This window comes from Primulina tabacum, chromosome 8 (assembly GCF_025594145.1).
Source record: "Primulina tabacum isolate GXHZ01 chromosome 8, ASM2559414v2, whole genome shotgun sequence".
NCBI classification, from domain to species: Eukaryota; Viridiplantae; Streptophyta; class Magnoliopsida; order Lamiales; family Gesneriaceae; genus Primulina; species Primulina tabacum.
Genome location: NC_134557.1, coordinates 35602896 through 35674310, shown reverse-complemented (window position 1 = coordinate 35674310; position 71415 = coordinate 35602896). Strand labels below are relative to the sequence as shown.

The 71415-nt window shown below is 33.7% G+C and overlaps 5 protein-coding genes and 2 long non-coding RNA genes across 19 annotated transcripts; 2 read left to right on the top strand and 5 right to left on the bottom strand.

Annotated features, from left to right (window-relative positions):
* Nucleotides 1-13165: 13165 nt before the first annotated feature.
* Nucleotides 13166-18477, bottom strand: LOC142553976 (uncharacterized). Of its 4 annotated transcripts, XM_075664564.1 has the most exons (10): nt 18328-18477; nt 17223-17277; nt 16707-16768; nt 16166-16295; nt 15911-15981; nt 15353-15751; nt 14550-15062; nt 14229-14441; nt 13938-14114; nt 13166-13499 (listed from the first exon to the last, which is right to left on the bottom strand). In XM_075664564.1, exons 2-10 carry the CDS (start codon nt 17248-17250, stop codon nt 13371-13373), a joined length of 1722 nt encoding a protein of 573 aa, XP_075520679.1. In that variant the 5' UTR covers nt 17251-17277; nt 18328-18477; the 3' UTR covers nt 13166-13370. The 4 variants fall into 4 exon arrangements, with proteins under 4 accessions (XP_075520679.1, XP_075520678.1, XP_075520680.1 ...); XM_075664563.1 differs by lacking the exon at nt 18328-18477 and having other exon boundaries at nt 17223-17738; XM_075664565.1 differs by lacking the exon at nt 18328-18477 and having other exon boundaries at nt 15911-15978; nt 17223-17738.
* Nucleotides 18478-21314: 2837 nt separating this feature from the next.
* Nucleotides 21315-25491, top strand: LOC142553975 (large ribosomal subunit protein uL3y-like). Of its 2 annotated transcripts, none has more exons than XM_075664562.1 (6): nt 21315-21392; nt 22762-22867; nt 23484-23594; nt 23921-24225; nt 24346-24755; nt 24948-25477. In XM_075664562.1, the coding sequence occupies exons 2-6, from the start codon at nt 22783-22785 to the stop codon at nt 25204-25206; spliced, it is 1170 nt and encodes a 389-aa protein (XP_075520677.1). In that variant the 5' UTR covers nt 21315-21392; nt 22762-22782; the 3' UTR covers nt 25207-25477. The 2 variants fall into 2 exon arrangements, with proteins under 2 accessions (XP_075520677.1, XP_075520676.1); XM_075664561.1 differs by lacking the exon at nt 21315-21392 and adding an exon at nt 21409-22646 and having other exon boundaries at nt 24948-25491.
* A 9021-nt stretch (nt 25492-34512) lies between these two features.
* On the bottom strand, nt 34513-42915 carry LOC142553974 (uncharacterized). The gene is made up of 5 exons (XR_012822063.1): nt 42879-42915; nt 42706-42785; nt 41887-42085; nt 41498-41552; nt 34513-34965 (listed from the first exon to the last, which is right to left on the bottom strand). It is a non-coding gene; the product is annotated as an uncharacterized LOC142553974 (long non-coding RNA).
* LOC142552507 (uncharacterized) lies at nt 38083-38519 on the bottom strand. Its single transcript, XR_012821818.1, has 2 exons — nt 38257-38519; nt 38083-38169 (listed from the first exon to the last, which is right to left on the bottom strand). It is a non-coding gene; the product is annotated as an uncharacterized LOC142552507 (long non-coding RNA).
* On the top strand, nt 39905-42921 carry LOC142553973 (uncharacterized). Of its 2 annotated transcripts, XM_075664559.1 has the most exons (5): nt 39905-39942; nt 41514-41613; nt 42028-42435; nt 42647-42773; nt 42870-42921. In XM_075664559.1, exons 3-5 carry the CDS (start codon nt 42160-42162, stop codon nt 42914-42916), a joined length of 450 nt encoding a protein of 149 aa, XP_075520674.1. In that variant the 5' UTR covers nt 39905-39942; nt 41514-41613; nt 42028-42159; the 3' UTR covers nt 42917-42921. The 2 variants fall into 2 exon arrangements, with proteins under 2 accessions (XP_075520674.1, XP_075520675.1); XM_075664560.1 differs by lacking the exon at nt 39905-39942 and having other exon boundaries at nt 42035-42435.
* A 66-nt stretch (nt 42922-42987) lies between these two features.
* On the bottom strand, nt 42988-52043 carry LOC142553971 (MACPF domain-containing protein At4g24290-like). 2 transcript variants are annotated; one of them, XM_075664557.1, is made up of 8 exons: nt 51714-52043; nt 51267-51680; nt 50827-51065; nt 48292-48493; nt 45504-45572; nt 45220-45406; nt 44788-44954; nt 42988-44067 (listed from the first exon to the last, which is right to left on the bottom strand). In XM_075664557.1, the coding sequence occupies exons 2-8, from the start codon at nt 51516-51518 to the stop codon at nt 43390-43392; spliced, it is 1794 nt and encodes a 597-aa protein (XP_075520672.1). In that variant the 5' UTR covers nt 51519-51680; nt 51714-52043; the 3' UTR covers nt 42988-43389. The 2 variants fall into 2 exon arrangements, with proteins under 2 accessions (XP_075520672.1, XP_075520673.1); XM_075664558.1 differs by having other exon boundaries at nt 51267-51606; nt 51910-52022.
* A 9679-nt stretch (nt 52044-61722) lies between these two features.
* Nucleotides 61723-70926, bottom strand: LOC142553970 (shaggy-related protein kinase kappa). Of its 7 annotated transcripts, XM_075664553.1 has the most exons (15): nt 70705-70926; nt 70349-70425; nt 70108-70246; nt 68805-69036; nt 68638-68730; nt 68493-68552; nt 68113-68385; nt 65759-65833; nt 64975-65031; nt 64768-64908; nt 64632-64682; nt 64315-64410; nt 62377-62460; nt 62183-62285; nt 61723-62064 (listed from the first exon to the last, which is right to left on the bottom strand). In XM_075664553.1, the coding sequence occupies exons 4-15, from the start codon at nt 68949-68951 to the stop codon at nt 61976-61978; spliced, it is 1269 nt and encodes a 422-aa protein (XP_075520668.1). In that variant the 5' UTR covers nt 68952-69036; nt 70108-70246; nt 70349-70425; nt 70705-70926; the 3' UTR covers nt 61723-61975. The 7 variants fall into 7 exon arrangements, with proteins under 7 accessions (XP_075520668.1, XP_075520666.1, XP_075520667.1 ...); XM_075664551.1 differs by lacking the exon at nt 70349-70425 and having other exon boundaries at nt 70487-70926; XM_075664552.1 differs by lacking the exon at nt 70705-70926 and having other exon boundaries at nt 70349-70474.
* Between the last annotated feature and the right edge of the window lie 489 nt (nt 70927-71415).

The following is a 71415-nucleotide window of genomic DNA, read 5'->3' as shown; positions in this document are numbered from 1 at the left end:
CACGTGGACCTTCAGATTTTAGGTACGTTACAATTTTAAATCTCTCTGGTAGTATCACCACTCCTGTGGCGCAATCCACAATGATGTAAAACTCTCCAACGCAAAAATTGATTGTCTTTCCTCTTTGATCATCCTCCTCACTTAACATATCATCATCATTGTCAACTAACTTATCGTCATTAGCCAATCTTCCAAACTTGGACTTACTCCCCACCTGATCATTGGTGACTGGAATATCAATTGTGGGTTCCTTTCCCTTTAGCTGACTCTACGGATTCTCCTTTCTTTTCGGTGAATCTGGATAAATCGGCAATACACACTTCTGGCTCTTTTATTTAGAATTGGATGTGAAATTTCCATTTCATCTCTTGCCAACTCATCACTGAATTTCTGTGGAGTGAGGCATACCACGCAAATGCAGTCCATGTGAGAGAATTTGGGAATAGCCGCAACTTTAAATTGTTGAAGTTTTCCAGGTTGGCTAATTCTCCGCGTTGGATGGTAAACCTGGTTATGTGTTCCATGTTGACTGACCATCCTCCTCGGAGAATAAACTGAAATCATGAGTTCTATAACCCTTGGGTACGGGTTATTCACGTCTATGTACTGTGGATATGGTTTGTGGAACTCTGGACGGCCTATCTATCTCAAATTCGGTCCATACAGTTCTTGAACAGTTTCCCTCACCACATCAGGATCGATCATTGCTGCATTTCTGTTGGGGGTGGATGGTGATAATAGTTTGCCCCTCGAGCTTGAAACCCTGCATTTAAACCAATATTACCTCCTGGGAAGCCCCCGTCTACTCCTGGATAATCCATGTGTGATATGTCATCATACGCTCCTGGTTGGTATAGAGGATTTGTCACGTTGTACACTTGAGTAACTGGTTGTTTGGAGCTCCTCACTCCATGAGCACGTGAATATGGCTGGGCTCTCCCCCCTAAGGTCTCCTCTCTCTTGTGAGGTAGTGTATACCTTCTTTCTGGCTGACTTGGGAGAGTGAACTCTGGACGGCGGGGATTACCAGCCCTCGAGTTCCCTACTCCCTGGTCAAATTCGGGGATTTGGTTGCTTCCCTGATCAGCCTCTTTGACAGTAGTATTTTGCTCTCCTCGAATAGACTGATTCGGTTTACTCAAAAGGGTCTTCAAACAGTCAGACATTGCTTTAGATAATGCCTGTGAAATCTCCTCAATCTTTACAGCAGTCAATTCTTCCATCACCCTGTTTGAAACTTGATTGTATGGAGTAGGAACATGCAGATCCACTTTTTCGGCCTGTGGTTCAACATCAAGTGGTTCTGGCTGTTGAATCTGAGTTCCCTCTTTATTAACCAGAGACTCCCCACTTTCCTGATTGACGTTTTCTTTCCTTTTTGGCGGCATAGTTCACGTCCCACTGGGCGCGCCAAAAATTGTTTGCACAATATTGATATTTACGGGCGTGCCAGGTGCGAAGTTACACCAACTTGTATGAAAAACAATAAAATCTAGCTTCTAACTATTCAACCGACGTGAATTCTAAATTCGACCGTCGGTTATAGTCTCCTAAAACAAATATAACGTCAAAACAAAGAAAACTAATGAAATTTGAGGAATAAACCCCTGACATTGTTTATATTTTCAGGTAAATGATAGGAATTTACAAGACGTAAAAATATAACACATAAAGTTGCTGAAATCTAAAACAACAAGACTTAAAATGCTAAAAATATGCTGGAACGCTTAAAAACTAGTGCTTGAAGATTGAATTTTTAGCAGAGAGTATTTGCAAAATGCTGTGTGTAGAGTTGTGTCTATAGAATTCTCTTTTTTTCCCCTGCCGATCTCCTTTTCTTCTCCACCACTATGTAGTTCTCCTCCACTCTCCCATGATCCATGTTCTTCCGCCTTCCATTCCACGATCTATCTCTCTCTCTCTTCCCACGATCTCCTCTCTTTGCAGCGCCTGCGATCGGTTTGAATCGATAAAATTAATCTATTATGGGCTTATATAATTTAATTGTGCTTCATATTTAAATTGGGCTTTATAATTTAAATGGCCTTTATAATTTAATTATTTTAGCCCAAACAGAATTATAAATAACTTTTACCATTGACTCCGAGACATGTCACATATTATCAGTGTCTTGTACTATGTAAAGTTAATATGATAACAATTTAATTCCGAATGATTAGAATTTTAGAATCATCAATCTCTACGAGTTATAATGTTTTATTGTCAAAACAAATGTCTTAGTTTTCATCATAATATTAAAATATTTGAGTAGGACGTTAAAATTGATTATGATTAATGTTTTTGATTTGAGATCATGTATTAAATTACAGTTTGACCTTGAATTATATAGATAAAATTTAGTATTATTATTATTAGTAAGTTTCTTGTCGTGAGACGATCTGTGAGACAAGTCAACCTGCAGTATATATTTATAATAATAAGTAATATTTTTTTGCATAAAAAAATAGTAACCCAAAAATATTATTTATCTCACAAAATTAACTTGTGTGAGCGTCTCACAAAATTTGTGTATTATTATAAGATAATAACATATTGGTCATTTTAATCATTAAAGGGGAAAAATGATTACAAATAGTGATAAAATATCTCCATTATAACTAATAGTCAATGCAACAAAACATTTGATTAAAAATGTTAATTAATAATCCTATCAAAGCGTATGTAGCCAACTAAACAAAATCGATCGGGTATTCGAAATAGCAAAAATCATCAAGTATTAGTCGAATTAATTGATTTAAGGGACGACTGTGCAACTGCTAGGATAAACTTTTGGAAAATTAAAAATAATAAATGGCCTATAAATACCAGTAAAACCCCTCTTGACTATTTTTTAAAAAAAAAATGATTTTCAAAGAATAATTTGTCAAACAAGAAAAAGAATAATGTGGATATCATCGCTTAAGTTTAACAAATTTGAGACGTGATATCAGATTAAATAATCAATTATAACAAGCTCTTTTCCGCTAAAACAAGAACGAGGAGAGGGAAGGTGGTCTAAGTAAATAAATTATAAATATTCATCTTAAATCATCCAAAATCAGTTTATATCAGCAGTTATTCCTCTCAGCTTGTTTGCAAAATAATCAAACCCAAAACAAAAAAAGGTTAATCAAACGTATATTTTGTTTTACATCGAACTCACAATAATTCATCAATTTATTTCAAGAAAAAATCTATATAATCCAATATTCTAATAGATAAAATATTGTAGATGATTTTTGAGATAAGATATGTATCTTCTATACACAAATGAAGACTAGATAATCGTTAGATAAAATAGTTTATTATTTATGTTCATTGATGTAAGTTTAACTAATAGAATAACAAAATTTCAAAATTGTATAATAAAAGTGGTAACATGTGTTATCCTTACATAATTTGTTATACTATATATTTTCAATTATAGTAATACAATTTTACTCTATAAATGTTACCGTTCTAATATGTTTTTATTATAATTCTAATTATATAAAAAAAATTAAGTTACAATGACGAATATCACCAAACTTGAATTTGAAGCACTTGACTTGACTGGAAAAAAATATTTATCATGGATTTTGGATGCCGAAGTCCACCTTGTCTCTATGAATTTAGGAGATACAAAGAAAGAAATGAAATGTCTCAGCAGGACCATACAAAGGCACTCATTTTTTTCGTCTTTACCTCAATGATGAGTTGAAAGTCAAATATCTCACTGTGAAAGAGCCACGAGAGCTTTGGAAAAATCTATATAAAATTTTTTTTGAGCATCAGAGAACTGTAGTTCTCCCAAAAGCCCGATATGATTGGAAGCATCTATGGTTACAAGATTTTAAGTCAATGAGTGATTATAACTTTGCACTATTCAAAACTAGTTCCACACTGATACTTCGTGGAGAGAAAGTCAATGATCAAGACATGTTATAAAAAAGACATTCTCCACTTTTCATGTATCAAAAGTGTTTCTGCAGCAACAATATCGTGAACGTTGATTTCAAAGGTACTCTGAACTCATCTCGTGCTTACTAGTTGCTGAACAAAAGAATGAGCTGCTCATGAAAAATCATCAAATGTGCCCAACTAGATCCACGTGGAACTACATTTCCTGAAGCAAATGGAATTGCAGTTCCTGAAACAAATGTTAATTCCACACAAAATCATAATAATGAAAGTCAATGTTGGCGTGGGCGTGGGCGTGGGCGTTGCCAAAGAAGATAATGTCAGCAACAAAATGGAAAAAAAACACATAAAACAAGCCACCAGCAGTGGAATTCCAATCATGAAGAAGCAAAAGAGAAAATTTCTAAAGTATATGAAGAAAAAAGTTATAGATGTGGAATGTAAGGACGTTGGTCTCGTACATGTCGTACGGCAAAATATCTTGTGGATTTCTACCAAAACTCAATCAAGGAAAATGGAAAAATGGAGATAATTTTTTGGACAATGATGATCCAATTGATATAACTTACTTGGACGTCTCTGATTTCTTCGTTCATCCATATGGAAATATAGATGATTTGATTGGTGGTGGTGTGTTATAAAACAATAAATAATTATTTTTATTGTTCTTACTTCTACTTTGAATTTTTATTGTTTCTTAGGTTATCGTTGTCTCATTTTATTTTGAAGTTCAGTTCATGTTTAGGATTTGTAGTGGAAGTTTATTTTGTTATTCAATAAATGTTTTTATTACTATTCAATAAAATATTTCCTTTGAAAGTCTTACATATTATTTATTATATTTAGCTTATTGAGTTATGTTTTATTTTAAACTAATAATGAAATTTCATGATGAATGCTTGGCATATAGTTGTACAACACATACCATTCTTCAAAATAAAAGGTATTTTTTTGAGTTAACATTAGTTGAAAATAATATTACAACAATATCATGTAAATAAAAAATTATTGAAAGCTAAAGGCAAAAATCATTTTACCAAATGATACAAGTCTATATATTGAAAATCATCTATATGTTAGCAAATCCAGTAGGAATTTACTTAGCTTTAAAGATATCCGTCGAAATGGATACCATTATGAAACATTTAATGAAAATAATTTTGAATAGCTTTGCATAACATCTATTATATCTGGCCAGAAGCAGATAAAATGATGGATCGGTTCAGGCACCTGCGAGGGTGCTTCAAACACAATATTCTCGATGAGCCGCAATAGCTCGTGTTCTAAAAATATATACACCGATGAATTAGATCGAGTTTGGTTTCAAACCAAGCAGAAAACACTCGAAGTAATCATTTGTTAAAAAAACTGAAAGATTTTAAAATATAATGATTTGTGTAAATTGCTCGACTGAAATACGGGGAATCAGTTCAGGCTTCTATTATTTCAGCTATGGACATAACTGAACTGATATCAGCTGAAATGATCAAGTCAGTTTAAAACACAATTAAGCAGTTAATACACAAGATATGTTTATGGATGTTCGGAGACTTCAACTACTCTTATGTCACCCCTTCTACCACCTCGGTTAAGATTCACTAGAAGACTTTGATTTATACAACATCTTATACAAACCCACCCAGCTTAGGACTTACCCACTGCCTAACTGAACTCCTAGTCTAGACTGAAGACATCACCTTCCAGCCAACATTTGTTTAACGTCTTTATGTCAAAGACTACATACACAAGTTTTACGTCTTTGTGCAAGACGGTATTTGAGTGGTGGTGTGTGTTGTGAGAACTGATCTCTGAAAACAACCCGAAAGGTGTTCTCACACACTGAGGGAGATAAGCTTCTACACTAAGCTCATATAACTTGAAGTGTTCCCTCGATTGGGCTGATTGCTTCTTTGTAAGGTTATATGCAATAAGCATGCCCTTTCTTTTCTCTCTTGTTTTTCCACCTCTCGTTTACATATATGTCTGCACTGATCTTCATCTTCTATTTATAGGCGCTAAGCTTGATCGTACAATGAAACTCAATTATTGTATCTGTTACATTTTTAATATGTTCCTCGAAATGTGTTTGTACTTTCCGACAGCCATTCTGGAACGTTTAGGCTTTAAACATTGATGCAACTTATATTACTGTCCTTTGACTGGACAATTGCTTTTGTACCTTTGTGCACAGCTGGATTCCATAGAATAAGTTGGTTGTATTCTGCAAACTGGTTGGTTCTAACTGATGCTCTGAACTGGTCAATTGAACTGATCTTCAGTTGGTCTGGTGAAATCAGTTCAACTGATTTCACTCTTTCAATTGAACTGGTCAGTTGGGCTCTTCATCAGCTGGCCGGGCTTCTGAAGGTCTTCTGCTGCAACTCATATCAACTGGACAATCAGTTGAACTGCTCTTGATATTTCAGTTGTACTAGTTCAGTTCGAACAATCAGTTGGTAATTTCAGTTTGCATTCTTCGATAGCTTCAATTTAAGCTTGGTAACTGATCAGTTCGAGTCCTGATCAGTTTCAATTTCAGTTTCTGCGCACTTAGGTAGAATCATTAGAAACAAAATAACAAGTTTTGTTAACATCAAAAACAAGATTGCGAACATGAAATGTTCCAACAATCTCCCCCTTTTTTTATGATCACAAAACTTAAGCAATTAAAGCGATTTAAAAATTTTTAAATTTTAAAATTTAACTGATTCTCCCCCTTTGTGAGATTCAAAAACATTTAAAACTAATAAAAGAAAAATTTTCAGTTCAATGGATAACAAAGCTCCCCCTCAATAATTGAATTAAAAACGAGTTTTAAAAAACATTTTTCAGTTCGAGGGAAAGAAAACTCCCCCTCACTAACTGAATTAAAAACTCCTCTTTAAAAGTAATTATTTACGCCAAATTTTAGTAGTTTTAATCATTCAAGCTATTTAGACAAGAAATCTGGAGCTATCAGTTCAATCACATAGAAACATAATTGGATAAACATGAGGTTTATTTAATCAAATATATCTCCCTTTTATTATACATTTAAGTACACCATCGGTTATAAGGGAAAATTGCTACTACAATAGCATATTTTAAACATTAAATATCAATCAGTTTATGCATGACAGAACTGAATATACCAACAACCGGTTGCCTTGAACTTTTGAAGTGCTGCAACGATCTTGAGTCTCCTTGCCAGACAAATAGCTAGATGCCTTGGACATGATCTCTGTGTTGCCAAACTGGTCGGACTAACTCAAACTGGACTCAGCTAATGTTGAACCGCATTGTTCATCTACTTGATCTGATATGGCAGTTAAGCGGCGGTATACTGCAGATGATTAAGCTCCACTTTAATCATCCAACATCTCAACATAGCTGGGTTTCGTCTACTGATCATCTTCAACTGGTAGGTTGGCATCTGAAACCTTGTCTTCCGATCAGTTTTGCTGAATAGCCAACAAGTAGGACCCATACCCCTGCAGGCTGATTAAAGCTCCAAAGCTCATAGTCGAGTGAAATGGCCACAATGTTAGTTGCAGAACCAATCCTCTCTACTCTTCGCAATAAGCGTTAGATAAACATTTTGAAATAGTTTTGAAAATAATATAAAATACTTTTAAATAGAATTTAAAACTATTTTAAAGCAAAATAATTTAAGTCACTTTTTCAAATATCATTCTTAGAACAGCTAGCTCTGATACCAATTGATGGATCGGGCATCTGCGAGGGTGCTTCAAACACAATATTCTCCACGAGCTACAATAGCTCGTGTTCTAAGAATGTATACATCGATGAATTAGATCGAGTTTGGTTTCAAACCAAGCGGAAAACACTCGAATTAATCATTTGTTAAGAAAAACTGAAAGATTTTAAAATCTAATGACTTGTGTAAACTGATCGACTGAAATAAGGGAAATCAGTTCTGATTTCTATCAGTTCAGCTATGGACAAAACTGAACTGATATCAGCTGAACTGATCAAGTCAGTTTAAAGCACATTTAAGCAGTTAATACACAAGATATGTTTATGGATGTTCGGAGACTTAAACTGCTCCTACGTCACCCCTTCTATCACCTCGGGTATGATTCACTAGAAGATTTTGATTTATACAACACTTTGTAGGGATGTCAAAATCAGACACGACCCACCAACCCAACACGGTTTAACCCGAAAAAAAACAGATTTTGGTTTGGGGTTTTCGGGTTTGAGTCATATCGGGTTGGACCCGATAGCTGACCCGAAAATAATGATCGGGTTGGGTTGGGTCGGGTCGGGTTAGGTTTGGGTCAACCCGAATTGACCCGAAATTTTTAAAAAAAATTAATTAATAAATATGGCCTACATTTTTATATATTGTATGTCTGAAAAAATATTTATTGTATATTTATATCATAAATTTTCATAATTTAATATTTATTTTGAACATTTTTTTATTTTTTAAACAATTTTTTGTTTGATTTAGTAAATATACTTTATTTTTCTACAATTACACTTTCAATTTTAAATCATATATACGAGGGAGATTTTTTATTATGTATATAAATTAAAATATTAGTATTATTTTATTTTTTTTGAATTTTATTTAATATTTCATTAAAAATTATAAAAAAATCAAAATCGGGTTAATCAGGCTGATTCGGGTTCAGGTTCGGGTAGAGAGTTTTCTGGTTGGCTCAAGTTCGGGTTGTGTTTGGGTTAAGCAATTTTGAATAGTATTATTGCTCAACCCAACCCAACCCTCCCAACACACCCGAATTGACACCCCTAACATCTTGTACAAACCCACTCAGCTTAGGACTTACCCACTGCCTAACTGAACTCCTAGTCTAGACTAAAGGCATCACCTTCCAGCAAACACTTGTTTAACGACTGTGCGTCAAAGACTACACACACAAGTTCTACGTCTTTGTGCAAGACGGTATTTGAGTTGTTGGTGTGTGTGAGAGAGAACTGATATTTGAAAACAACCGGAAAGGTGTTCTCACACACTGAGGGAGATAAGCTTCTACACTAAGCTGATATAACTTGAAGTTTTCCCTAGACTGGACTGAACATTTCTTTGTAAGCTTATATGCAATAAGAGTGCCCTTTTTTTTCTCTCTTGTTTTTCCACCTCTTGTTCATATATATGTCTGCACTGATCTTCATCTTCTATTTATAGGCGCAGAGTTTGATCGTACAGTGAGACTCAATTATTGTATCTACTGCATTTTGAATCTGTTCCTCGAAATGTTTTTGTACTTTCCGACAGCCATTATGGAACGTTTAGGCTTTAAATATTGATGCAACGTCTATTATTGTCTTTTTACTGGACAACTGCTTTTGGACCCTTGTGCACAGCTGGATTCCATAGAATAAGTTTGTCGTGTTCTGCAAACTGATTGGTTCTAACTGATGCTCTGAAATGATCAGTTGAACTAGTTTTCAGTTGATCTGGTGAAATCAGTTGACTCGTCAGTTGAACTGATTTCACTCTTTCAGTTGAACTGGTCAGCTGAGCTCTTCATCAGTTGAGCTATTCATCAGCTGGTCGGGCTTCTGAAGATCTTCTGCTGAACCTCCTATCAACTGGACAATCAGTTAAACTGATCTTGATACTTCAGTTGTACTGGTTCACTTCGATCAATCATTTGGTACTTTCAGTTTGCATTTTTTGATAGCTTCGGTTTAAGCTTGGTAACTGATCAGTTCGAGTCCTGATCAGTTTCAGTTTCTGCGCACTTAGGTAGAATCATTAGAAACAAAATAACAAGTTTTGTCAACATCAAAATCAAGATTGCGAACATGAAATGTTCCAACATAAAAGATAAATTATGTTCACTCTCTTCTGGTGTATTTTACGGCAATAAAAACAGTTGAAGCAAACATTGTCACAAACCAAAAGTTTGTTGACCAACAAAGCTTCAAATAATGGCATGATCGACTTTGTTACTCCGGAGCAACAATGACGCGCAAAATAATAATTAACTCATATGGACATTCTCTTAAGAACCAGAAGATTCTTTTACACAATGATTATCCATGTGTAGCTTGTTTATAAGGCAAACTAATTATCAGGCCTTCCCTAGAAAGGTTGATGTTGAAATCCCAACCTTCTTGGAGAGAATTCATGGGGATATTTGTGGGTCTATACACCCACCATGTGGACCATTTCGATATTTCATGATATTGATTGATGCGTCTACCAGTTGGTCACATGTTAGTTTGCTTTCAACTCGAAATATAGCTTTTGTTAGATTACTTGCGCAAATTATTAAATTACGAGCTCAATTTCCAGATCATTCAATCAAGACAATTCGTCTTGATAATGCTGTTGAATTTTAATCGCATATATTTAATGAATATTGTATGTCAATAGGGATTTCAGTTGAGCATTGGGTTTCCCATGTTCATACACTAAATGGCTTAGCAGAGTCATTTATTAAGAGTTTGCAATTAATTGCAAGATCATTACTGATGAGAACAAAACTTCTATCTTCTGGGTGGGGCCATCATAATACATGTTGCATCATTGATTCATATAAAGCCAACTAATTATCCTCGATACTCACCCTTAAAACTTGCTTATGGTCGAGAACCTGATGTTTCTCACCTTCGAGTATTTGGTTGTGCAGTAAAGTCCCTCTCCCACCTACACAACGGACCAAAATGGGTCCACAAAATAAACTTGGAATTTATGGGGGATATGATTCATCATCTATTATTAGATATTTAGAACCTTTAACATAACACTTGTTTACTACGAGATTTGCAAATTGCCACTTTGATGAGTTGGAATTTCCAAATCTAGGGGGAATAAAATTTTGTCCCGAAGAACAACAAAAGGTTTGTTGGAATGAGAAAACATTATCTCATTATGATCCTCGAAATAAATCAATGTGAGCAAGTAGTTGAAAGAATCATTCACTTGCAAAGAATTATAAATCAATTGCCCAATGCTTTTGTTAACTCAAAGAATGTGACAAAATCACATATACATGCAGAGAATGTCCCTGTAAAAATTGATGTCCCCGTAGGACCAGCTACTATTCAACCTGCAAATGAATCTAAAATACGCTAGAAACGTGGTCGACCAATTGGTTCTAAGGATAATGTAACCCGGAAAAGAAAGGTACAAGATAAAGAAAACTCAAAAGCTCCATAAGAAGCAATCTTGGATGACATAATAAGACAAATCAATGAACCAAACTCAGATAATGTTATTCCTGAAGAATTAAATTCTCATGAAAATAATGATATTTCAACTAATTATATATCATCTCGAAAATTTTGGGATCGAAATAACATGATTGTTGACAATGTATTTGTCCTAAATGTCGCCCATGATATCATACACAATGAAGACTCAGAACCACAATCCGTTGAGGATTGTCAACAAAGAGATGATTGACCAAAATGAAAGGAGGTCATACAGATTGAATTAGACTCACTAGAAAAACATAAAGTGTTTGGACATGTAGTTCGAACACCTGAAAATGCAATCCCGGTAGGATACGGATGGGTTTTTGTACGAAAGATGAATGAAAATGGTGAAGCGTCCAAGGTTATGTTATCAATAAAACTGCACAAGTCATTATATGGATTAAAGTAATATGAGCGCATATGGTCCAAATGTCTTAGATAATATTTGTTGAAAGAAGGAAAAACAAATAATGTTATTTGTCCATGTGTTTTTATTAAAAGAACATATGGGGATTTTGCCAATTGTTGATGATCTAAATATTATTGGCACTCCATATGATCTTATTAAGACTGACAATTACTTGAAAATGAGTTTGAGATGACAGACTTAGGAAAGAAAAAAAAATTTGTCTCGGATTGCAAATTGAACATTTACAAGAAAGAATATTTGTTTATCAATCATCATATATAGAAAAAATATTAAAGCGCTTTTACATGGACAAGGCACGCCCATTAGCATCACCAACGTTTGTTCGATCACTCGATGCTAACAAAGATCTTTTTCGACCACTTGAAAATCGATAAAAAATCGTTGGTCCAAAAACACCATATCTAAATGCAATTGAAGCATTATCAGATCTCGTAAATTGTACTCACCCAAATATAGCATTTTCTGTTAATGTTTTAGCCATGTCCAACCCGAAGACATTGAAATTGTGTAAAACACATATTTCGTTACTTTCGTGCAACAAATGATATGATATTATTTTATTCGACAAAATCAAAGTCTTCTTTAGTTGGATATACATATGCAGGATATCTTTCTGATCCACATAAAGCTAAATCACAGACAGATTATTTGTTTACACAAGAAGACACTACTTTATCATGGAAGTCGGTGAAGCAATTCTTAACAGCGACGTCTTCAAATCACTCAGAGATCATTGCAATGCAAGAAGCAAGTCGAGAGCATGTGTGGTTGAGATCCATGACACAACATATTCAAAAATCGTGTGGGTTGCCAACAACCAAAGACAGCTAAACAGTAATATTCGAAGATAATGCAGCTTGCATTGCACAATTAAAAAGAGGCTATATCAAAAGTAATAGAACAAAACATATTTCACCAAAGTTCGTCTATACACATATGCTTTAAGAAAATGGTGATATTGACGTCCGTCAAATCCGCTCAAGTGACAATGTAGCCAAATTATTCACAAACGCATTGTCAATTTCAAGATTGAAGAAATTGGTAAAAAAATTATAGAGATGATTCAATTGAAAGATATTAGATGAAGGAGATCACGAGAAATATCTATTGTTGTACTCTTTTTACTTTGTTCAAGTTTTTCCCATTAGATTTTACTGATAAAATTTTAACGTGACGACATTTTAACCCTCGCATCTCTTTAAAATAATTTATTGAGTCGATAATCATCTAAGAAAAAGTGTTATAGATAAAATATTTTAGCTTATTATTGAGAAAAAATTTATATTTTATCATATTATCAACTAGTAAACTCTATAAATTTGTTCTATAAATAGAGATCTCAAATTAAGAATAAAATATTCCAATTCATTCTTTCATCTTTATATTTTTTACTATTCATAACAAATATTATTTTATAAAACTTAACTTAATTTTTAAAAAATATATTTTCAAAAATAAGATATTATTTAACAATAATTCATCCACTTATTTGATAAACACATCTATGTAATCTGATATTATTTTATACAACTTAACTTAATGTTTAAAGTTTTTTTAAAAAAAAAATTAAGATATAGAGAAGAAACTACCATTCAATTTTTGACATTAACCATTTCTAAATCATGTAAATTTGAAAAAAAAAAAATTATGGAGAGAACATTGAGAATGGCAATAAAATGAAAGGGCAAAAAAAGACTCTTTTCCTCATGTGAGGTAAAATAATAGCCAGCAACTACCATAGACACCAACCAAACTAAGCCAAAAAAACGAAGAATAGCCAAACAGATTGGATTCAATATATGAACTAACGAACTCCGATGACGCGACAGCCGACAGCTTTCTACTAAACAGGCAGTACCCTTCATTATGCACTACTCTTCGCTGTTTGGGAATTGATCGAGAGATTTTTCGTTAAAGAAACAAGAGATGAATGATCTGGCAGGTTCGTATTTACAGACTTTTCGCCAGTCGCCCCTGCTGCCTCCAAATGCATCTGAACACCAGAATATCACACATGGCATTGGCCATTAAGACAAGATTATAAAAAAAATAAGAAAATGAATAGTTACTTTTCCTAAAGCAATGTTACAATTCACAACCGAAATATATGTCGAACGGCATGAATAATGGGGCAATCTTGATATCATAGTATCATCATGCGTCCTCACATATTGTTGATTTTAGTCAAAGATCATCATCTTAAGCAGAAAGGGAAGAACCGAAGGACACTCTTCTGATGTAAACCCATAATGGGATATAGGGCACACCCAAGAAAATCTTTGAGTTGTCAAAGATTTCAATGACAATAAAAAGAGATACTTCCCATTTCAAATCTTAAAACAAACCAAGGCAAAAACCAATTTGTAATAAAAATGGCACAAAGTTGGATCTTATACAAGCACGAGGACGATACGTAGAAAGAGAAACCTACCTCAAAATCTTTATTGTTAAAACCATTTGTTTGAGATTGAGAAACTTGTTTGGCATTCCTCTTAGCTTTCAGAGACTTCTCCCGATTCTCATAGAAATTGAAGTCGTCTAGCACAGATGTCTTTTCAGAGTAATTCTTGAATATGCCTAGAATTTCTAGCCCTTCTTTCAATCCAACCTGACAACGGCATGTAACACATTGTAAAAGCATACACAGGCGCATATAAAGAAATTCAAGGTTAATCAGAGTGTTACGCTGCAATAATGATCATGGTTTTGGAAACAAGCGCACCTCTTGAGTATCCCTACTATAAGTTACAGCTCTGTTTTCATTGTTCTCAAGGATAATGTGTCGCAGCAGCGTGTTAGGGATGTCTTTAATTATGTGCCACTTTATTGGAAAGAAACCATTCCACTTATCGAGCTGCCAAAAGTCCATATTTTTGCTGAAATCTACCTTCCCAATCATCTCAGCAACACCCACAAATTGTCCACTCCCATTAACCTGAAAGTAATAGAGGGTAAAACCTAAATTACCTGAGTGATTGGAGTCTAAAACAAGATGCTGATAAAGGAGGAAAAATGAAGGAAAAGAAAAAAGATAAGAGCTTACCGAAAAAAATAGGAAGATGGGACATTTCACACCTGTTTCCTTTGCTTTACCGTCTGCTTCATGGAAAGCAGCATCCAGTTTCTTGTTCCCATTTGGAGTACTTGACCACACACCATATTTGACGCATTTGTGAATGTCATCCTCACTGTAAGATTTGATGACGTAAAACTTGGCATTAACATATTCAATCTGAAAATCTTTCGAGTTATATACACTCCTTTCAATAGCCGGGGCTGGCATTTCAACCTCCGTGGGTAACTTCATTGGATCGTTCCTATTGTCACCCCGAGGGCCTCGAGTAAGCTCTGTTGAGCTTTCAAATTCTCCACTTCGGCTGAAATTTTCTCTATGTTTCTGCCTGAAGTTGTTATTCCATTCTCTACCATGAGATTGGTAACTAGCGGGACCTTGTTGCGAGTAATATCGTCGGTTTTGGTCAGTAATCATTGAGAATTTTCCAGTAGGATGAAATTCCCTCCTCATCAGACCAGTAGATTGGTAACCAGAACCAAACTGCAATATATGAAAAATGAAATTTAGATTTTAAAAAAAAAAGTAAATCAAGAGATAGCTTCAACTTAGAGGGTTGTGCTTTAAAAAAAAAACTTAGGGGTGCTAAAAACGAAAGAGGTTTATCTGTGAGACGAAATCACTCTTTTGCCATACGAAAATTAAGATTGGGTGGGTTGGGGGGACCCCACTAGCTACCCCTCCCTCGACCCCAAAGTGTCACTGAGTTGAATAACATGATACATAAGGCTTAACCAATAAAATGATAGAGCATTGATGGGGTTATATCATACCTTGTTTAGCGGATTTATAGGATTGTTCTGATACATGGACTTTGAAAAATTTGAAGCAGACTGCTGTTGGAATTTTGAATTAAAATGCAGAGGTGAAGTTTTTCCGGAATAATTGTTCGTTTTCATGGCGCTAAATCCATTTGACTTGCCAGAGCCACTCGGAGTCATCAAAGACTTCATATTTGCTGATCTAGCAGCTGTCCCACTCAAGCCATTTCCGGTGTAGGTTGAATCATATGTGTAGCTTGAGAAGGCTTCTGACCCATATGGGATCGGTTGTCGAAGGTATTCGGATGAAGTAAATGCTTGCTTTCCATCAGCGCCAACATATCCAGTCGGATATGGACTATAGCCAGGAACATAATACAGGAGTGAAGTATTATTATCTGATTGAATACCCTGGTGAATCATACAGTTGTTAATTTAGAAAGGAGACCAAGAAAATTATTGTTTTCCAAAACCCCGTAATGGGGAAAACGATGATTCAAATTTGAGAAATGGTTTTATAGAAATAATACGAGGAGCAACAGGAAATAAGGCTCGTATTAAAGGACGTACCGTGTAAGGACTACCTGCCGCGTTAAAATAACCTTTGTCTGCTGACTGCGTAAAGGTACCGTTGTATCCTACTACAAAATTAAAAATAAAAAAGGCAACAAAAGCATCCATTACACATGGGAAAATCAAACATTTAGCAAATTTTGTGATGCCAATATGGCATTGAATAACATAAAAATCTGAGTGCATGAAAATAGGGAGTAAGATTGAGAAATAACATTTTTCATGACAAATGCATTTTGATATCTCACCTACCTGGATAATAGTAATCGTAACAGCTGGTAGGTGGATAATAGGCACCCTGCTCTGACACTGGCGAGTGATCAATCGCTCCTTTGACTCCAGATTCAGATGTAACCGAGTCCGACTGTCCTCCATCTTTCACCTGTAAGAGAACTTGATGGTAATATGTTTCCAAATTTCTAAAAAAAAATTCATTTCAAAATTATGCCAACGTACAAATGTTCTCTGTTATATTTTACTTCACTCCTGATTTGCTTTTTCACATTTTTAACATACAAAATCAAAGGAAATTCCAAAGGTTTAACAATCACTTCCATCCAAACGAAAAACTCGACATTGAATCAAGAAAGAACCACCATGAGGTAGATCGTAGAACAATAAAAACATGCCATTTGAAGGATAATGAAGTAATACACATAAGAAAATTACTCATTGTAAGACAAACCAGTGAACCGCCACCCCCAAAACAAATGAAAAATATTTTACAAGAAAAGAAATGAGAAATAAGAAACAAAACAGAGACTAAAGTCGAGCAATGTCGAAAAATGCATACCATATCCTTTTCTGGAAGTTTGATGGAGGAATCAGAAATCTGACCAAGAGCAGTCTGCTCAGCTGCAAAATGTGCAAACAATGCTATAAGATATTCATGATTTCAATCACATAACAATACATAAGCCAAAAGTAAACAATATATATTTGATTGGCAAGATTATAAGATAAATCATACGGTAATGACATGAATCGAGAGAACGAAGTATTTTTATCTAAATAATAACAAGCTATCAATACCAAATAACTTATGAATATCAAATCATATGTTCACAACATAATTTACCAAAACAGACAACTGATTCGAATGATAAATAATCTCCACAGGACAGCAACAACTATACAACACAATTCCATTTTCAGCGACAGTATGATTTCAATTGAAGAATCCTCAGAAACAAGAAAAAGAAGGAAAACCCAAGAACAGTAACAACCAATAGTCGCTACCATAACAGATACGTCCATGATATAATACAAAATATAAACGGCGCCAGCTACCAGAACCGTAGGAACATACACTTTTTAATATCCTTCTCTCCAGCCATTTTATATCCCCAATATTAACTTTCAACCTAAAGAAAACAAAGGCCACAAAAGAAAAGGTGAGAAACAAGCAAAGATACCTTTCAAATGCACATAACTCAGATCCTAACTCTAATAATTTCAAGTAAACATTTGCATAGCCACAATTTCTACTTTAGCATCCAGTCATAATATTTATTTAACAAAATAAAATAACACAACATTAACAATTTCAAGGAGAAAGGCCCATACCCCCTCCTCTTCCGAAAGGGGATTCTATTCTTCACTCATAAAAAAAAGACGAAAGAAAGAAAGGTCAAGATTCTTTATCCCTTTATAAATATCAAGAGGCGTGTGTATAAGAATGACTGCTCAACTATCGTAAACCATGAAACCACAAAAACAAGGAAGGATTTATACGTGGCTGAGGATATTAACAAAAAGATATTTTTTTCTTGAAAGTTCCGGAAAAATGAAATCCCATGAAAAACGGGATTTTTGTCAAATAACTCCCACAAAAATCTGAAGTCGTTGAAAAGACAACATAACGTTGAATAGAATAACTCGACTTCTCGTTGGCCCCCGATTATTGTTAACGAAGAGAGTCGCAATCACAAAAGCAAAATGGACAAATAGGAAAACACGGCCCTCCATTAACAAATCATTTGAGTTGAATAACGCCCGTACACCAATATTCAATAATGCAGGCAGGAAAATACAAAGTTAAAATCTTGAACAACACAAACAAGGGTAGACATCAATTGTAGGGGGGGAAATAGACTTTTAACCAAATTATTAACCACAAAAAAGTAACCTTTTTCGCTAAATTTCTTAAAAACCAAAGTCCCCACTGATATTATGCGATTTATTGGCCTTGACACATGTCAAGGTATGTGAAAATGAACCCAAAAAAACACCCAATATTTTGTCTCTATCGAGAAAAATCAAGATTTCGAAAACAAAAGTAATCAAAGATGATAAAAATCCCACTTTCTGGGAGAAATCTTGAAAACAAACACATACCCAAAAATCAAATACTGGGAGTAAACCCCAAAACAAAAAGAAAAACAACAGCTCGTGGAGCAAAACGAGGAACCCACCTCTCAAAACTGATTCCTCCTATTCGTGCGGCGGAAAGCGGCTTAAAAATCAATCAGGGAAAGGGGTTTTGGAGCCAGTATAAAGAATAAGAGGAGGAGAACAAAAACCACACGAAGGAGGCGTGTACTGGAGGTACTACCACTAAAACCCTCGAGAAGATCTGATGGCTGATTTTGTTTTTCTTGATAAGGAGTGTATTAATACTGACCGTTGGATTGGAATCCTAACAGCCATTGAGCTTCTGAAGTGGAGTCAACTATGATAGTCAATGATAAATTTCAACTTCTTTGGATTTTGAATAATCAAATCAAATTCATCCAAAAATTGTGCATAAATTTTATATATTGTTTAAATTTTAAATTTTATTTATTTAATCTAAAATATATAATATTAATATTTTTTAATCAACATAGTTCATCGAATTACTCGAAACGACAACAACTAATATATTTATTTTTTATTTTCATTTTTTTTAAAAAAAAAGTTGAATGCACGTCGCAATAAAAAATTAGAAAAGAAAACTTAATTCGAAAGCAATACTAAAAGTTTTTAATCTCTCTAGTCATTCGTTTATGATCATCACCGATATTCATTTGAAAATCTTTAAATTATGAAACTAAGTAAAATTATACAATTAATTATTTAATCACTCAAAATATATCATTCATGTATCTAAAATCATTTAATTAAAATATTTTAGCAATATAATAAATGCACAATGATTTTCATGCATTCCTAATTTCTAGAATGCACAACATTTGGATTCAAAATTGTGAATTAATAATATAATTTTGTTTTCAAGAAAATGTTTCAATTTTTAAATTTTATTTTTAAAAACGAAGCAGATTATGTTTTTTTAATTATTGGATGAATTTGTTATAACAGAATCTCGAGCTTTAGATTTTCGTGTTAGATGAGCTATATCAATAAATTCGTTTTTTTTTTTTAAACGGAAAAACCGATAAATTGATCTTAAGTTTGACATAAATTACAATTCATTCCTCAGGGTTTCTAAAGTTTGAAAGGCTTCATATTCACACACACATATATATTGAGGATCACATTCATATTTGAATTGTTGATTTAATATTTGGTGAGATGATTATAAGCTTGGTGATGTTATTATTATCTATTATTTGTTTTATTGTTTATTAATTCAATTATAATTATTATAATTTTTTGAATAATAATTATTATACTTTAAATCCAGTTTTTGTGTCTATCTAACTTATTTGAATTTTTTTGTCATTTTTTTAAATAGTGGAAAAGGCGACGCATTTTGATGGATTTTATTATTATTTTTGAATTGTAGCAGCTCAAACAACCGTATACATTGATTCCAAACCGAACTGAATCAAACTAAAATGGGTCGGATTTCGGATTAGATATTTATAAAATAAAAAACCAAAAATCTAAATTGAATTTAGATTTTCAAAAAAGTTGAAATTTTTTAAAAGGTGCAACTCTGTGGTATTTTTTTGTTTAAAATTATAGCTCTCATGTATATATTTCACTCCATTTTAAATGATTATTATTTTTAAAAACAAAAATACAAAGTTATGGGGGTGTATATAATATAAGAGATTTATTGACTTTTAATGACTTTTGTAGATTTTAAAAGTCTAAATGTATTCAATTAAGACTTTTACATACTCTATAGAAGTCTAGTGTTATTCAAAATAGGACTTTTATAGAGTTTCAAAAAGTCAAGTGGTATTCAACATTGACTTTTAAAAGTTTTATAAAAGTCTATAGGTATTCAAATTTTCAATAGACTTTTAATAACTTCATGATATTCATTAACATACAAACATTAAAGCGTAAGGTACAAGTATAAATTGTCAAAAATTGTATTTGCTTCAACACAAAGATTTGAATGGATTTTTAAAACTTTTAACTCATACACAAGCTATTTATTTCTCTCTCTGTCGTTTCACATCACCTCTCTTCTCTCAACTATCTCTATCACTCTCTCAAATTTTCGAAGTGTATCTCTAAATATATTTTCATATTTCTTTTTCAAAATTTTCATTTTTTGACTGATTGTTCATTTAATAATTTTTTATTTTAATATCATATGAAATTTTGAATTCTAGAATTGATTTTGTGATTTTTAATTTATAATTTATACAAATTAATGTAATATTTAATAATAATAAAAGATGATCCAACAAAATATCGCTTAATTATTAATAATTGAATAGACTCGTAACAACCATTAATTTTTAACTTTTTTTTAGCATTTTCAATTAATATGTAAACTATGATATTTTTATACAAAATTATATCCACAAAATGCTAAATAATATTCTTTCCACGTACATTTATATTATCAATTCAAAAATAAGGTTACATATTAATTAATTGATCTATTTTAAAAAAATTACAAACATGCATACAAACCGACATATGTATACACATGTAAAGATTAAATGATTTAACTTTTAAATAAGTAAATTTATTTATTAAAATAAATATCGAAAAACTATGTTATATATGTCAATTAATTACTGATTCAAAGAAATTAATAAAAAATAATATGTTATAACAAAATTTATAAAATTCTATAAATTCTTTTTTCAAAAGTCTATAAAAATTTTGCAAAAAAGTCTACATAAATCCACATAAATCTGTTTGTAAATCTGTGAGATTCTGTAAAAGTCAATAAAAATCTGTCAAATCAATAAAAGTCAATAAAAATCTATCAAATCAATAAAAGTCTATCATTTGAAAAAGTCATTAAAACTCTGAATTGAATCCACCCCATTAAACTTCACGGATTTGAGCCTATTTCACCCATAATTTAAGGAAATTGTGGGCTAGTGATAAGGGCCCATGCTAAATAAAGAAAAGCCCAACTAAAGATCCAGCTTAATAGAATGAGAAGGGCCCAACGGAAGCGGAAACCCTAGATATTAAACAAAGTTTCGATCCAACGGACTCGAGCAAAATTAGGCCGCATCTGGACCGTTCATTAACCAGCGAAGCCCTATATAGGCACATTCAAGCGGCGGACGCTCTCATTGCTAGGTTTTCCGAGCTACTGTCATTTACCTCGTCGCTGGTAATATGCTACTATGTTTGATTGATTTCTCAGCATGATGAAATGAGATTTAATATGTGTTTCGATTATGTTATTCAAAATTTGTTGTCAGTCATTATCCGCGGAAAAGCTGGAATTTGCTGAAATGCTTGCATTTGCTTAGATCTGCTGTTTATTTGTCAAACAAATGTTCAAGTTAATCATGCTGTATGAATTAGTTTAAAATATTTTGTCAATATCTTTATCTGATGTTTGTTGAATGTGATTTCTTAATTAAATATCGGTTTATTTATTTATTTTTTGCTGTGGAGATATGCCTTGTTTAACTAAAAGCTAATATTTCTTTCGGAATTTAAATTGTTCCCATTTCAGGAATTTGTTTAGAAAGATTTTAGTGACGCGAGTAAAGTCTTTTTAATCATATGATGTCATGATTCTGGGGTTATACTGATTGCCTGATTTCACTCCGTTAAATGAAATCTTTCTCCTTAATTATAAGAATTGTGTAATCAAGGCTGGAGTCTCAAAAGGGCTCTTTTTGGCCAACATCCTGATTTGAGGGTGCTTGGAAAGAGACACTGACGAGCCCGAGAATTGGCAATACATTTGTCATAGGCCTTTGGTTTGGGAGAATTTCATTTCATTTGCAGTGATATGGTGGTTTTCTGGTATTTCCTAGTAATGACATTTAAAAGCATTTTATGCTTTCCAAACAGTTCGAAAAAAACCAGCTGTTAGATTACTCAGGGAAATTTGATGGTTGGCTCGCCTTAAAATGTTTTTAAAAACCTGGTCTCCTTAAGCTGATTTATATATTCATTTTTTACCGGTCTTCTAATTAGTTTAGTAGACAGGCTTTCCTCTACATCTATCGCAATAGCAGGCCTGTCTTCTTCACTTTCTGTATTTTGTTTTTTAAAAAAATGTTAACAGATGGTACCCTAGGCTTTTTGGTCGCACGATAAATTCTTTAAATATTTTTGATGGGAAGCCCATTAAATTTATTTTATTTGTTTGGTGATGGGGGCCATCAATTCAAATAATAATTGTTTTCAGATTAGATGTCAAACTGTTACTTGGTTGTAGGTGTTATTTAAAGTTGCCTTGTTAGATGTTAGAGAAGAACTCGGTCTGTTTTGGGTTTCAGTGGAGTTTTTTTTGTGTGTTTTGCACTGTTTATTTCTAATCTTAGTTTTACTTGCTATCAATGAAATTTCTCTTCTAACTTATTAATGTTCAAAACTTTTTTTGATGAAGGTATTTGTGTTTGTCCATGTAAGTATCCTTAATTTGTTCCAATATTTTCGGACCATAGATTCCTCAAGCACCGAAACAATTTTCTGTATTAGTAGTTCGAGGAAAAATGAATTAAAATCGATGAGTTTTGCAGAGTAACTACTTTTCATACACAATGTCTCACCGAAAGTTTGAGCATCCAAGACATGGATCTTTGGGATTTCTTCCAAGGAAAAGGGCATCTCGTCACAGAGGAAAAGGTCTTTAAAATTCTGCGTGTTTAGTATTTGTCTCAGTATTATTTTTAATAGATTGTTGATTTCGACTGCCGGAATCTTCCATTAAATTTATAAATGCTCCATTGCATTATTTAAACGGTTAACCTTTTTGTGGCCGAGGATAACAATAACGGAAGTTGTCTAATGAGAGATGACTTAAAAATTTCATTTTTACAATTTGGCCATTAGTCTCTGCCGATGCTTTAGTGTTTATTTGATGAAGAAACTAGTATGCTATGTTTTGTTGGGCTTTCTCTCTTTAATTCTCATTTTGTAGATTTGTCCTCTTCCCTCAGTAGGAGAGCCGGTCACATTAAGGTCGATGTATCTTAGAGCCAAGATAAGGCTGGGGCATATACTTTGTTGAAGTGGCTAAGATGCTAGAATGTAAAATAATATAAGAAAAATCTATGATATGTAATAAATCCAACGTGTACTTTACAAATTATTAAACCATTGTAAAACATAATAATTAGTTTATGAGGGTAAATAGAGGACTAAAAAATCATCGCCTTAGCCTAGATGTGTAGTTTGTTGCAGAAATATTATTGCTTCAACTTATATAAATGGGTTCCTGATTGTCTTTTGTACTGTGCAGTCAAGGCATTCCCAAAAGATGATCCCACTAAAGCTTGCAGATTGACTGCTTTCCTTGGATATAAAGCTGGAATGACACATGTTGTGCGTGAGGTTGAAAAACCGGGATCAAGTGAGTTTTCTTCTCTTCTCTTCTCTCCGCAACATAGTATTCTCTCCGCAACACATAGTATTGTGCCGTCCTTCCAATTATTTATTGGAACCTGGAGTAATGATCATAACATGGACTTCCTCTTGTTGGATAAACGTTCACTTGTTATTATTTTCTGTGAAACGGGCATTAAATTTGGACAAGGTTTATTAACTGTTTCAAAAATTCCTCTCGTTTTAATTATAGATCATATGTGTGAAACTTCAACATGAGTTGTTATCCGAAAGATGTAATGTTTTGTTTGCGGGATATAACTATTTTATACTCTTATCATATTTCTTCATCAGAACTTCACAAGAAAGAAACATGTGAAGCTGTAACTATCATAGAAGCTCCACCAATGATAGTTGTTGGACTTGTCGGGTATGTTAAAACACCTCGTGGCCTTCGTTGTCTGAATACTGTCTGGGCACAGCATCTTAGTGAGGAGGTCAAGAGGAGATTCTACAAGAACTGGTGCAAGTCGAAAAAGAAGGCTTTCACCAAGTATTCAAAGAAGTTAGATACTGAAGAAGGGAAGAAGGATATTGAAGCTCAGTTAGAGAAAATGAAGAAGTACTGCTCTGTCATTCGGGTGTTGGCTCATACACAGGTTTTTATTACCACTTTTTTTGAATCTTAATAAGTAGTTGCTTTCTTAAAAAAAAACCTTAGTAGCCTTTGCTAGAGTTCTATTCAACATTTTTATAATCTGGGATAATTTGTTCTTCAGATTCGGAAGATGAAGGGACTAAAGCAGAAGAAAGCCCACTTGATGGAGATTCAAGTCAATGGTGGAGATGTTGTGAAGAAAGTTGATTTTGCTTATAACTTTTTTGAAAAGCAGGTTCCTGTTGATGCGGTGTTCCAGAAAGATGAAATGATTGACATTATTGGAGTTACGAAGGGTAAGGGATATGAGGGTGTGGTGACCCGTTGGGGTGTCACCCGCCTACCTCGCAAGACTCACCGTGGGCTTCGCAAGGTTGCTTGTATCGGTGCCTGGCACCCTGCCAGGGTTTCCTTCACAGTTGCCCGGGCTGGGCAAAATGGGTACCATCACCGGACAGAGATGAACAAGAAAATTTACAAACTGGGAAAGTCTGGTCAGGAATCTCACGCTGGTATGACGGAGTTTGATAGGTTGGTAAACTCTCTTCATTTGTTATTGCACCATTAGGTTTCTCTTGTTCGACCGAGTTTAATAAAAAATAATGCATTTTCTAACCGTTAATAGGCAAATGCTTGATCATTTGAGTTTGTGTAGAACCAAGGAAAAACTGGATACACGAAACTCAGGTTAATGTTGACTTTCAACTTTTGCAAACTTTTTAGGACTGAGAAGGATATCACACCAATGGGAGGATTTCCTCACTTTGGTGTAGTCAAGGACGACTATCTCATGATAAAGGGCTGCTGCGTGGGGCCAAAGAAGCGTGTCGTCACATTGAGACAATCATTGTTGAACCAGACTTCTAGAGTTGCATTGGAGGAGATCAAACTGAAATTCATCGATACATCCTCCAAATTTGGTCATGGTCGCTTCCAGACCACACAGGAGAAGGCCAAATTCTTTGGCCAAATCAAGGCTTAGAGGACATCCAAATTTTTTTATTCTCGTTTTATTTGTCTCTTCCATATAGGCTTTGCAATAGCGCTCGCTATCCTCGGTATTGGCACTATAGCTGACAACCGCGATAGCTGAAATAGCGACGCTTAGCGAAGCTAAATGATTATTTTTTTCTGAATTTTTTTTCTAATTTGGCTTTTTTAGGATGTATTTGGGTGTTTGCTGAAAACTATGGACGTGAGTATTTCCTTGCCTGAATGTTCTTCACATTTCTTCCTACGGATATTAATTAATGTAATATTTGAATGGAGCCCGAGTGCTCGTTGAAAGCTGAAACACACTGAAGTTTTAAGTTGTAAACTTTATTGTGAAGCCATGACACCACACCGCACTCTTGGTGGATTTTGGTTTGTGGTGGTTTGGTTAAATGTTTGAATTCTTGAAAAGTTGACTTACGTATGCATATTCGTAGGTGTTTATCTGCATGATCGAGAGAAGGTTCTTATACGAGTAATATTTCATATATTATAGTATTTATTTCTTGATAATCATTTTTGTCAATCTTTACTGATACTAATCTATCATACTTCAACAGTGCACTTGAGTTGTATCTAGTAAAGTCTTGTAACAAAAACTTGTGTGAGATGGTCTCACAGGTCGTATTTTGTGAGACAGATTTTTTATTTGAGTCATCAATGAAAAAATATTACTTTTTATGTTAAGATTATTATTTTTTATCGTGAGTATCGGTAAGATTGATCCATCTCACAAATAAATATTCGTGAGATTGTCTCACAATAGACCTACTTAAGTCTTAGTTCAACCATAATATGCAGTCATATTACTTTAGAATTTTTTTTTATTTTTTCTATAACAATATCCTCCGGAATTTTATGAACAATGTGTCTTTTAAGCCAATGATTCATTGTGCATTGGTCAAATTGAACAATACGATCTAGAGTGAGTAAATCTAAATCGAAACTACAGGTACAATGTACTGAAAAAGGGTTAAAGAAGATGTATATTTTAATGAAAATATTTTATATTGATACGACATAAAATCATGTGCCTAAATAGGCACAACGATGCTGGCCCTTTTATGCTGTCGCCACAAGTATACAATTCTTATTATATAATATTTTTCTTAAAAAAAATAAAACACAATTCCCCAATCGAAGAAGCTGAGAACCACCAAGGCATATTTTACAAGTATTGATATAAAATATGTTAAACAAGTTCTTGCCTGCTGCATCATGCACTTAACATTCACCAGAATTGCAAGATTATAAAGTCTAGAAAATTCGAACTACGTAACTTGACTGCATGCAATTTATGGTTTTACCAAAATATGTGTTTAATTATTTTATTGTATGATTATTGTATGTATATGTAGTTTATTTCATTGTTTATTAAAGTTTTATGCATAAGGGCTTTTAGTAGTTTTTCGCGCTCGAACGAAGAATGAAGACCGGGGATAATTAAGGAAAAATATTTTTTTAAATAATTATTTTTAATTATTTAATATATGGTGTAATTGAGCGAGATTTTCGAAAATGGACATTGGTGGGTATTTTACCCATCGGGTCATATTTTAAACCGGTACGCAAATTTTAACGAGTCGTGGGACTTTTTGAGAGTTCGAGCAATATTTTCAAAAACGTACCTAAATGAAATATTTTTCGGGAGTGTTTTTGGGTTTGATAAGATTATTTTATTACTTAATGGGTCTAAAATCTTTTTTACCCCTTTATTTTAAATTAAGAGCCCATTCGCACCTTATATTGTAACATAAACTCTACCCTAAAAACCCTAAACCTAATGTAAGCTATTCGGCCTCCCCTCCTTCATCCTCCAGCAGGTATTTTCGAGAGTTTTACAGCAGCCTTTCGAGTTTCTCCCCAAGTTTTTCATAAAGCTTCTTTCCCGTGTCTCCGGTGAAAGTTCTACGCGTTGGGTATCAAGGTTTTCGAGCTTATAACGCGAAGGCACGCCTATTTCTCGTTTCTTTTACATCGTTCACATTAATATACATTGTATGTTTTTGCATGAGAAGCATTCAATCTATCATGTGGCGTAAGTTTAATGCGATTTTTGTCATGAAATATGCACGTTCTTTGCATGTAACTCATGTTTTTTGTTGTTTTTGTGTAAGGGGCTACCGATTTGAGGTGCCAAGGGGCTGTACATGTTGAGATTTAAGGTTTCAAGGTGTTGGAGTCTCGGGTTGGCCACGTTTTGGTGGGGGCCGATCGCGTTCTTGGTTGAGTGTCTCGGATGGGGCTAGATCGTGAGTTAGGAGAGAGCTGGAGTGCAAGGGTTGTTCCAAGCCTTGGACCAGACCCTAATGGGTTTGAGTCGTGGCCTGGGATAGCTCAAACCCTGTTGGTCGTGTTCGAAGGGCCGATAGAAGGAGATAATTCTAAGGTTGGCGCGACTTGGGCGATTTCGGGGAATATCGGGTGCAACTATGTGCATGGGGCTATGGGTGTGGTTTAGTCGGTCCAGGAGAGTGTCCACGGCTTGGTCTCGGTCCTAGGGTGGTCTAGTTCGGGGCTGGTCCAGTCTAGAGTGGGCTAAGTTCGGATAGTGCAAGGCTCGGTCGGCCTTAGGGTTTTGTAGGATTGCAAAGTGCCGTTTCGGTCCAGCAGCCACTTGGTCATTTTTGAGGGTCTTAATTGGTCTGATATATGATGTTTAAGGGATGGTAGGGTGTGATTTAGTAGTGGTTAAAAAATTGGAAAAGTTTGGTTAAGTTTCGGGTTAAAACCGGGATCCCGGTCCAAGTTTTAAAAAGAATCGTGTAAGTTATGTATCAGGCTCGAGGTTACGTTTAGGAAATGATTATAAATATGTTTTGAGATGTTTTAAGGAGTTTGGTTGGTGGTTTCGGGTCAAAATTTTGATGTCCAGGGGTAAATTGGTCAATTAGGGTTTCCAGGGGCAAAATGATCATTTTGCAGCTGAGTCGAGTTAGCAGTACTGACAGCGCCCTGATAACTAAATTACATGTTTTAAATGTATATGTTACAATTACATGTTTTAAATGTATATGTTACCACAAACATGAATTTTTATGGAGATATGAAAAATACGTTGCATGCTCGATTTTAAGAAAATTTATGTATATGCATGATTTTTATAAGTGATGAATATGATGATATGTTTTGAAGAATGAGAGTTAATTGTGACTAATACGAACACGAACATGAACATTTAAGCCCAAGGCTCAGTGGATAGGTAAAACTGTCGCCGATGTCCCCGTCGCCGTGTACCATGGTTATACGTAGATGGATCCATCAATTAGAGATAATACGAAAGTCACAACTAATGATTTGAATTCAAATAAAGAAAATGAACACATATATGTTGATATGATGAAACATGTTTTGGACACGTTATGCTTTGACATGTTATGTTTAAGTTCATGCTTTTAAGATCATGAAATGTATGTTAACTACAGTACTTTTCACTGTTACATGTTATGTATATGTACTTGTTATAACGATTCAGGTGTGTTGAGTCTTTAGACTCACTAGGTGTGAATGATGCAGGTGAACATATTGATGAGGAGACTGGAGGCACCAAAGATTGAGTAGGCGGAGATGGATGTGCGCACGCTAACCCGATGAACATACTTTTTCTGCACATTATTTGACATGATTTTTGCATGTTTCTTATTTGAATCATTTTGAACGACAGTCTAGGGTTTGATGATTTGACACATTTTTAATTGCATTATTTTTACCAGCAGTGGAATCCTTTTATTTTAAAAAGATGTGATTGACAGCTGTTATTGCATGCATACATCTAAATGTATTTTTCGAGTTTTAGTTTACAAAAAAATTTCTAATAGTATTTAAGTAGTCGACGTTTCAAAGACAATTAAATGTCATGCTAAAGTACGAAATTAGTGATGTAAAATATGGTTTCCAAAAAGTGAATAAAACCCATTGGAATCTTAAGTACGACAATGAGTGATGTAAATTTTTTTAAAAAATAAAATCATTTATTACAGAATTTGAAGATAAAATTCCCGTATCCTCCTTTTTTTTTTTTTTTTTTTGTAACCAATGGATTTACTAAAACTTCCTGGCCTTGAAAATTCTAACCTACCTTATCCATGTCAAATGGGTTCAATGCCGTAAAAATTTATTCAAAAAATTCTTTCAAGTATTGAAAATGAAAGCATAAGTTTCACTTTGCGATTTTTCATAACTCAAATACAGATTTTATTCATAAAGATTAATAGGAGGAATACATAAAATATAACCACGGTGCATAACTCTGATCAAAGATGAAACTTTTTTGTAAAAAAAAAGGTGGGGGGGGGGGGGGGGGGGGATCTTCATCTGACTAAAACACATGGTCCAACGTTTTATTTACATGCTCATTTTTTAAAGTTTATGTACGAGCAAGGCTATTTCTATCAATTTCCCAGTGTGTAACTTTGTGGTCTCTGATAAGATAAGAATAAAGGGAGGCAGTACATGTACAAAGACAGAAAGGAATGGTGATCCTTGAGTGGGGAAGATCTTTGTTGTAATATTTGGGCAAAAAGCAGTGCATACCACATGGACATTTATTGAGAAAAAAGAAGAAATAAAATAGGATTATAAATAAGAAAAAACCTTAAGGTAGCAAGTGCCCAAAAAAAAAAAAAAAAAAAAAGAAAGAGATAAAGGTAAATTAAAAGCTTCCAAATTCAAAAGAAGGTATAAGTTGCTTGCCAACAGATAGTGCAACTCCATATTTCTTTTGTTATCATCGATTCTTGAAAAATGTGATCACTTCCTCTTCTGAATTGTAGTCGGTGTTGGATTATGTATATAAAATATATATATTGGGTTTTGTGTGAATGAGTTTTCCTTATGTGTGAATATGGAAATCAAGAGATAATGAGTTTGTCCAATATAGGAAAAAATAAAGTGACATATATGAGATTATATGTATGAATATGGGAAATGTCAATGCCATAATACACACCCAAACACATCCACTTCTCCTCCGTTTCTGCCTCCTGTTTCTTCCTTCGAAAACTGCTCCTACTCCACGTTTTGCTGATAAAGTTCAGATACTTTTTTAATTTGTTCGTCAACATAGTGATCTGTGCTACATTACTGCTGGTCTGTCCATTCTATCCTGGGAAACAGACACCCGGTTAAATCCTCGAAGCATATATCAGATGAGACGAATATGTTTTAAAGAAAATGTACTTGCTACAAGCCTCGGTATTGTTTTGTTTTACATATATGATACACATATTGTACAGCTTTACTTTTACGAGCTTGCTTCAAACATTATGTTATTTCTACATTTCGCTTACGGTCGGAATATGCATGTATTAACTCAAGTTTTTGGAAAAAAATATATTAGGTTTTCGATAATATTATGTTAGAGTGGATTTTATGAGTTAAAAATCTTTCAAACGTAACAAATACAATTTATATTGATCTTTTACGGCATATAATTTTGGCATGAAATTGACTCAACTCCCATAAATTCATAATTTTTACAAAATGTGATTCCTCCCCGACCTTTTCTCATTATTTAATGAATATTTAATGTCATTGTTCTATGTGAAAAAGGGTTTTCATTATTTTCTCTCGTGGAGCAATGCTCTAAATGCTTTTTTTTAAAAAAAAATTATAATAATATAAATAAATAAACAAATGACTAAATAAAATCCGTTTGTAAGAATTTTTGCTTGTGTATAAATACTAATAGGTGTGGATCTCAATAAAATCCCTGTTAATAAATCATGTCGAAAAAGTAAAAGTCTCAATGACTTGAGTTGAAGAAAGGAAAAAAAAAGACGAAACTAAAGTTGGCTAAGGCCTAAGTGAGAGAGATTATTATTCAAAAGTTTATTCAATTTTCAAAAATTACTTCAATTGTTCTTTCTTTTCGTTGGGCCCTTCTCTTTAAGAAATTGTCTCATGCAAAAAATTTTATATTCTTTGCTTGAGGTGACTCCAACACATAAAATGCTAGTGAAATTGTTCGAGTACCTTGAGCATGTTGTCGGGTCCAAAATCTTATCTTAGCACATAGCTAATGTGATGAAATTATTATGTAATAATCAAAGGTTGCCATTTAATTCTTCTGAAGTCGTTAAATATTAATGTTTATTGTGTTATGCAAATGAAAGATTGTCAAAATATTTCTTTTATCTTAAGTTTTGTTGAGTGACAAAATAATAAAATCGAGCTGTTACAGGAAACAAACTGTTATATTATTTTGTATTTCAAGTTTTCGACCACTGATGCAAATGACAGCCGCTCTAGTGATTTATGCTTCACCAGCTGCATATCATCTAATCTCTGATCATCTTGCATTAAATAAAGATCATTAATATCGCTCAGATATGTGCAAAGTAAAGTGGATACTCTACTTCCAACCATTCTGAAACTGCTAGTTATAGTCTAAAAACAGTATTTCACTAACTCTCGATATGACATAAAATTTCTTAAAATGTCCAAAGTCAAAGCAGCTTTTCAGAAACTATGAGCTATAAAGCAAATAAACATTAAATAGATATTTAATGAAATGTATCTCATCTGAAAGAGACAAGTCCATTATGTCAAAAACTGTTACAAGTGATCGTTAAAAAACTTTATCCGATTGTTGAAACCTTTCCACTATATATAGATGCATATTTAGTTTCAAGGAGAATAACATAGAACTGTCGTGAATCTTTCAATCTGCATGATAAAAAATGTATGAGTACTCCTACAAGAAATACTTCAAGTTTGCTAAACCAGCACACATTTATCATATTACATAAGATCTTCTAAAGATCATCTTGTGCAACTTCACTAACTCAAGCCGTTACAAGCTAAACATTGGTTATTGATTTAGTTGTCTGGTGAAGCGAGAGTTTCGAAAAACTAGATTTGTAAAGTGATTGCTAAGAGTTTCAGCTTAGACATTTGATAAGTATTAGTTGAAGTGAGTTGTTATAAATCGTTGTAAAACTAAATTATTTTAGTGGAATCTTTCCTAAATAGAAGAATGAGTTACATATGAGTATTTGTCTCTAAACATCCATAAAATAGTTCTCTCATTTACTTTATGCATTTATCTTTATTACATTCTACATTTCCAACCGTTGCTTATTATTTGTTGTCGTGTTTGAATATATATTTTATTACTAGCTAACCAGACTATTTCTACATTTATATATTTTTAATGATTCAGTGAAGCCACTCATTCAAGTATATTGTTTTAATAGCCTAAAAATTCTTAGGACTACTCGTTTTCAAAGAAAATATTTTATAAAATTTATTCACCTCCTCTAAACTCGACTCGATTGAAATTGTTCTAGTACGTGGAGCATGTTATGGGGTTCAAAATCTTAACTTAGCACATAGCTAATGTGAAGAAATTATTATGTAATAATCAAACGGTGCCATTTAATTCTTCTAGAGACGTTAAATATTTATATTTTCTGTGTTATACAAATGAAAGATTTTAAAAGGCGTTAAGATTACAAGCGACCAAGTATAGTTTAGCTGGAGCTTAAACGTCAATTTTTTTTATTATTTAAGATAATTTGATTGTAACAGGCAAAATAATCAATAAAAACAAAATATAAACATAATAATTAATACTAAATGTGCAATATTTTCTTAAAAAACGAGTCTTAAAATTACAATTATCAATAATTCCCTATAATTATATCACATGAAAAAGTAGAAGCACCAACCAAATTTTTATCGGACTCTTAACTCAATCTCATACTTTTTTTTTAATAATCTAAATCATCTTGTATGTCATTCGAAACAGAGCAAAAACTTGTGTGTGACGTTCTCACGGGTCGTATTTTGTGAGATGGATATCTTATTTGGGTCATTCATTATTACTTTTTTATGCTAAGAGTATTATTTTTTATTGTGAATATTGGTAGGATTGAACCCGTCTCACAGATAAAGATTTGTGAAACCGTCTCACAAGAGATATTCTACTCTAGAAACAGACTCGTTTTGGTCGGTTTTATTTGGGGGCAACGAATAAGACCATATTGTTTTTTTGGTGGAAAACATTAAGATCGAAAAAGTCAATTTGAAAATTTTAATATCTTATTCCATTAAAATAAAAAAAATAAAATTATTATATTTAATATTAAAACTAAAAAATAGAGGCATTATTGAGAATTAAATTGCTTTTTGTTCAAATTGTTATGTTTGTTCGAGCACCATATTTAATATAACTTAATCATCGTTTATTTTAATTTAATCGTAATTTTTAAAACACCACATTTATTTATTGGTAAAAACTTGTGTGAGACGATCTCACGGGTCGTATTTTGTGAGATGTATATCTTATTTGGGTCATCCATGAAAAAGTATTACTTTTTTATGCTAAGAGTATTATTTTTTATTGTGAATATCGATAGGATTGATCCGTATCACATATAAAGATTCGTGAGACTGTTTCACAAGAGAACTACTTTTATTTATTTAGTTGTACCCGCAAGGATATTGTGCACATGGGATGCATATGATTAGCAAGAAATAAGGCTTTGAAAAGCATTTACTAATTATCTTTCAAAGACATAGTGATTACGTTGTTGAAAATTATGGGTAAAAAGGCATTGAGGAATGAAAAGAAAAAGACCTTCTCTCCCTCCTTTCTCTTGTCTTGTTTATGGTGTAATAATAGCTTATTTAAAATAATAATTAAAGCTCACTACCAAAACTCATAAATAATTAAAAAAGATGCATATTTTTCCTAAACATTCTTCACTGTTTCTTGGCTCAATGTCTAACAAGTTCAAGAAACTCCCATCACTAAAGAAAAACCTTTACTAAATCATCAAATTAACACCACACTCCCATGTAAAAAGTTGATCAAATTAATCCATTTTCTACTCCCTCTGGTTCTTTGATTTTCACACTGACGATGAATATATTTTTTTTAAAAAAATTACAAACAAATTTTTTTTTTTATATCTTATCTTTATTTAATTCAGTCAATAAACGGACACGTCTTTCCAAAGAGTAGGTCTCTAATGAGACGGTATCACGAATCTTTATCTGTGAAACGGATCAACCCTACTGATATTCACAATAAAAAGTAAAACTCTTAGCATAAAAAATAATATTTTTTCATGGATGATTCAAATAAAAGATCTGTCCACAAAATACGACCCGTGAAACCGTACCACACAAGTTTTTGTCCTTTCCAAAAATTAGTTAATTACAAAGATGAATTAGTAAAAAAAAATAAGAAGAAAAGTTACTAAATAAAAATTGAATTATATATTTGAGACAAATGCAAACTGAGATATAACAATTGCTTGGATTTACCACATAAGACATAGAATCCATGTAAAACATATGAAAAATCCGTGTATTGCGAGCAATGCAACGATATTATTAGTCATAGTTTTTACTAAACTGATATTTGTGGATTTAAACTTTTCATATAATGTTTTCATTTAATCTTCAGTGAAAAGATTTAGTGCTGCTTCTGACAAAAGTTGGGAGGGTGGGGGGTTCCTATGCAAGGCATTTAAGGGGGAAAAAATTAAGGAATAAAATGTGGGTATGGTCTACATCACCTCCTTTTCCCATCTTTTTTAATTGTAATATCAAAAACTTTTTCTCCCTTTATTGAATTATTTACTAATGCTTAGCTTCTGATCAGGTACAGTATAGCTGTAACTGCAAGATATCCAACATTATATTCTCTGCTTTTGGAGTTCATCTTCTTGTTCTTGGACTTAGCATTTCAATCTGTAGATTTGATATCAATACTCAGGCCAGCTTGCACACAATCATCCTGTAAAAAAGCAAAAACGAGCCTTTAATGCAGGAGATTTAAAAAATAAATCTATAAATTATATGATTAAATCCATATATCACAAAACATCAGAAATTCATGTCGAATTATCAGAAAATATGAATAACAATAAACACGTACCAAAATCCATTGATTGATATAACGTCAGAGTTATGGATCTTCCAAGGCAACAGAGCCATAACCTTATATAACCTAGCAGTCTTCAACCCATCATAGAAGACCTAATTGGGCTGGGTTTATACACATAAGGTGGACCATACCGATTTATTTAATAATTTGGAAGCCCATAATTAATTAGATCACTTTATTGGGCCCTTTATTAGATAGCTTGTTCATGTACAATTAATTAAATTATGTGAGCCCACAAAATAATTCAAACAATCTCCCACTTGGGCCACATAAGTTATCCGAATATTGTACATGCAAAAACTGGATTGAGCTCTTGCTATCTAAACCAAAATATTCTTAACAATCTGGTCTATCAATTATACCAATATTAAACCAAAGCAGTCATCGCTACATTTAAAATCACTAGACCCATCAATGATCACAATATTAGCATAATCAATAACATAGATCAAGTATGGATGTGTAGCATGGAAATACAAAAATGTGATCCCAGAATAAAACCTGCATTTCCAACTGGTCCTCCTAATGACTCAAAGAGTCCAATAACAGACTTTCAACCAAATGCTAAACCGCAATGAAAGTCATCACTTTATTTCAGAGTAATTCAAATAAACCTTAGTCTGTACAGAAACTTAAATCATGTCAAATGAGTCAATGCTTAAACCGAATACAAACTCCCACTGTACATGCATATTAACTATATGGACAACACTAATGTGTGTACATGCCCAAAAAATCTTGGGTGGCCAACCCATGACAAACGCATCCGCAATTATAGAGTTTGCAATAACATGCTCAATTGACACACAATCACTCTGAATTATTTTCTTCCAACTAGAAACTTCATGTCAATATCTTTTGACTTTGACAAGTTTCAGTTGTTTTTTTTTTTAAATATAATATAGCAGATTTATTATCACAATTGATCATCAATGGTTTCTTAGACCAATGATCATTACCGGTGATAAAATTCCGCAACTTTATTCGGAGTCCAAATATCCAACTATTTCCAAATGTCAGATTTTCGATGTGTGAGCATAAAATCCTCAGTTCACTTTATGTACCGCATAACTCGATTAATAATCCAATGTCGGGTTTCTTAAATATCTGCCCAACATTCTAATGATGTTCATAATATCTAAACAATGTTCTCTATAAATCCGAATGAGATTACCACATGATAAAATTTATACCACCACATATGTACACATAAACATCAATATATTCTTCTCAATGTTGACTTTTCAATTTACTCACTCCCACTAAAGTCAACATACGAAATTAATTTGCATTTAATTTCAAAATTTCATGCATACATAATGTCAATGTCATTTAAAATATTAATGTTCAATTTATCATGCTTATCAATCAACGAACTCATACCAAACATATTTGAATTTCGAAAATCATTAAAAGTTTCATTACCACGTGGATTAAAAAAAAACTTGCTTTGTCCAAACATGAAACTAAAATCAAATTTCGTTTTTGTAAATTCAAATACCAGAAAATTAAAAAAAAAACTCAGTTCCTAAATAAAGCTTTAAAAAAAATACCAACAATCTTATTGTTATTTTCCATATGATGTATCTTTCACCATCAGTTGGCAACCGGCTCCTGAGGCAACCCTTTCTTTGCACGCCAACTGGCGTATTTGGGACAATCCTTCTTCACATGACCATCAGTCCTTTTGCATAAAAAACAAGTGATTACTTTATCTTGTTTCTGTTGCTCTATATGATGTGAAGTCCCAGAGTTTCCTTCCTTATTGCTCCATTTCCTTTTCTTATTGATGCAATTACCTTGATAGTTAGATGTCAAATGAGAACTTTCAATCATATCTTGTTTCAATCTCTCCTCCTCCTGAACGCACTGCGCAATAAGCTCATTCAAAGTCCACTTTTTCCTTCTGGGTATTATAACTTATTTTGAATTGATTAAATTGCGCAGGAAGAGAGATCAAGACTAAATGCACGACTATGTCTTCCGACAATTCCAACTTGAATGCTTTTAGTCGAGTCACAAGATTTGACATTTCCATTATGTACTCTCTTATATTCCATTTCTCTTTGTACCGCATTGAGACAAGTTTATTCAGAATAGTACTTGTCTCGACCTTTTCGTTTGCAGCGAAACGATATGCTATTTGAGTAAGGAACTTTTTTGGCATCATTTTTTTCAGGAATTGCACCCCTTATAGTATCTGGAATGGAATGTTTCATAATCATCAGACTCATGCGATTTGATCGCTCCCACTTTTCCAAAGAACCCTTTTGATCAGCAGTTCCTGAACTGGTCAAAAGTGCGGGGCGATCTTCCCTTAGCACATAGTCCAAATCCATGCATCCGAGCACTATCATAACATGCTCTTTCTATTTCTTGAAGTTTGAGCCATTAAGTACTGGAATGTTGTTCAGATTGGCAGATATAGAAGATGCTATAACAAACTAGAACAAAAAAAACTCACAATAAATTATAGTCCATGCATATATTTAAATTAAATAAATCACAAATATATATGCATGCTGATGGTGGTGGGCCCATAAAAAGAGTACCTAGCACAACATTGATATTTAGTCTCTGAACAAAAATAACAATTTGTAAGTGGTACACTCAAATATCATGATTATTAAATATTGATAATAAATCCAGCCAACAATATGCCTTTCTTTGGACCGACAATTGCATGCATGGATATATCCAAAATTATCACATATTTAGTACCACATATTGTGAAAAAATTTGGCCAGAAAATGACCTTCCTTTGGGCCGATCATTTTTTGCATAAATTTAACACAATTTAATATCATATAATGTGTCTACAATCTGGCAAGAAAATAATCTTCCTTTGGGCCGATTAATTTCTGCATAGTTTTGACACGCTGTAAGACCACTTAATTATGTGCCTATAATCTGACCAAAAAATAACCTTCCTTTGGGCCGATTATTTTTTGCATAGATCTAAACACATTTATTTTTGTCACTTATTATGTTTGCAATCTGGCCAAAAAATAGTCTTCCTTTGGTCCGACTATTTTTCGCATAGATATAAATGCACTTTGAAGAAGATATATTGAGTCTAAAATCTGGCCAGAAAATAATCTTCCTTTGGGCCGATTATTTTCCGCATAGATCTAGATGCACTTTAAAAATCATCTATTGTGTTTGGAATTTGGCCAAAAAATAATCTTCCTTTGGGCCGGCTATTTTTCGCATAAATTGAAACACAATTTATTTTGAACTTTAACAATATCTACATATCTCAAAAAATCACTTTATTAACATGAAATTTAAATTTAACCAAATTTGAGATACAAGATATCAACTTAACTTAAAATTTTCACAAGAAAATTTAATTTACCTTAATTGGGCCAAATAAAGCATAGAGACCAAATATGCAAGAAATAAAATATTCGCACATTATAATTATTCATCCATAAATATTTTATCGAAATAAACAAAAACAATAAGATAAAATAATAAATAATTCCATATTAATTTTATTTCATGCAATTAAATTTTGAAATGGTCGAATTTAATTTTCACATATCAGAATTACGGCAGTCAAAAATTAATAAAATGTCAAAATTCTGGATTTCAAAATTTGGACAACCAAACAAGGCTTTAAATCACAAAAAAAAAAAAATTCCCAAGATTCGAAAAAAAAACCCTAACCCTAGTCCAAAACCGCGCCGCCACCTCCTCTGGTGATGTCAGTCGGCGGCGACCATGACCCAGGATCGCCTAACCATCGCCGACCACGGCCATACCATCTCAGACCACTTTTAGTTCAAAAAACGATCAAAATCCTCAAAAATCGGACGAAAATCGCGCAAGATTCACATCTTGCAGGGACTCGCGATTCAGACGATGAATTCGATTAGTACGAAAGCTATTACGAGCAATTAATTGAGGTTTATGGAGCGCCTTCATGTGGCGAGTAAAACGCCTAATCATTTGTCACCGGAAAGTTATCGGAGAACGTCCGATTTACCCAAAATCCGGCGACCCTATATTCCAGTTTCGAAAAAATTCGAATTTTCCATTTTCGATTTTTTTTTAATTTCGAAAATAAATCTGAATTTGGGATGAAAAATTCGAAAATATTATATCCGAAGAGCATGAATTTATTCAGATCCAAATTCAAAAAATTTTAAGAAAAATCAGATCTGAATCCAAAAAAAAATTATAGACTAGAAAATCGCCTCAGATATAGGAATAAAACATAATTTTCTATTTCGATCCATCAATAAAAAAATTCTCATAATTCAACATGAACGTGGCTCTGATACCACTTGTAGGAGATTTAATAAAATAAATCTATAAATTATGTGATTAAATCCATATATCACAAAACGTCAGGAATTCATGTCGAATTATCAGAAAATATGAATAACAATAAACACGTACCAGAATCCATTGATTGATATAACGTCAGAGTTATGGATCTTCCAAGGCAACAGAGAATCGACCACCTTATTCTTGCCTTTGATGGGAGAAGGAGAGAGATCTAGAATACGTGCGCCGTATGTATTCTGTGTTGTATATTTTCTCTGTGCCTTGGGGACCATAACCTTATATAACCTTAGCAGTCTTCAACCCATCATAGAAGACCTAATTGGGCTGGGGTTTCTACACATAAGGTGTACCATACCAATTTATTTAATATTTTGGAAGCCCATAATTAATTAGATCACTTTATTGGGCCCTTTATTAGATAGGTTGTCCATGTACAATTAATTAAATTATGTGAGCCCACAAAATAATTCCAACATTTAAAATTGGTACTTGCTGCAGCCTTTGGCAGCTTTCTCGAACTTGGTTCATGAAGTAAGTGGGTTCGGTCGCCCCTACCCCTGCGGGCAGTGCTCGCAGAGGTCGATCCAACGGCTCGGATTTTTCCGAGTCAAATTTTTTTTTTTTTTACAGGGAGGTGGGCTCGAATCACTTATGTGGAGTGATCCGGGCCGTTCATACTCCCTGCACGGGCAGGTTGAAACAAACCAAGTAAGTGGGTGATTCTCCAACTCCCAATTATGAATTCATTCGTTTGCTACTCTGTCCCAAACTAAAATCAATACTGTGTGAATGCTAGCTACTTATGATTAATACTTCTATAAACATGGATTATATATATATATATATATAAAAGGGGTTTTATTATTATATTTTAATAGACCAAAGATAAGATACCATCTGATAAAATGTTTTAAAAAACTTATTTATTATCATTTTTTTTAATTATCATCATAAAAACATCTCATAATACCCAACAAACAAATTATGATCTTTGAGATCTAGTATTTTATTTTATCCATATATCTTAACAAAATTTTAAAATAAAACTCTCTAACTTATAAGTCCTAAACATTAAAACAATTAAGAAGATGAATTTAACGAAATACACAATTAATATAGTATATTAAGATTGACGGAAGGGTAAATTTGCTTTAAAGCTCACACTAAACTTAAATTTACATTCATTCTCTGTTAGAGAAATTATGTGTTTGTAGTCTCTGATCCACAACAAAATATGTTTAAAATCTCTGAGCCCACATGTTTTTTCTAGGATGAAAATTAGTACTAAATATTAAAATATGATACTAATATATGATTTTTAAGTCATATATGATACTAATATATGATTTTTGATTACCAAAATATGTATAATAAATACTGATATTAATGATACATTTGTCTTTTTGAATGAAAATCGGTACAAACATTGAAAATATTATACTGATATATGATATTTGAGTATCAATTGTTTGAGATATTCATATCTTGATTTTTGAATACCGGAACATGTGTAACAAATGTTGATATTAACAAATTTTATTATCAAAATCTTATCTTTTGTACAAGATATAAAACAATTAGTACTCAAATATCATATTTTCAATGTTTTAACAATTTTCATCCAAAACGATAAATGCATCATTAATATCAATATTTTCTATGCATGTTTAGATACTCAAAAATCATATACAGTACCAGATCTTAAATAAATGATACTCAAATATCATATATCAGTACCATATATTTAATGTTTTGTACCGATTTTCATAAAAAAAAAATGTGGTTCCAGAGAGTTAAAACACATTTTTTATGATACGAGGACTGAAAACAAATTTTTGTTTGCTTTTTGGAGATTTTTAGACAATTTACGGGTAATGGAATATCTGATTTAATATAATTTACTTAAATGTAACTTCTTTTTCGAAGCACACAGCAAGGCCCATGACAAGGTATAGTACTGATTAAGTTAGGAATAAGCTCCAGTGTTGACACGAAAAAACATTAAAGTATACTGATTAACATAACCAAAAGTATGCAACTTTTCACTTTTAAATTTTGTATTCACTGGATGAATAATTACACTCACCTGCCGATTATATAAGACCTTAGCAATGTGTCAAAGACGAGAATTGGAGCTCACTCTGCAAGGACAAAAGGAAAATTCACAGAGATTATTCATGGAAATGTACACTCCCGTTTCAGGTAAATCAAAACGCATCAAGTCTTGGAGCCCTAATTTGGCATAATCCATCTTCCAATTTTACTTTATTTCAAGAAAATTTAATAACCAAATTGCCCCTAGACCATCTGCAAGCATGAAGGGCTGGCTATTCACTAGTCAGGTTGCATGTAGAGTTCATAAAATTTATTGTTGATGTTGAACTTTGCCACAATACAAAAGGTATGACAAGCAAAATGTACTGCAACAAAGAAGAAAGTTTAAAAGTTGCAAAAATAAATGATTTATGTACTCACGTTTAATTTGGTTTCTTCTTATCCTCTTCAAGTTTGAATCACTCTGCATTTGAATTCCTGTTATGTGTTTCTAAAAATATGTGAAAGGAGTAAGATAAAAGGCAACATTTGGGAAAGTTTTCCTTACTTCTCTTGCATCAGGGAGCAGGAAAACTAGAAAACAAATGCAAAACGGACCAGTTCGTGTTGGAATCATCTCCTATTGTTGACAGGAAATAAGTACTATTCAAGTCTTCGGGCATAAAGGGCAGAAACCAATCAGACACAATAGGAATGAGTGAGTTCAGTAATGGAAGATCAAAGCCATGGAACATATACAGCAGGCCAAGTCCCAGTCCATCGCAAACAGATGCTAATAGGGAAGGGCCACAGAAAAATTTTGGCACATCAATGAGTGCCATTTCTTTTGGCTTTGTTGCTACAGCCATTTTGGTATCCATGTTTCTAATCATGGCCATATTTGAGCATTTATTCAAACCAAATGCAACCCATGCTGAATCTAGGGGAATTGAATCAAGAGAAATGCAGAAGTTGGGACGTTCAGAAATAGTAAGCCTCTCCATTCGCAATATTTCTTTTTTAACTTACTCAGGATTGATTCGCTATATTCTTTGCAAAATATACTGCATCAAAAGGTTTTAGCAAGAAACGTGTGCATGATTAAGAGTGGGTGGTGTTTATATTGAGGGTACGGGTGTTTGCGTTTTGCATTCATTTCATCCACAATCCACATGATTTTGATTACTAACGTATGTGACAGGCGCAAACATCATATGCATTGGATTTCTCCGTATTGATGCCGGGACAGCAATATCCAACCTATATTGCTAAAGCAGCTCCTCTGCCTAGCGGAAGGGAAGGAGTGCATTGGCCGTCTCATGAACATGGTTTTACCTAACCTGAGACAATGGATTCAATATTCACTATTACTTTATTCATGTTTGTAGATGAGCTTCACATTTCACGCTTTAATATATTACAAGGGAATGCACCTGAAAGAATTTTGGCATACCAGTTAACGAAGAGATGAAGTACAATTTGAACAAATCTAATCTAACCATAAACTTTTCCTTCACGTGATCATGTACCAGCAACATTAGAAACCATGAACCAAGAATTGACTTAAAACTTAATAATTGTCATTTACAAGCACTGCCGTGGAATCTACACTCAAAAGCAAAACAACGATAATTTCATTGCAGTAACAAAAAAGCAAACACCATCGATCACATACGCACACATACAGAGTAAAAAATCCAGAGAACACCAAGAGAAGTAACATCTCAAGGACGATTTCGGCTCTTTCACAATGATTGTAGCTGCCCTGAAGAAGTTTTCACGTGAGAGTGCATATCCAGCCAATCACTCTGCGACAGTGGAACTTTATGGTGTCTTTAGTCTGTCTCTAGATACACAATGTTGCTCTTATCTGATCCACAGCACAAATCTCGTGTTAATTCCGAATTGCTTCTCTTTTTCAGAAAATGCAAGCCTGTTGTAATCTTATTCAGGAACATCATCATCAGATTGAATAACAGTCAGTAACGAATATCTCACCCTGAGGGAGATCTTCCCTTTTTCAACCATAAGTCTTGCACCAGAAACAACCCAATAACCAGGTGGTTCTTGTGGCCCTCTCATCATTTCTGTCGTATCAACAAATTTCATGAGTTTGGGAGCTTGGACAGGAGTAGGAGGGCCTCCAGGGTAAACTGCAGAATTTATGTTCACATCAGCTGGCTGTGGAGGTGGTTTTTGAACTGCTGTAAAGTGATTACTAATCAGAGTTGAAATAAGTCCAGATTTACGGCCCAATACAGGTGATCCATCCCATTCTGGAAACTTGGCAGACACAACTCCTGAAACAGTTGAGAAACGGAGCCGCAGGAAAAGAACATTCCTAAATCCATAATCCCCAACATGTAACTGAGCTCCAGTGACTATTGAACATTCATCGGATTCAACAGGTGCTGTGCATACATGTGAAAAATTCTTCCACTGTACCTTCTCATAATATCTGCGATCATAAGACTCATCGGGAAAATTTCCATTCAAATCATCCTCAAGATGGAAAATATTTGGAAGAGAGGATAGGTGTTGCAAGTGCACGGCCAAGCGGTTGCTTCTTTTACCCTCAAGATACAATCTTAGACCAGTCACTGGCCTCTTACCAACATCAACCTGAAAACTCAAACAAATGATAATTGCGATCCATTTAGTTTTCAAGCATACAGAAAGGTCAGGAGTAGCAAATTGTGTAGTCAGCATGATAGTTCAGGATTTTAATTACAAAAACGAATATGGCAGAGGAAATTATATAAATATAATGTTCCATACAACATTATCAAGTCTCTCACATACTCTGTCCCTAAGGAAGGATGCAATTATTTCCAGAGCATCTCCTCACTTACAATTTCAAGCAGTAATAGAAAGAAGCCGAAAATAATTTGGCAGTGCATCATGTCAAACGTCAATACTTACATCTATAAGAAAATGAGATGAGGTTAAGCAGATTATTTGAATTTCAGTACAGCAATAAATAAAAAGAATTATTGTTGATGGAAATAGCAAGAAATTGGACGTATAAGAGATAAGAAAAGAAGGCATATGAGATTATTATAGTCAGCAATATCTAAGGAGGTACCCAAGACTCCTTCCACTTTCAGGTTCTCTTTCTCTCGTGAAGATACATGGAGATTTCAAACTGGCTTTTCAAGGTACAATTTCCCCCCTCATGATGAGGTTGTTCGATCAACCAAAAGATAGCTTTTTCATGCAAGTTCTAGGTTAAAGATACACTCACATCATGGAATACAACATCTACCATCCAAGGAGAATTAGTTGACTAAAACTCAAATAAGAAAAACGGAAAGGGGAAAAAGACAAATGAAGAAACTTTACCGGGGTAGTATTTACAAAAAGTTTGGGACCCATAAGACTGAATTGTAATGAAGCAGTGCTTTGCTGTCTGCGTTGTGGAGCAAGGGGAAGATAACTAAACACAGGGGCCCACTGCCTAGGCAGCTGAAATTCCAGAAATTGGTGAAGTTCTTGAATTGGTGGCTTGTCTGAAGCAATAAGACCAACATTTTACCAACATGAAAAATGTCCGACTTATTAACTGCTACACCCACACAAACATGAGTTGCAAGAATATGATTATATCAATGGGGCAGTTTTAGAACATTCACGGTGCAGAAATCCTGCCCTTTCCTCCTTTTTACAAATCAACAACCCAAGGAACTATTGGTAAATTATAAATCATCTGAGCAAAGAAGTATGTAGTATGACAGCATTGAACATGACAAACATATAAAGCGACGGTTCACTCACAGCGCAGGTATAGATTAATGGCATGGCTCAAATATCCACTACCGGAAACACCATTTAATAGGGAGGTTATTGGGAGGAAGGACATTGAGATAACATCAGGCTCCAACTGCACAGTTTGTAGCCACTCCTTATGGGTCAAATTTCTGTTATCACTTCCTCCCCTCCTTTTGAAGATGTTAATAATGTCCTGTAATGCAACTCACCAATTAAGTAAATAATAACAGATTTATACTCCTGCCGATATTGATGGAGACTGCAATATGAGAGACAAAAGGTGTACGTACATCTTTATGAGAATAAGAACTTGATGTGCCAGTGTCCGCAAACCTTAGCCGTGCCTCCTTAATGTCGAGCTGAAGCATGACAAAATAAACAAGGCAGAGAGTAATAAATTCAGTTTATGCTCTGATGGTAAAGGCAGCCGAATAGTATCAATTCTGGAAACCAACTAGGCACAGTGGTCAAAGGCGAGAGCCTCTCGCCGCCACCAGGAGTGAACGTTGCGCCTGTGGCCGTCCCAGGCGCAACGATTCACTAAGGCAAGCCCAGGCGCGCACCTGGGATCGCCTTGGAAGGGCACGCGGCTGCGGCTTAGGCGCGCCTGAGATAGCTCTTTTTAATAAGTAATTTTAAAGACAAAAGGCCCAACCCAATCCCTAACAGCCCAAGTCCACAAACCTAAAAAACAGAAGGAGAGGCAGGAGCAGAAGAGAAAGCGCAGCAGCAACGTGCAGAACGAATATATACTCTTGAGTCTTGACATATTAATTATAATATTATTATGAACAATTCATGAATAATGAATGTATTTTAAAATTTTCACAGCTTCATTCGAAGAGAAGAAATAGGATGACGCAAAAGCGTTTGAATGATCTAGTCTTCATTAAATATAACACAGCATAGAAACGTCGATATGATTTGCGTGACAAAATGATCTTATTTCATTGGATGATATCGATGAATGGTTGATGAAAGGATTGGACAATAAAGAAAATAATCTAGTCTTTGGGGATGATGATTTGACACGGGGTGATGTAGGTCGTGCGTTTGGGGTTGGTGAACCGATTTACGGTTTTGGATCTCGTGCTTCATCTTCTTCAAACGAGGTAAGGGCATATACATCCAAAACAACCAGAAAAATGCCGATTTCACATCTTTTAGATGAAGAGGAAGAAGAAATTGATGTTGATCAAGAAAGTGATGAATACCAAGAAGAATACAAGTCAGAAAGTTCTAGGGACTCCGATTATTCAATGGAAGAAGATGAACTTGATTTGGATGATTGAAGAATTTTAATCATATTACTTATCACAATGAACTTATTAATTATTTTTTTTGGTGACATTTTGACTTAATTATTTCATATTTTAATATATTTATTCTAAGACAAATAAATTTTTAAAAAAACTTAAAAATGTGCGCCTTGCTTCGTAAGCCGCGCGCCTTAGGGTCCAGCGCCCTTGTGCATCTTGGTGCGCCTTGCGCTCTTGACAACTATGCAACTAGGCAATACAAGACAATATCAAACACAATTAACACTTGTTAATGCAACATAATGACAGGAGTAAATAATAAGCCATCTATGTTCCATGCTAATCGGACAACATCTGGCCTGTGATCAGATAATAGAGTCAAATAGCAACGGGAGTCAGCAGGGAGGGTGTGATATTAACCATGTTCCGCCATGGATGGATAGTAACACCGAATTTTTCAGAAAAGAATGCCGGCAGAGGTTTATCCAAAGTATGCCGCCTTATCAGCTCAATAAATAGTTAACTACTTTACACCAATTAAAAATAATAATAAACTATTTAGAAGAAACCATCAACACCTTTCCATACAAACAGATCATTGTCACTATCAAAAGTTTGCAGACTACAACAGCACAAATGAAAAATGTGTAAGCCATTTCAGAGAGAGAATAATAATTAATTTGTAATTGTATGATGATGAGTAGATTAATCAATCCAGGAACATCAACTCGAGGGGTAGAAAGAGAGAGAAGATAAAAGGGGAAAAAAGATGAAATTTCAAGGTATGCATGCAGCAGCATGGAGGCGGCACATCACAGAGTTGACCTAAATATGCATTGCCCAACAGACAACAAAATAAAAATTGATAGCTGCTTTAGTAAAAGCAAAACGCAGTGTTCTAAAACTCGGGCTAGTTGGCCACCTAGACGCCGCTCGACTGCACTGAAAAGGTGCTAAGTGGCCAGCCTAGGCGGCAAGGGCTCCTAGGCGTTTAGAGTTTTTTGGAAAGTTTTTTTTGGGCTTTGAACATGACATAAGAAATAATTATATTTTTCTACTTTTAAATTTTTAGGGATTGAAAGTCCAACTAAAACTACTATTTATTGGCTCGCGCTTACCCTAACACACCACTCTCGTCTTCTTTGTCTGCTTACTTCTGCACACATAAGAAAAGCGAACCAGACACTAAATGTATTTTTTTTTAATTTTGATTTCTCTTGCATTGCCTATTATCATGGCCCGCGTTGAGCAGAAGAAGCATGAGGAATGAATGAATAAGGTGTCAATTGGATTTTAACAAATTTTGGGCTGAAATTTATTATAAGAACCATTACACGTCTCTTAATACCGTGAAATCCGCCTAGAGGTGCCTAGTCACCGCATAGGCAGTCAAGGATCTAGGCACTGGTCTAGCGTCCGACTAACGCCTAACGAAGTTCAGAACCTAGGCAAAACTTAAATATAGGCCTATGAAACCCCTCATCCAAAAAAAGGTTAATTATTACATGAAAAAGTATCAATTTCCGTATCTTCCGTTTCAGACAGAGTATTTTAGAAACCAACGTAATTAAATGGATAAAAGTTTATCCCTGACCAGGCTGAAACAATTGAAGCATGAAACATGGAAAAAATCAAGCACATAAATGTCAGTTGATAGCAAAGTATTCATTCCTATATCCCGTTTGGGGCACAAATTCTTGCGAGCAACATAAGGCAGGTTCACTGGAAGTATGAAATACAGCAAGAACCATGGCTAATAGCTTGTATTTTTTTCTAGTCTCCTATTTGCATTGAACGAAATAACAATAAAAATTCAAACCTTGTTACCCCGGTACATTTGCTCCGAATCTAGTTTATTTTGTTCATCTGCATCCAAAAACCTTTTATCTGCCATCATCTTTAATCTTTTCTGGACGTCAGCTGGTTGAACATTTGAAAAGTGTTGTTGTTTCATGTAAATTACGTCCTTCCCACCCATCTTTACACCAACAATGACATGAGTGCCAAACTTACTAATAAACCTGAAGAGGGGGTAACCATCAGCGCCCCTAATAAGACATACTCTCATTATCATTCACGTTAAATTGAATACAAAATAACATTCCTGTTGCCCCCGACATATTTAGTGCACGATATTGAACATGTGCTAGAAGGTTTATTAGTTCATACGGACACCATGCACACAGTAACTGCAAAGATGCAAATGAATAATTTACTAAATGTACATCCTCGCAAGCTTCAAATTCAAGGTTTTTCCTCTCGAAAGAAACATGCTAGCCAAGACAATCAGTCAATGACTAGTGATAAAGAATGAGGATAAAAAAAATTCTTGATCGGGAAGAAAATTTTTCAACACATGCATGTCCATGTGCAAGCTCTTTATATCTTCAATTTATATGAATGGGAATTTGCTGTTTTTATAAATTCATTTATTTTCAAGTAAGTAAATATAACAAATCCGACACTAATCAGTCACAGGGTTTCTGGGATCAATTTGGCAACCTTTAGGATTTGTTCTGTTTCTAGTATCTTGTTGAGTTGTCAGGCAGCTTTGTTTGACAAACTAGATAAAAACTACCGTATTTCCTCCTATTGTTTTTAATGGTATCAGAGCCTAAGTCTTAGATCCAACTGCTGTTCCCAAGAACAGTGAATTTCAGTTTTGGTCCCAACTCCCAAAACCTGAATCGGAACCATGGGCTAAAGGTTTCTGGCTCCTACGAAAAAGGAACTAGAACCATATGGAACTAAAACTAAAACCGTGAGAAACTGACATCATAAATTTATATTAAATTTTAAAATTTTGTAGTACCTTGGGACGCTTTAAATCATGTAATTACACTATTTGCTATATATAAATTAAATGTCACCCTTTTATTTTTATTTATTTTTCAATAAATACTAAATATTAATAATATTTTACAGTATAGTTGTTGAACTAGTTTAACTACCTCAAACGTATCATTATTAATTTTTTTGCTTTTAATTTCAAATAATATATTTTAGTACAAATTGATTCAAACCGTTATAAACCGAAAACTGAGCCGTGTCCAAGCGGCCCGGTTCCTGTCCACTGCCTTTGTGGGATTGTGACGATGAAAACAGTCATTGCCAGAATTACAGCTCTTTCTTCTTCTGCTATCAATGATGAGTTTGTATCTTGTTTTCTATGTTTCCGCAAATTAATCATGATTGCATGCTGATTAAATGTTAATTAGAACTCGGACCCCACAAAAACCCTTCAACCTTTACTAGTTCTTTCATGCTTTACTTAGAGATGTAAATGATCCAAACCAAATCAAACAGGCTTGAGCTTGTCTCGTTTAAGAATGTTTGAGGCTCGAGCTCGATTCGAGTTTTTATTGTCAGGCTCGAGCTTTGTTTGTCTTGAAATTACCAAACTCGGGAAAAGCTCGAGCTCGGCTCGTTAAAAGCTCCAAGCTTGGCTTGAGCTCGGCTCGTTTTCGAGCTCGTAAAGAATAGAATTGAGCTTGATTCGAGCTTCTTAAAAATTGAATATATCTATAAACTAATTTTAAAGAAAACATAAAAATGTAAATTCATTCATAAATAATCAAAACGACACAAATAAGAGCTAAAAAAATATAAATCAATATATTATTGAACATTCCAAAATAATACATCTAAAATATTCATCATACACTGATATCACCATATAAATAACAATGAAATAATTGCATCTTTAATACTTCAACTAAGTCTGGTGAGAAAATAAGGAGAACGTCAGAGAATCCATTAAAATCAAGAATTACAAAATCATCTATAATAACAACTAGTCAAGTATCCTGCAAAATCCATAATAACATTAGTACTAATATTTTTATTTGTCATGTGTTCAATTCCTTTCATTGACATTAGTGCTAATATTTTTATTTGTCAACTCGACAAATGAGTCAAACTCAAGCTTATGAGCCACCTAAACGAGTCGAGCTCGAGCTTACGAGCCACCTAAACGAGCTCGAGCTTACGAGCTCGAGCTCGTGACCCTATTATCGAACATGTTTGCGAGCTCACGAGCCGAATATCTTTAGGCTTGAGCTTGGTTTGATTAAATTTTCGAGCTCAAAATAGAGCTTGAGTTTGGCTTGATATGATTAACAAACGAATTCAAACGAGCTTTTTATCAAACCGAGCTTCGAATGGCTCTCACACGGTTTGGTTCATTTACATCTCTAGCTTTACTGGAAACTTGATGTGGTACACGTAGCAGGAGAAAATGGGCTTCCATCAAAAGTTCACTCTAGGTTAAAAAGCTTTTCATTGGCTTGCTTAGAAATAAATCAACAGTAATGTCTATGCTACAAACTTCTAGAAAAGACAGCCAAAATCAAACCTTGCCAATGCCACAGGATCCCAAAATGATGGAACTTCTCCCTTCACACGGTCCTGGAGAACCATCTGAGACTTTTCTAGTGCAACCGTATACAATGTTACAAACATTCCATCAAAAGCAAGGGTTTTGGTGAATGCTGCATCCTTCTGCCAACAACCAGAAAACTCAAACATGGTATTGAAGAGCCCAGAAGGTATTTTTCCAGTCAATGACAGCTCCTGGTTCAACTGCTCTGACATCTGTGGATTATATAAATCAGTCATTTAGTTAACTGCAGAAACCGTGTAAAATTATGAGCAAAGAGAACTCATGAAAGTAGGAATAAAAAAACGAACAAAGAGAGTAGGAAAACTACATATTTCAAATCTACAATCCATCTACCAAATTAGCTTAACATCACAGCAACAAATAATTGTCAGAGCCAAGCAAAGAAATTAAACCTGTTGGAATGTCAGAACATCACTTCGAAACCTCGTCCGCTCTCCTTTATCACATTTGATCAACCTTGACACATTAAGCAACGAGATTCCACCAGGAAGAACAATCTCTCGACCCTGATCCTCATCAATCTCAAGTAAACGTGAATCACCCTTACAATACTTAAGTCTAAGGTCTAAAGAAATATCGTATCCCCGACCAATCGACTGAATGGCAACCTTAGCCGCATCTCCTGCGGAAAGCTTAAGCGCCATCTTTTAGCCTCTCACTCCTGCATATCTCGAAAAATCCCTTTTTTTTTTCTAACCTGATTCGCAACCCAATCTTCAGTACATCACCTACCTGAAATGCTACTTTCGAAACTCTACGCGAACTTAGGACTTAAATCATGAAACGCATGGACCAACTAAAAGAAACTCGCAACCTCCTCCCCATAAAAAAAAAAAAACAACGCAAACATTCAAATATTCAAGCTCTGAATGCAAACAAGCCATCAAGAACTACGACGATATCCAAGGCAGAATCAAAACTGGTAGTTCAACCACAAACACCTAGAAACAGACAATCCATAACAAAATCCTACATATAGGACCTACAAAATTCCACTGACATGAAAATCGAATCCCAGAGTAACAGCAACCACACCAAACCTAATCCGCCGAGGATTGGAGTCGGAAACCCTAGACGTCGCAGTAAAATTGGGGTGTAGCTCGGATCTAGAGGAGAGTGGAGCTTCAGCAACAGAGAACACAATAAAATGTGGCGCTCATCAAAGATATGCTAATATATTATTCCAATCATGTGGATATGTTTCCTCAAATTAAATATATTTATAATTTATAATTCTGATTTATATATATAATAAATTCTATGTTGTTCTTCTTAAAATACTTTTATATAAATAACATTTAATTCAATATTTTATTAGTTTTTAATATTAATTTTTTTTAAAAAAAAAGTGATATATATACACACACATTGGATTAGTTACGAAGAAAAAATACACATAATAAAAATTTGACGAAACAAAATTATATCAACACAATATATTTTATATAAAATAAAATTATAGAACGTTAACCCGATACACACTAGTGTCAAATAAAGAGTATCGATGTTTAGATTTAACAATTTTCAATTTTAATAATAAATAATTATATTAATTTTTTGTTAATAAGAATTTTTAAATTTTCATTACATAAAGTTGTTTTCCGGCTATTACGATATTGATCCTCATTATTTTGGGTTAAAATCATTTTGATTTGAATTATATACATATTTATATATATGTAGAGTGCTTGATATTATTGCCTTTGACGTAATGGAAGGTTGTGGTATGTGAAAGTCATAGCTACTTCCATTATTAGCAAGCACTCACTTTGGGCCACTTCCCCCCTGCACTCGCTTGCAAGTCGTCGATGTTATCTATCAAGCTTCGGGTCGTTGCGGTCCACCGAGTGCGACGTTGAGCGACCGTGGTTCATTGTACAGTGATTGGTAAGGTTGCATGGTTTTCCAATGAAAGACCAATCTCATAGATACACGAGTCATGATTTTATAACCTATTTTTATTATATATATATATATATATATATATATACACACACTTAAAAATAGGTTTACAGATTTCTTTGACAACTTTGCCACTTGGTCCGATTGAGATTTTCGGTCAAACTTCAAAGCGCAAGGTGCCAATCACGAATTTCTTCAAGCTAGTCCTAGTGTACCACTTGTCTACCACTAAATCAAGGCACATAGTAAAATCTTCATATTTTTTAACTATCAAAATTCAAATTTTTTGGAGTATTGTTTTAACACATCCAGATGAAGTTAAATTTTTTGTTTTGACGTTTAAAACGTTCTTGAATGTTGTATGGTTTAGTTAAACATTCATATTAGATTTAGAGTTTGTTTATCTTTGCTAACGTTTGCACCAATATATATCCCTACAAACGATCATTTTTTCAATCGTCGAATCAAGCCCACAATCGATGACTAAGTTTATCTCCTAATTCACACTACAGAATATACGAAGAATTTGCATGTTGAGATTCTTTGGCCGGAAGGCGGCGGAACCACGACGGTGTTGTGGCAACTTGGGGCAACACACGATGATCCTTTTGGTAGCCGTGATTCGTTAATAACAGGGAGCTTGGTCGATTTTGCTTGTTAGGGAGAGATAAAAGATCAAGAGAGAATTTAGGTTGATTTTGTTGTGTTGTATCCTTTTTTTTATATCAATTCTTGATATTATATATACATATTGTTGTGAAAAAGTAAAAATTTATGGTAAAAAGTAAAAATCTCAAACTCTCAAAATTTACCAAACTACACACTTTATAATATTTTTCTCTCTACTCAATTGTGATTTTCTTCACAAATGAGAGATCTATTTATAGGAAATCTTTACAAATAATCCAAAAATAAAATACATCATTACCTACATCATCACACACTAATTTTCAATATTTACAACTCTTATTTTCAACATTCAAATATTCAACATTCAAATATTCAATACACACATTTTAAATATATTTTTCAACACTCCCTCTTGTGATGATGATCATAATGATTGTCTTCATTATGTGTTTTTATACTGCCTCGTTAAAAACCTTACTAGGAAAAACCCATTGGGATAAAAACCATAGCAAGGGAAAAAGAGTGCAGTCACGTAAACTCCCCCTCATGTTGACACGAACAATTCTTCACAAATTTCGTAGATTGCGCATCCCAATATTATATATATGCTTTCTGAATATTGACGTAGGAAGCGCCTTTGTGAAGAGATCTGATGAATTTTCACTTGATTGAATGTGACGAACATCAATACATTTATTCTTCTCAAGCTCCTTGGTGAATGCGAAGAACTTAGGAGGAATATGTTTAGTTCTGTCGCTTTTTATGTATCCTTCTTTCATTTGAGCAACACATGCAGCATTATCTTCATATAGTATCACAGGCTTCTCGTCGAATGATAATCCGCATGAGATTTGGATATGTTGGGTCATTGATTTTAACCACACACATTCACGACTTGCTTCATGTAGTGCAATAATCTCGGCATGATTTGATGAAGTTGTTACGAGCGTTTGTTTCTGTGAACGCCAAGAAATTGCAGTGCCTCCACGAGTAAAAACATATCCAGTTGGGAACGTGCCTTGTGGATCAATAAGTATCCAGCATCGGCATAACCAATTATACTTGGATTAGCATCTTTTGAATACAAAAGTCTCAAGTCTGTCGTTCCTCGTAGATAACGGAATATATGTTTAATTCCGTTCCAGTGTCTCTTTGTTGGATATGTGCTAAATCTTGCCAACAAATTTACGGCAAAAGATATATCAGGCCTTGTACAATTTGTAAGATACATAAGGGCACCGATAGCACTTAGATATGGTACTTCTGGACCAAGAATATCTTCATCTTCTTCACATGGTCGGAATGGATCCTTTTTTATGTTTAATGATCTAACAACCATTGGAGTACTTAAAGGATTTGATTTATCCATATTAAAACGTTTAATGATCTTTTCTGTATAATTTGTCTGGTGAACAAACATTCCACATTCTTTTTGTTCAATTTGTAAACCCAGACAATACTTGGTTTTTCCAAGATCCTTCCTTTCAAATTCTTCCTTCAAGTATGACACAACTTCTTGAATTTCCTTATTCGTTCCAATGATGTTTAAATCATCAACATATACAGCAATAATTACGCATCCGGATGTTGTTTTCTTAATGAAAACACAAGGGCATATTGAATTATTTACATATCCCTTTTTCATCAAGTGATCACTTAGTCGATTATACCACATTCGACCAGATTGCTTTAACCCATATAATGATCTTTGTAATTTCACAGAATAACATTCTCTGGGTTTTGAACTTTGTGCTTCAGGCATCTTAAATCCTTCAGGGATTTTCATATATATATTACTATCAAGTGATCCATATAAGTAAGCTGTAACAACATCCATAAGACGCATTTCTAAATTTTCAGATACCGCCAAGCTAATCAAATACCGAAACGTAATTGCATCCATCACGGGAGAATACGTTTCTTCATAATCAATTCCAGGCCTTTGAGAAAAACCTTGTGCAACAAGTCGAGCTTTATATCTCACTATTTCATTTTTCTCATTTCGCTTTCGAATAAAAACCCATTTGTATCCAACAGGTTTTACACCTTCAGGTGTAAGGACTATAGGTCCAAAAACATTACGTTTATTTAGCGAATCCAATTCAACCTGGATGACTTCTTTCCATTTTATCCAATCCTGCCGATTTTTACATTCACCAAAAGATTTTGGTTCATGATCTTCATTATCATTTATGATGTCGATTGTCACATTATAAGAAAATATATCATCAATTTCTTCTATATCTTTTCGGTTCCATATTTTTTCAGTATTAATGTAATTGATAGAGATTTCATGATTCTCGTCAGTTTGTGGTTCTGACAGAATATTTTCATCATCATGTGTTTCTTCAGGAACACCATTCTCTATTTTGTGATCATCATGTGTTTCTTCAGTAACATCATTCTTTATTTTGTGATCATCGTGTTTCTCTATAAATTTTCTTTTTCGAGGATTTTTATCCTTGGAACCGACTGGCCTTCCACGCTTCAGGCGTTTAATGACATCGTGAGTATCTTCAATTTGTTTCTTTGGAATTTCAATTCGAGCAGGGGCATTTGCAGCATGTATATATGATTTAGTTACCCCTTTTGTGTCAGCAAATACATCTGATATTTGATTGGCTATTCTTTGCAAGTGTACAATTTGTTGTACATCTTTTTCACATTGTTTTGTTCTTGGATCCAGATGTAACAATGATGATACATGCCATGTAATTTTCTTTTCGGTATGTTTCTGTTCTCCCCCTAACATTGGGAAGATTTCCTCATTAAAATGAAAATCAGCAAAACGTGCTGTGAACACGTCGCCTGTCTGAGGTTCAAGATATCGAATGATTGATGGACTATCATAACCGATATAAATTCCAACCTTTCTTTGAGGTCCCATTTTCTTTCGTTGCGGCGGTGTAATAGGCACATACACCATACATCAAAAAATTCTCAGATGAGAAATGTCTGGTTCTTTACCAAATGCAAGCTGCAATGGGGAGTATTTATGATATGCACTTGGTCTGATGCGAATTAATGAAGCAGCGTGTAAAATTGCATGTCCCCATATAGAAATATGGAGCTTTGTTTTCATAATCATTGGTCTAGCAATCATTTGTAGACGTTTAATCAATGATTCAGCCAATCCATTCTGTGTATGTACATGAGCAACATGATGCTCAACAATGATTCTCATAGACATACAATAATCATTGAAAGTTTGGAAAGTAAATTCACCAGCATTATCAAGTCTAATTTTCTTGATTGTATAATCGGGAAATTGATTCCTCAATTTTATTATTTGAGCAAGTAATCTTGCAAATGCAACATTTCGAGTTGACAATAAACATACATGTGACCATCTGCTGGAGGCATCAATCAATACCATAAAGTATCTGAATGGTCCACATGGTGGATGGATTGGTCCACAAATATCACCCTGAATACGTTCAAGAAACATTGGTGATTCAGTTTGGATTTTGGCTGGTGATGGTCTTATAATAAGTTTTCCAAGAGAACATGCTTTACATTGAAACTTATTATTCTGAAAGATCTTCTGGTCTTTCAGCGGATGACCATGTGTATTTTCTATAATTCTTCGCATCATTGTTGAACCAGGATGTCCCAATCGATCATGCCAATTGGTTAATATTGAAGAATTATCAACTACCATGTTTGATTCAATCGGACTTATATGTGTATAATACAATCCAGTAGGGAGCATTGGTAGTTTTTCAATCACATATTTCTTTCCTGATTTATATGTGATAAGACACATATATTTCTTATTCCCTTCATTCATTGTTTGAGTATCATACCCATGGGAATATATATCATTAAAACTCAACAAATTTCTTTTCGATTGTGGTGAATATAAAGCATCATTGATCAAAAATTTTGTACCATTAGGTAACAAAAATTGTGCTTTACCACATCCTTTAATCAAGTCTACAGGACCTGATATTGTATTCACCGTTGTTTTTGTTGGTTTTAGTTCCAAAAAATATCTTTTATCTCGGAGGATAGTTTGCGTTGTACTACTATCGGGTATGCAAACTTCAGCTTTGCTCATAGCATTTTCCATTTTTTGAACTTCAAAAAAATATGCAATGAAATAAAATTACTGGCAATATATATTTAAATATAACACATATCATAATTATACAATAAAACATTATATGGATACATGAAAAATAAATTATTGTACATTTATATTCTACCACTATATTGTTCATTTTTAGAGAAATCATTGAGAAAATCTGCAGCATCAATATTGTTCATTTATATCCCACCAACATATTGATCATTTCCAGAGAAATCATTCATAAAATCACCAGCATCAAAATGAGTTGAATCACTCAAATGGTCACTGCGTTCAGTGAAGTTGGTCTCCTTTTCTTTCCCCTTTAATGATTCTTTATAAAGTTTACAAAGGTGTTCAGGGGCTCGACAAATTTTGGACCAATGTCCTGGAGTACCACATCTGAAACAAGAACTTTCATATCTTTTTGAGTGATTCTCATTAACACTTGTATTCTCATGATGCCTTTTCTGTGGATGGTTTGGGACGCTCTTTTGAGATGAATTATAAAAATAACTATCTCTATTGTTTTCAAAACCACGGCCTCGACCACGGCCACGGTCAATTCCACGTCCACGTCCACGTCCACGACCTCGACCTCGACCTCGACCAAAACCTTGTCTTTGAATTTGATTTTGGTTTCCAGGTTTAAATTCATTTTTACTTACAACATTTACTTCTGAAAATGCTGTTAATCCAGTGGGTTGGGGCTGATGATTTCTCATTAATAGCTCGTTGTTTTTTTCCGCCACAAGAAGACAGGCGATGAGTTCAGAATATCTCGCAAATCCACGTACTCTATATTGTTGCTGTAGAGTAATATTTGATGCATGAAACGTGGAAAATGTTTTTTCAAGCATTTCCGATTCTGTGACCTCATGTCTACAAAATTTTAGCTGCGAGATTATTCGATACATCGCTGAATTATAATTGCTGACTTTCTTAAAATCTTGGAATCTTAACATATTCCATTCATCACGAGCGGTCGGAAGTATAACTTCCCTTATATGTTCAAATCCTTCTTTCAATCCTTTCCACAAAGCCATGGGATCTTTTTCAATTAAATATTCACATTTCAATCCCTCGTCGAGATGTCGACGCAAAAATATAATGGCTTTTGCCTTTTCTTGTGATGTCGATATGCCATTTTCTTTTATTGTCTCACTTAGACCCAATGACTCAAGATGCATTTCTACATCGAGAGTCCATGGCATATAATTTTTTCCAGTGATGTCGAGCGCAACAAATTCGAGCTTTGTCAAATTTGACATGGTGGTACTAAAAAAAATTACGATGCATTTTATTAGTTAATGAATATTGCAATACAAAGTAATGGATAAACAACAAGTACAAGCATTTGTAAAAATAAAGAAAACACACGAGGAAGATATTCTCCGATAAATAAAAGACTCGTGAGTATGATAACCAAAATAATTAAAAATAACCTTGAGAAAGCCATCTTCTTTTTTTTTCGAAAATTTAGTGAAGAATAATTTTTAGAGAAGAAGAGAGTTGGAGTGATTGAATGTGTTTATGAGATCATATTTATAGGGAAAAAACTAGCCGTTTTGTTACCGTTTATGACCGTTGGTGTGTAAAAAAATAAAGGTATGTATTTGTATAATTTTATGGTAATAATATGGTGTATATAATATTAGACATATTTAAATAATTATGTATATCATATCATATTATTATAATGATGTGTCATAAGATATTTTATTTAAAAATCTTAAAGAATTTTATACTTGTCGTATCCCTTACCGGGAGTGTGGGATGTCGTCTTAACATCCTCCTAGGATTTATAACAAGTTTTTCAAAAATTTATTTTTATTATTAATAATAACATTATATTATATATTAAATATATACACAATAAATAAATAATAGTAAAATAAATATTATTACTTTTGTTACCTTTTTCTTCTGTTTGGAGCTTGGAAAAGGATGAAGGACTTTTAGAGCTTCGTGCTGATAACGTGTTGTGAAAAAGTAAAAATTTATGGTAAAAAGTAAAAATCTCAAACTCTCAAAATTTACCAAACTACACACTTTATAATATTTTTCTCTCTACTCAATTGTGATTTTCTTCACAAATGAGAGATCTATTTATAGGAAATCTTTACAAATAATCCAAAAATAAAATACATCATTACCTACATCATCACACACTAATTTTCAATATTTACAACTCTTATTTTCAACATTCAACATTCAAATATTCAATACACACATTTTAAATATATTTTTCAACACATATGAGTCTGGTCTGCCAATCATTCTAGAATCCTATATGATTTAAGATTCAATGATTCTCATTGTCAAAACGTTGTAATTTTCAACTTTTAAAAATACTCAGATAAGATTAATTAATTATGTAGTGTTATTTTAATTGTTGATAACACATGCTATAATATCATTAAAAAAATATTATTTAATTAATTAAATCAATTAATTAATAGATTCCACGATCCTTTTGGAATTCTCGTTAGATATTTTGACTAGGTGAAAATCTATTTGTCAACTTATGAATATATTTTCTTGTTTACAATTTAAATATTGCAGGATTTTTGATTAATTATAATCATAATTGAAAATGTTGACGAGAGCACAAAACTCGTTATTCTAGGAAAAAAAATTTTGAAAGTCAAAATTTTCTACTGATATTTTTTTTCGCAGATGCTTAGTTTGGAATTTTATTCGGTAAAATATGCAATTGCACTCTCCTTACTTATTTAGCAATCAAGATAATTTTCACCACTTTCGATAATGGAATTCAATTATAAAATCCTTTATAATTCATCAAACTAATTCATCAAATTCAACTCTTTGAATTTGAATATCTCAACGGAAACATATAATCCAATATTTGTGTGAACGTCGATGGTTTATGGATATAGATAGTCGTGACTTCATAACTCACGTGATTCGAAAGAATATTTGTTTCTTATATGACATTTACCCTTGTTTGTCTCATTATGTGCATTAACTCATTGATTACAATAATGTCATAACTCAAGTATGATCACACTAATTAGATCATGGTAAATACGTCTAGTAGCATTGTCCCATGATCCCTTAGGTATCAATGATAGTTCCTGCAAGAACCAATATGTTATAATTAGCATACAGTACGGTCTCTTCAACACATATATCCCGATCTAATATGTAACAATTGGTATATCGAGAGCTGCAAATAAATTCGATAATGATGTGATGTATCTTTGAGTAATCATAGTTGCATCGTATGTGCAACTAAAGAAACACTTTTTCCATAATGCAATTTTCTTACTTTAACCAGATATTCTTTGCACTATTAACTCATCATATCACATAGGATCACAGCCATAGGTGACCGATGAATTTCCGACTACAATGCATCAGCTTCTATATATGTCGGGACTACATCCAATCTCGCCAACCGGCGGCTCTCGTCAACTGACGCCCTTATGGAGTCGGTAAATAAGTCAAAGTACAATGCTACTACATAGAGTCTCCATGTTGACTCGGGTCTAAAGACTGTTGATGTACAACCATAATTGCAAACTAATCAGCTCGATAAGTGATAACCACTTGAAAAAGGTTGTTTAATTCCTCATCCAGTTAGCATTCATTTGTATAAATGTACATCTATATGTCCTTATCAATGAAACGTGACATTTATATCAAAGATTCCAATCTCGAGCTCAAGCGACCTTTATCCTTATTTTGTTGAATCAACGATGAATGAGTTTAAAATATACATTACATTTTCTGATGAATTTCATGATCTACGTTGCAAGATAAATCGCATGGTACTATAATATATTCAAGAGATTTATCTATGCAACTTACATATGTATACAAATAAAATAAATGTCATAATTGAATAAAATCATAAAATATTATTAAAATTAAGATCATTTTTATATAAAAGTCAATTAAATCCTAATCACAAGTTATCTCGTTCGACACCCACTCTAAGAAATATATATTACAATATCATTATGCTTTACCAAAGAAAACGAATATTTTGTAGAAATGCAACTTCTTTTATCAAATTTTTTTTTGAAAACATTATTGATATTTACGAGCATCAAAACGCAAACACATGACTTCACAAGATATCTTTCCACCTTGTAGTCATTGTATACCTATAAATCAAATCTCAAGCTTGTCAAAAGCAAAAAACACAGTATAAACAAATGAAATTGCCACTTACATCCTCAGCATAGACCCATGGATATAGAAACACATGGCAATGCAAGTTGCTTAAAATACAAAGAACTTCATACAAAAACTGCTCTACACGCGTTCTAGTAAAAAACATTAAACCGTCTCTTGGCATGAAAGTGATAAAAGTTCCCAAGACTATATGACTGTCGCGTAAAATTTTTCCTCTACAAAGTATTCTGGTAATGCCAACCCATTTTTAGAGACAAGCAACATAGATGGTGAAAAGCAGGAAGCTGCAACATAAGCACATTGCACAATGTCATCGAGAAGGATGGGTTCTGGTGACTAGGAGTGAAAAGCCATGAATAAGTTCTGCCTCCTAGCATGTTCGGGAATAAGGCGATGGATAGTGTCTGGAGGTATACCCATCAGCTCTGTGAAGAATAAAAGGACGTAACAAGATGCTTATGAAGCTAAGCAGATACAATACATCAATTTTTTTTTTTCATACGATTATCACCAATTCAAATTTAAAAAATGAGTTTAATATACCTTGGGGTTTAAAGTTAAAGAGTGGAGGAAGTGGTCGACCATTCGGAAGTCGAGTGTTGGGATCCCTTAATTCATCAAAGAACGGATGAATACAAGCTTCTAACTGCCATGCCAAAAGAAAAAGAAAGGTTTATATTTTGACTTGTCTTATTCAAAAGAGAACCTCAGCTGTTAATGGTGAAAGGTGCACTTACAGCAGTGCATCTGAGATTTGGCGAGTATTGGAAAAACCGACATACTAGGTCCACAGCCTCTGGAGGTAGACGCTTCTGGAAGACCTGACATTGGAAGCAGCTGATGTATGAGCAGCTACTTTTTCTTTATCATTATCATAAAACTTATCGTATTTACTAAGTGCCAACAAACACATGTATAGATATGAATCATTCCTAAATGGATAAAATATTATCAGATCGAGAATAAAATCAAATACGATAAAATCCAATATTTTTTCGGGTAGAAATCCCAGAAATTTTTCCACCTTTCCCACACTCCACCTCAAGCACATGAAAGAACATCAGTCTTTCCCAGCTTGCATACATTCTCCACTCAAATCCTGAGGTATGCTGTGCTTTTGTAAGAACATCAGCTTCTTGCAATATTTTATACAGATGGTAGGAAGACTAATTGGTTCTTGCATAAAAATGTGCCACCTTTTCCTAAATGTAGCAAAACCAAACATACATACTTCTACCTGGCGGATTCATGATTTTTTTGCTATTATTATTTTATTTGTTTTATATAATTATTACTATAATAAAAAAATAAAAAAACATTATTACTATTGTTGTTTTGTTATAATTTATACTACTTTATTAAGGTAATGAGATCTACATTAACTAGTTTAAGCGTCATGTTCTGTTACTTTTTTTAATATAAATAATATCCCTATGACAACAGTTATTTTACCACTGATTGTTGCTATTATTGTTGTTGTTAGATTGGCTTAGGGTTTTATCTTAAACTAATTGTTGGGGTTGTTATTGTTGTCGAAGTCATCACCGTTATTATAATAGAAATTAAAAAAACTTACTGTTATTATTATTGTTGTGTAAACTACTATTATTTTTATTCTAGAAACAACATTATCAGTAATAATAATGATTATTATTCGTATAAAACTTTATAAATTATTGCTATTGTGTAATTATTACTATGATTATTATTAATTATATTATCACTATTATTATTGTTGTTGAAAAATAAATATGAAGCAAGACAATTTAAATAATTACAAACTATATGGCATTTATGAAATTTCTTATACTTCCCTTCTTCCTTCCTATTTGTTTGTCACCATCAACATCATCTGCTCTAATTATTTTTTAAAAAATTATCGTTTAAATACTCTTATAAATAAATTGGGGAACTGGAAAATCGATGGGACTGGTTCACCTAAATTTTAAAAATAAAAAATGAAATGGCAGAAATCATTATTTCTATTAGGTTGTGCTTGATGGATTCGATAACGGATTTCAAATTTATTGGTGTTACTTGTGGGTCATTTATAATCCATCACTCGATATTTTCTCATATCAAATCCTATTTCTCTATATCAATTTCATCAATTGAATCATAACTTTATATTGTATTTGGATTGATGAATTTGAAGCTAGAGATTTCAAATCCATAATAACAAATTTATTGTTTGTTTGGGCTGACAATGAATTTCAAATTTGAATGTTATTTTTTAAGTTATTATCGTGGATTTAAAATTCATCACATCTCAATGTGGAGTTATTTCAAATATTCTCTTTAAATATTTCTTCTAATCCAAATTCGTCTATTCAAACACAACCGTGAATTCGGCCATGTTCCTGCACAATCAATCACACATCAATCTATCACGACATGTGATTGATTGTTCTACTTTAGCAAAGTGAGTGGAAAAAATGCAAAAACTAATTAAGATAAAACCCTAAGCCAATCTAACAATTACTGCAGTAGCCATGACGAAGTAACTAAGTAGGTTCAAACGTTCTTCATACATAAATCCATATGACAATATACCTATGCGCCAAAAAGAGACAGAAAACAGCTTTCTGCCAAGATTGTTGAAAACGACTGTCATGTAAATACTACTAACGATCCGATCCATCCAGACAAAAAGATAGAAAGCAAAGGGAAAATACCTTGTGCCAAGGGTGGGGCTTGATCTGTGGAAACTTGAACTCCGTATAGTTAGGATTCATACATTTGATCTCTTCTCTTGTAGGTGTTCCCAAAACCTGTATTTCATCAACAACAAATAATGACTGAAAATATTTGATGTAGTATAATTACTTTCGAGAAGGCACTTTAGGACTTGGGATGCTATGCTGGAAGAATATGGAATTTTATTTTTCAGTTCATTGAAATAATTTACCATGGAAACAAAGTTCAGATATCATAACATGCGCCAGCTAAATACTAAAAACTAAATCCTAATGATTGCTAAAATTTAAGTCACCTTAATAATCTCCACAAGCTGATCAACTCCACTCTCTCCAGGAAATAAGGGCTGTAAGATCAGAGAGAAACTTCTGAGTGACAAGCTAAGGCATATAACATTGTAAAGTAATGTTTACACATCATCATAAAACCACCTGTCCAAGTAGTAATTCAGCCATTACACAGCCAGTCGACCATATATCAATTGCAGTTGTATATTCAGTTGCACCAAATATGAGTTCAGGAGCACGGTAATATCTTGAACAGATATAGGATACATTGGGTTCTCCTTTCACCTGATGAAGGAATCATGGGAATCAGCAACAAGAAACAGCACATAATCATGTGGCATTAAGACGTACCAAAACTTTGGCGCTGCCAAAATCACAAAGTTTTAGCTGATGCGTGTGTGGATTCACCTGGGAGTATATCAATATGGCTTCAGCATTTGAGTAATAATAAAAGAAAAAGGTAAAGGATGAAGAAAACACCAATATACTCCTGAGTTTCCTGAGTGTTACTCAGCACGACTCTACTCATCTACTTTTTAGCCAAACCGGTAAAATGATTCCCATTTAGCCATTTTTGTACTATTTTTTACAAGCCATATCACATCATACAAGATAATTCAACATCATTCATTTCCGACATGCAACCAGCCAGAAAACTCTCCATTTTAAGTAGCACAACTGGAAAAGGACCCATGATATATACAACAGTTTCATGGTAAAACTCTCGATAAAATGACTAGCTTTTAGATGAATAGGTAAAATTCTTATTACCTCTGAAGCCAGAATTGTTGTCTTCGAGATTTTTTGTTTTTGAGACCAGTTTAGTCTGCCACTTTCACAGTTACATCGAGTCCTCTTATAACAACTTACAAAAATTTCTTGCCACAATCAATTACGTTGAGCAGAAGTTATTAATGTATTCAAATTACTCCGTAACACTTTAACATTAGTAAATACCTCTTTTGGTGGTTGTGCAGCAGAATGTCCAAATATATTTAATTATTTCTTAGCTGGAAACTTGTCCATCAGTTAAAGGAAAAACCATAATAACATATGCAAATTTAAAACATTATTGCTTTCAGAAAGGAAAAACAAGAAGTAAATGCAACACTTACAAATAGTATAGAAAACTTACAAGTAAATTCTGAGGCTTTATGTCACGGTGACATATACCAATACAATTATGTACATAAGCAAGAGCTCGACATATCTACACCAACAGAATATATAAACGATAAGAGTGATGCTATATAATGCAAAAATTAAACTCCAAAGTATAATTTTTCCGTGTATAAACTTCAATAGATTTCCTTTAAACTCGCACCAACTGAGAAAATCGCAAGAAAAAGTCTACATCTCGAGAAAGTAAATCTTGACCAAATCTCGTTTCATAACCAATGGATATAATCTCATGGAAAAAGACTTAGTAAGTAGAGCATAACATAGAACATCTGAAAAGAACTATCAGAACTTTACTGGAACTTGGCAGTGTATCCAATTATATCATATAATATATTTAATGCTCAACATTTATGAAGAAGGTAAAAACTTTCAGCAACATCACGTTAAAATAAAAAAGGTTTGCATGAACTCAGCCACAAAATAATCCCCAAGTTCAAAATGCTACAATGCAAGGGGCACCCTAAGTTAATTTTATCTGCTGAAAAAGAAATTGGCAAGAGTGTCCAGTATCATTAAAAAACCACATGTAAAGGCCAGGAGAAGTTGGGATTGTTCACCCAACAAAACATGTTACACAAAGTTGTATAATCTGCAATTAGAAGCTTTTAAGTTTGACATGGCGTGTGCATATGTCTAGTGAGAAGTGATATTTATATCATCATTTTGCTAATATTTACTCGTCAGTATTGGTGCTTATTTGGAACTATTCATTCCTATTCGTAAGTGCACTGACGGTATTTCTACCACATTTGTAGGTTGACAAAAGCATGAATGTAGTATAATTATGAAAGAAGTCAAAAACACTCGTGTGACGTAGACTCAAGCCAGTGGACACATTGAAAGAATCAGGGAAATAGCCAAATTGCTAAAAAAATTAGACAGGAAGGACCACAGATCCAACCCTGAAACTTGGTCATGTCCCTGCATGCATGAATCAAATGAAGCACAACCATGTCTTCAAGGGCCTCAAGAAGTTGAACACTTGATTTTTAAGGGGTAATTTTGAGGATATGACGAGCCATTGCTGTGAGAGTTTCTTTATCTATTTTTCTGAACTTTATTTTCACGGCTTCCGATAATTCATTTGTGTATGGAAATGTATATTTGAATTTTGAGGCATGACTACATTTATGTATTGACTACATTTATGTTTTTATGGAATTGTCTTTGTTCCTTACATTTATCTTTTGATATTGGATTAGGATTGTGCACAAATAGTATGGTCATTTATTTGCATGATTTAGTTCTTCATTTAGAGGTGGAAATGAGATTGATTAAGATTTGATAGAAAAACTAACGAATAAAAAAATTAGTAAATCTACTAGAAATAAATTCAACTTTTTCGTACAGATTTAGATGAACTACTAATTTGTGGATCATCCATGTGTTTTAATTTGATTAAATCTGAACATAAATATCATGGACTGTTAGAATAAATTAAACTTGTTTATTCAAGAGATAGTCTAATAATTAAAAGAGGAATTTTTGCCGCAAATTAAGCAACATCTTTTGATTCAATTATTTTGAATAACATGTCAATGTTAGGATAGCTTGGTATCATTGCTAATTGATCCTCGTCACTTGCTTGTTTGAAAATCTTTTGAATTCTTACCACTTTTCTTAAAAATCTGTATTTATTTAATTTTTTAACTTAGTTTTAATTGAAATCAAATCCCTCATTTATATTATCCTGTCTAACTTAGGTTTAAGTAATTAAATCCTCGTAATTAAATATTATTCTTTGAGGGAACAACTTATTCTCAATCCAATTATTCTATTCATTGATCTAGTACATGTGAGTCCCATCACAATTATACAACCATCTATCCAAATTAATAGGAAGAAAAAATGCAACCTGTGCAACTCTGAGTTAATGCCTTTGCATTGTTGCTTGTCACCGTCTATATTCGAGTTGATGAAAATGTTTATAGACTTGGGCATTAGACATAGTTCTGGCCTTAGTTGTGTAGGCATCTGGCCTTGCGTGGATATAAGCTCACAAACACAAACTAATAACAGCAGACAGTGACATTCAAAGACATTAAGCAAATAAGTAGAGCAATAGAGGAGCAGATACAAAAAAAAAAAAAAACAGCATCCCAAAATTCATGATGCTGTGTAGATTCCCAGAAATATGAAAGTAACAGTAGACATCAATAACTCATCATCTTGGCCATGTTTTTGCATGAGGAACATATCATACACAAAAATGGCCGTCAGGAAGACGTCAAATACTCGACAGCTGTCCTCAAATAAGTTTCTAAATTCATAAGTTGTTTGAAAACAACGAGAAACACAATTAAATACCTGATATGTATAAAGTTTGACGTATATCAATGGCATCCCCTGGTTCAGCCTGCTATATTGCCGAGCAATACGATTCACAGTCTCAGGAACATATTCCAGAACAAGATTCAAGTATAGCTCTTCCTTCTCAGTTGTTGAGAAGAACGAATGTCTTAGAGCTACAACATTGGGATGGTCCAACATTTGCATAATCTGCAATTCCCTATTTTTGTAGCGCTTATCCTGAAGAACCTTTTTGATAGCAACAATTTCTGAAGTCTCCCGACATTTTGCCTGTCACGAGAAGTTTGAATAATAAAAAAGGCACAATAAGAGCAGTGATACAACAGAAAATGCCCATAGACAGGCACAAAACATATGAAAACATTTACTTAGCTCACTTGGAAAACTACTCCAAAAGAGCCAGTTCCAACAACATGTTCTGCTATGTAACTGACCAGCTGTTAACCAAGATAAAGTAGATGTTAAAATCAATAGTCACATTGGTCAAGCACAGGAAACTTCTAGAGAATACTGTCCACCAACCTGCTTGGACTGACCATTTCGACCACCAAGTGTGGTTCTTATGACGTGCCCTGTTTCAGCACCCACACCATCAATTATATCAGGTTCACTGTCCTGCAACATAAGACAGATCTCCATGGTAAGGTGTATCAGAAACCATTGAGGTGACCCAACTGCAAAGAACTCACCCTATCATCATCAAGATCCACTTTGTCCCTCAATCTCATTTCATTCATTTCTCTTCCCAGCCAGTCAACTGAACTAGATGAGACCTTGAAGCCATTAGCAGATCTTGAGCTGCCAGCTCCTCCGTGCCCTAGGCCAGCAGATGCCATGAGCAAGCCTGAGTAATGTTAATATGCTAATATGCTCTTCAATACTTCAAGAGGTGACATTCCTTGTCGGTGATGTCACTTTTACCTACAATGAAATTCAATGTCAATTAAGCCACATAACCGACTTTGTTTGAATAAGAATACAAGCTAATCACTCCAAGTTTGAGTTCAATCGATCAAGTAAATACATATCATGTAAGGTAAAGAAAAATTATTTTTGAATCAGCATCCATCTTCAATATGCATGATAAAAACAAGTTTAGATACTGAATTTGATTGCTCAGCATAAAGAGAAATCAGTTCATTTTTTTTCACGAAAACAGATATCTCTTGTTGACGAACTTAAATAAAACTAGACACATAATTGCTGGAATCAGAAATGCAACTCGAACTGAAACACCAGAATCTGTATCCAGTTGGCACCATCATTATCCACTATAACATTTTTCCCTTTCTAAATGGAGATCCACACTTTGATTCACTCTACAGGCACAAAGTTAAGTGAGGACAGTCGCAGTTTATGTTTATAACAGGACATGGCAAAGTGTAGCAGAAACAGGACACACAATCACAATTGCAGTAACCAGCGATCACACAATGTTCAATCACAGGAGAAGCATCTGTTTTGTTTTGGTGTCGTTTTTGCTCCAGGCGAAAAATTTATCCATTACATCACCTTTCTAGATTACTTGCTATCATCCAACTTATGCTACTGTGGTATGCAGCAGGCACGGAGTAACATTGTATAGTCGGATCTCTTCTGGGGCTGTGCATGGAGATCCACAGTAATAGCAGGACTTTCTGTTTTGTCCTAGTTGCATAATCACCGTAATAATGTCCTTATTGTGTTGAAGAGCTAAAAGTACTTAACTGGATTTCCCTTCTATTCACTCCACTTCCTAGTGGAATCAGCATTACTAATGTTTCATGATAAACCAAGTACTGAAGTTTGAATTGGCTAATTTTACTTTTTTTATTTTTGACATTACAGTGCAAGATGGAATATACAAACCAAACTATTGAAATTAACCAAATATTAACAGAAAGATAAACTGAGACTATCCCAAAAGGAGCTCATGAATAAGTTAAATCACCCGACTCCACAAAATAGCACTAAGCAGCTAACCAACAGAAAATCTAAGCTACATGAGCCCACCTTAAGTCCAGCTACAGTGAGCTTTCTTGAGTCTGGAATGAAGTTAAATTTAGAGCTCAGCAGTTCAATATACTAGCTTTGAGACGTCTCCATTAACACGTAAATTCACCACAGGACTGAGTTAATCCTAACATCGCAGCTGAAAGCATGATTAAATCCTCACATCACAGTTGTATCCGTTCAAAAAGCATGATTCAACAGAGAGCTAGTTCACTAGATCTAACTCCGCTATCACAATTACCTTCAACTTCAAGACCTTCGGATTCACAAAGAAATCCCACTAATAGTGCAGCAGCATCAATCACAAACTAAATAGACCTAAAACACCAACACCATTTTCAAAATTAAATAAAAGCATTCCAAACTAAAACCCACTCACCAGGATCGATATATTGAAAAATCCGATGCAGATCACAAACAGTAATCTGGGGCCCTCAACCAACGAAAGCCCAATCAAATCCACACAGTAAAAAGTCGCTCCAATTAAATAAACATTAGCTTAACACGCACGAATCTATAAAGTAGGATGCTTTGAAAAAAGCTGGAACAGAAACAGCGAGCGTGAACTGTTGAATTTCATTACATCGCACACTTAACCTTTAATTATGATCTGCTTTTCACCATTTTTCATCTCTTTCACAGGCCACTTTTATTCTCTCACTGCATATATATACAGACGAGTGTGTATGTATATGTGTACTTGCATGGTTTTGATTGAGATTTGAGAGTGTGCAGAGTATTTTTGACCAAGGAGTGAAAAAGAGAAAATCTCCCTGGGAAATATTATGGAGCTGCCATGGCTAGACACATTTGGTGCACCCAATCAATGAGGCTCGCACATGCAATAATGTGTGTATATGTAGTTTTTATATAATGTTTATTTTGTTGAAAAATATGTCTTGAACGTTGAAAAATATGGTTTGAATGTTGAAAATAAAAGTTGTAAATATTGAAAATTAATGTGTGATGATGTATGTAATGATGAATTTTTTTTTTTTGGATTATTTGTAAAGAAATTCTATAAATAGATATCTCATTTGTGAAGAAAATCACAATTGAGTTGAGAAAAAAATATTATAAAGTGTGTAGTTTGAGAATTTTGAGAGTTTGATATTTTTACTTTTTAACATAAATTTTTACTTTTTCATAACACGTTATCAGCACGAAGCTTTAAAAGTCCTCCATATTTTTTCAAGCTCCAAAAAACAGAAGAAAAAGGTAACAAAAGTAATAATATTTATTTTACTATTTATTTATTTATTGTGTATATATTTAATATATAATATAATGTTATTATATAATAAAGAT

Bases quoted from the DNA above. Each gene is read 5' to 3' on its own strand.
- LOC142553976 (XM_075664564.1), bottom strand. From the start codon at position 17,250: ATGGCTGGAGAGAAGGATATTAAAAAGT. The intron at 15,063-15,352 runs GTATGATATAAC...CATATATTGCAG, and splicing joins CTATAAATCCGCTAAACAAG to TTTGGTTCTGGTTACCAATC. The intron at 14,115-14,228 runs GTGCGCTTGTTT...TGCCGTTGTCAG, and splicing joins ATAGTAGGGATACTCAAGAG to GTTGGATTGAAAGAAGGGCT.
- LOC142553975 (XM_075664561.1), top strand. From the start codon at position 22,623: ATGAAGGTATTTGTGTTTGTCCAT. The intron at 22,647-22,761 runs GTAAGTATCCTT...TGAGTTTTGCAG, and splicing joins AGGTATTTGTGTTTGTCCAT to AGTAACTACTTTTCATACAC. The intron at 24,756-24,947 runs GTTGGTAAACTC...CAAACTTTTTAG, and splicing joins GGTATGACGGAGTTTGATAG to GACTGAGAAGGATATCACAC.
- LOC142553973 (XM_075664559.1), top strand. From the start codon at position 42,160: ATGAGTGAGTTCAGTAATGGAAGATCAAAGCCATGGAACATATACAGC. The intron at 42,436-42,646 runs GTAAGCCTCTCC...CGTATGTGACAG, and splicing joins AGTTGGGACGTTCAGAAATA to GCGCAAACATCATATGCATT. The intron at 42,774-42,869 runs GTTTTACCTAAC...ATATATTACAAG, and splicing joins TTGGCCGTCTCATGAACATG to GGAATGCACCTGAAAGAATT.
- LOC142553971 (XM_075664557.1), bottom strand. From the start codon at position 51,518: ATGGCGCTTAAGCTTTCCGCAGGAGATGCGGCTAAGGTTGCCATTCAG. The intron at 48,494-50,826 runs GTTTGATTTTGG...CCCCCTCTTCAG, and splicing joins GATCCTGTGGCATTGGCAAG to GTTTATTAGTAAGTTTGGCA. The intron at 45,407-45,503 runs GTACGTACACCT...GTTGCATTACAG, and splicing joins GTTCTTATTCTCATAAAGAT to GACATTATTAACATCTTCAA.
- LOC142553970 (XM_075664551.1), bottom strand. From the start codon at position 68,951: ATGGCATCTGCTGGCCTAGGGCACGGAGGAGCTGGCAGCTCAAGATCT. The intron at 65,032-65,758 runs GTAAGTTTTCTA...ATATACTCCCAG, and splicing joins TAAAGCCTCAGAATTTACTT to GTGAATCCACACACGCATCA. The intron at 64,683-64,767 runs GTGGTTTTATGA...CTGATCTTACAG, and splicing joins CTGAATTACTACTTGGACAG to CCCTTATTTCCTGGAGAGAG.